At 33.1% G+C, this 62,915-nt stretch overlaps 3 protein-coding genes and 1 pseudogene across 15 annotated transcripts; 1 reads left to right on the forward strand and 3 right to left on the reverse strand.

The window, feature by feature from the left end:
• Positions 1–8,916: 8,916 nt before the first annotated feature.
• LOC115981098 lies at positions 8,917–10,209 on the reverse strand (annotated as a pseudogene).
• A 9,396-nt stretch (positions 10,210–19,605) lies between these two features.
• Positions 19,606–23,100, forward strand: LOC115979685. 10 transcript variants are annotated; one of them, XM_031101748.1, is made up of 4 exons: positions 19,606–20,166; positions 21,092–21,158; positions 21,515–21,592; positions 21,688–22,404. In XM_031101748.1, the coding sequence occupies exons 1-4, from the start codon at positions 19,847–19,849 to the stop codon at positions 21,718–21,720; spliced, it is 498 nt and encodes a 165-aa protein (XP_030957608.1). In that variant the 5' UTR covers positions 19,606–19,846; the 3' UTR covers positions 21,721–22,404. The 10 variants fall into 10 exon arrangements, 3 of the variants coding, with proteins under 3 accessions (XP_030957608.1, XP_030957607.1, XP_030957609.1); XR_004089150.1 differs by having other exon boundaries at positions 20,521–21,158; positions 21,515–22,404; XR_004089153.1 differs by having other exon boundaries at positions 20,586–21,158; positions 21,515–22,404.
• A 1,865-nt stretch (positions 23,101–24,965) lies between these two features.
• On the reverse strand, positions 24,966–31,291 carry LOC115981099 (stemmadenine O-acetyltransferase-like). The gene is made up of 2 exons (XM_031103284.1): positions 30,678–31,291; positions 24,966–25,674 (listed from the first exon to the last, which is right to left on the reverse strand). The coding sequence occupies exons 1-2, from the start codon at positions 31,289–31,291 to the stop codon at positions 24,966–24,968; spliced, it is 1,323 nt and encodes a 440-aa protein (XP_030959144.1).
• Positions 31,292–46,829: 15,538 nt separating this feature from the next.
• Positions 46,830–57,367, reverse strand: LOC115979649. Of its 4 annotated transcripts, none has more exons than XM_031101704.1 (9): positions 57,281–57,367; positions 54,549–55,179; positions 53,815–53,964; positions 51,226–51,312; positions 50,504–50,569; positions 49,900–50,013; positions 49,531–49,791; positions 48,850–49,247; positions 46,830–47,591 (listed from the first exon to the last, which is right to left on the reverse strand). In XM_031101704.1, the coding sequence occupies exons 2-9, from the start codon at positions 55,177–55,179 to the stop codon at positions 46,977–46,979; spliced, it is 2,322 nt and encodes a 773-aa protein (XP_030957564.1). In that variant the 5' UTR covers positions 57,281–57,367; the 3' UTR covers positions 46,830–46,976. The 4 variants fall into 4 exon arrangements, with proteins under 4 accessions (XP_030957564.1, XP_030957565.1, XP_030957563.1 ...); XM_031101705.1 differs by having other exon boundaries at positions 53,878–53,964; positions 54,549–55,182; positions 57,281–57,365; XM_031101703.1 differs by having other exon boundaries at positions 54,549–55,182; positions 57,281–57,365.
• Between the last annotated feature and the right edge of the window lie 5,548 nt (positions 57,368–62,915).

Genomic DNA, 62,915 nt, shown 5'->3' on the forward strand with positions numbered 1-62,915 from the left:
CGTGGATCGTAAGATCCTACCTATTTTCAGATTTTAAGTAAAAAACCTATTGACAGTGACTTTGTATGTTATATAATCACTTAAAATATAAATCCATCCATTAAAAAAAAAAATTGCATCATAAAATGTAATTTGCACGCACTACATCGTTCCTATGTCATTCTAACTAAACAAAATATATTTAATTTTTGACATAATGTATCTAAAAAGTTCAGTATATGTTTAATTAGCAACTAAGTACCAAAATATTATCTACACATATGGAAAATGTTTTCCAAATTCTAAGTTCCAAATCCAAAATAAGTTAGGCTAGTTAGCATATAAAAACTAGTTAACTACAAATTTACAATATGTAATCCAAAAGAGAATTCTTAATCTAAGGTAAACTAGCTAATTACAAATATGAAATCCAAAAAAGAATTCTCATTCTAAGGTTCTTCTAATCTAATCACTATCATTGTCATAATATCCCATTTCATCATCTAAATATTTTAGGTTTTGTTTTTGAAAACGTTAAACTTAAGTACTATAGGTTTTTTTTTAGATTTTATGTTGACATAGGGGTAAATTTGAGACTTCAATTCATTCTTGGGCTTGTGAGTTTAGGTGGATTACCTTACCCAAATGAATCCCACTTAAAAAAAAAAAAAAAAAAAAAAAAAAAAAAAAAAAAAAAAAAAAAAATCAAGCCAAATGGTAGGATCGGTAAGATCGGTAGGATCCCATACGATCCTACGATCCTATGCGATCCTACACGATCCTACATACGATCCTATTATTTTTGCGATCCTGCTACGATTTTAAACTTTCTAGTGAGGTGGGATCGTAAAATCGTGCGATTTTACGATCCGGATCGCGATTTTGACAACCATGTTCGTATCAATAGCTTATTTAAAAAAAAAAAAAAAAAAAAAAAAAAAAAAAAAAAAAAAAAAAAAAACGTCGTATCATATATATATCAATAGTTTCATTGACTTTGTGATCTCTCTCTCTCTCTCTATATATAACTCTTTCAGCCATGGTTATTTTTCATAATCGTACGTAAACCAACTGCCATTATTTATATCTCTTAATAGATAAACATTGGCACCGTTGTCACCGTCATCACCTCCAGGACCGATTCTATATTTAATGCAATGATTAGAGCATATCACGATATAAAAGCTGTGGTCAAATGCAACCAGAACGAAGTCAAGACTTAGAATTAGGAGAGCAAAAATATTATAAAAAAAAATCATTATGAAACTCCAAATAAGCAACTATTTTCCTCTAATTTTTTTAAAAAAGTCATTTAGTAATAAAAAAAAAAAATTCAAAGAAGATAATGACACAAAATTATTGTTTTTAATACATTACAATGCAATTATTTATGAAAATAGAGTTCGAAGTATGTCCGCTATTGGTTTTTGGTTTTTTTTTTTTTTTTTTTTAAATTATGTTTGTGTGTGCCTTTGCTACTGGGTAATGACAAATTATTTTGTTAAAATATTTTAAAGGATTAAGTTATTTGTTTTGGATAAAATTAGTTGATTGAGTTTAATTATTTTTAGTATTACTATTCGTCATTTTTGTTGTTGAGCTATTTTTTTTCTAGATTTTAGATTTATAACTTTTTTTATGGCATTTAAGAGGATTAATAATATTGTTAAGAGAGACAAAGTGTAATTTTATTGAATCAAATTACTAAAGTTAGTATATAAATATATACTAGTATTTAAAAAAAAAAAAATTTTGAGAGGCAGGGCAATGACCACGCCCAAGAATAGCTCCGTCCATGAATGCAACCTTTGTGAGTTTCTTGAGAATCCAAACTCTGCTGAGCATAACAAATTCCTCCCTTATGAATTACGATGTCCAATTATTCAGTAATTTCAATGTAAATCAGTAAATGTTGAACAAGAATTTACAACATTGTTTGGTTTTCATGTAAACCATAAGGAAACTAATTAAGCCTTTCCATATCATAGAACTGCATAGCAATCACATGCAACTATTTAAGCCATTTAGACTGCAGAGCATAAGCATGCAAAGGGGCTAAATTCACAGAAACATATTAAAACTTTATCATAGGTTAAACTATGAATAATTCAACATTTGGATAAACAGCTTTTAAAATTTTAGTGTTTTTAGTATGTTTTCTTTAAACCTTCATTTAAATGTCGAAATATATATATATATATATAAATATATATATATATATATATATATATATATAAGATTTCATTGGAAATGAGGGTTTGACGGTGTCCAGGGAGATAAATTCAACCTCAAGCTAGCTGACGGTGTCCAATCCATGCAGTGAGGCTTACATTAAAATTATTATTACTTTGTCTTTGTTTAACCAATGAATTTTTTTTTTTGTATCCACGCGATAACATACAATGTGCAACTAGTTGGATTTATTAATTCATGGCCGGGGATGGCGACAATGCCAAAATTAATAACATTGTTGATACTTTCTATTCTTACATTCTGTAATGACTAATGATTATATAATTTATGAAGCAAGATTGTCGTTAGAATGAATAATGGTCCATTGGATTGTGGGGAGGGAGGAGGAGTAGAATAAAATAGTGTACATTTATCCCAAAACTAGCCTATTTTCAGCTAATTCTCCTCTATTTCCCCTTTTCTCTCCTCCACCCAAATGGGCACTGAAGAAGATAATATTGTTAAGGGTCTTTGGGTCAACAGATTATTCTATTCGCAGCAGTTAGTATTACTTAATCAAACTTGTTTTTAATTAAGCTTCCATCTCTAATTTTTCCTTGTGACAGGCTTTTTCAATACCAGAACAAATGCCTTCAGCCACCTCTCTATTCATGAATATAATCGGAATTTCATAAACTTGAAGCCAAAAAGGTATCAAATCAAAGAATAAATCACAGACCTGCATGTGTTTTTTTGTACCATTGAATCGCAACAAAATGTTTATCAAAACTCCCGGGTTTGACTCATTAAAACCTAATCAATTTCATGTTTTTTACAAACTACTGATACGATGAGTGGTTATTAATTTATGTGCACCTCAATTTTTCATGTCATAGGTTCTATATTCTATGTGATTCTATCCAAGTGACAACAACAGTAAACTCAATAATCTAGAGCAACGAGAACTGATTAAGAAATCCTTATCTGAGTCCTTAACACAATCAACCAGCTAGTGCAATGATGATAGCATATTAAGCATACACTACGTAGAAGCTGTTCTCAAATGCAACTTTTCTGGGTTTGTTGAGAATCCAAACCCTGTTGAGCATAACAAATTCTTCCCATATGAATTACGATGTCCATTCAGCAATGTAAATGTAAATGTTGAACAAGAACTTAGAACATTGTTTGGTTTTAACGTAAACTATTAGGCAATTAATTAAGCCTTTCCATATCATAGAACTGCAGAGCAATCACGTGCAAGTATGCAACTATTTAAGCCATTTAGATTTTAGACTGCAGAGCAAAAACATGCAAAAGGGTTAAATTCTTTTTTTCTTTTTTCTTTTTTTTTTTTTTTTGGTAAACAAAAGGGTTAAATCAAAACTTGGATAAACTACTTCTAAAATTTTAGTGGTTTTAGTATATTTTCTTTAAATCTTCATTTAAATGTCAAAATTAAAATAATAATAATAATAATAATAATAATAATAATTCATTGGAAATGAGGGTTTGACGATGTCCAGTAGCTAGGTAACTTCAACTTCAAGCTAGCTGATCACGGTGTCCAATTAGGCTTTATTTAAAACTCTAACTACATTGACTTTGTTCAACCAATGAATTTTTTTGTATCCACGTGAATACATACAATGTGCAACTAGTTGGATTTATTAAATCATGGATGGGGATGGCGACAATGCCAAAATTAAGAACGTTGTTGAGACTTTCTATTCGTACATTCTGTATTGATTAATGTTTATATATAATTTATGAATCGAGATTGTCGTTAGAAGCAATAAAGAAAGATAAAATTGTTAATGGTCTTTGGGTCAACAGATTATTCTATTCGCAGCAGTTAGGATTAATTATTCAAACTGGTTTTTAACTAAATTGCCATTAATATATAGGAATTAGCTTTATCAAATGAGTCATGTTAGTAGATGCTCTTAAGGTATTTATTAATATATTATTTTAGGAAAGTTTTGATATACTCCCTTTACCTCAGTTTGTTCGTCTTCTATTCTATTTTGGGATGTCCCAAAATAGTCTTTTTTCTAAAAATAAAAGTTATTAATTTACTAATGTTCTTATTATACTCCTACTTTATTTGCAAAACTATTTGAAAAGAAAACTAACAAATAATTAAAAAAATCAATCTAATTGGAGCACCTTTTTAGTTGCCTCATTAAGAATAACTTTTAAAAAAAAAAAAAAAAACTAATAAATTTATTTAAAAGTAGTTTTGTAAACTTATACATTTTTATAAAGTAGGCAAGATAATAAATGATGTTCTCTTAAAAGTTTAACTTTTTAAACAGGACAAACAAATTGAGACAGAGGAAGTAACTCTTATGAGAAATTAAAAAATATTAAAAAACAAATTAAAAAAAAAGAGTAAAATTCGAGAAAAAAAGAAAGTCATTTATGTGGAAAATACTTCAAGAAGTTATTAGGGGCGCCCCATATTGCCGAATAAAGCACCTACTCATAAATTACTCTTTTTTTTTTTTTTTTTCTTTTTCTATTACTATAAAAATCTTCCTAAAAACCTTCTCTAACAAGTGTTCGTAAGTACCCATTAACTTTTTCCTTATAAAATAAAAAGATTAGAGTGAATTCATTAGAGGATTCTTGATGTTATGTGTGAGCATTTATGAATGTACATAGGAGTTTAGAAAATAAATGTTAGGACCGTGATGCTTACCACTGCTCCTAAAATCAACTGGTGTTGGGAAGGAGCGCACTTTAGTCTTTAAAGGGCACAAAGCCTCGTATCTGTACGTGCTGAGGGCAAGCATTAGAGGTGCCGATCCCTATATTGTCAACACTCCATAGGGTGACAGCTGACCCTCCATATATAAGGTTAACAAGAGGTGAAATGGTATATAGCATATATACCCCGTACATCTATAAATTAAAAAGCTAGAGCATGATTATTAATCATTATGGCAGGTAAGAACAAAAGAAATCAACAACGTTGGTTACGTTGAATTGGGCAATGCCTGCATTTCCTGCTATATACGAACGATTTAATACAACCAACGGGTTGTAAATGGTATATGCTCACATTAATTTATTTGCGATTTCTTAAGATGAATATTAACAATTAATGTGCAACATCGTATCAATACTTTACTATATAAATAAATAAAAATCCTTGTATCAATAGTTTCATTGAGTTTGTGAACTCCCTATGTATATGTCTTCCAGCAGCCATGGCTGTTTTCCATCATTGTACGTATACATAAAGCCATTACATATCTACTTCACTTAATAAATAACAACAATGACAATTGAAGTCAATCTCCAAGGAGATAATCAAAGCTTCTTGACGAAGTTACACCTCAATTTTTCATGCCCTGGATTCTGTTCTATCCAAATGACAACTACAGTAAAGTCAACAATCTAGAGCAAACGTGAAAAAAATTCATTACGTGCACAATCAACCAGCTAGATGGATGGTTTAAGCACAATCTTTATGTCATATATACAATACGTACAAGTTGTGGCCAATCACAAATGCAACCAAATTTCTGAGTTGCTTGAGAATTCAAACCCTGATGACTTCTGACTCAGAGCATAACAAATTCCACCCATATCAATTGGACGATGTCAATGATTCACCCGTAGCGATCCAATTAATTAGTAATGTCAATGTAAATGTTTTATAACATTGTTTGGTTTTCACGTAAACTATAAGGCAATTAATTAAGCCTTCCCCGATTATAAAACTGCAGAGCAATCACATGCAACTATTTAAGCCATTTAGATTGCAGAGCAAAAGTACGCAAAGGGGCACAATTCACTTTAATAAATAATAAATAAATAAATGGGAAGGGGAGTCCGGATGGAGCCAAAATTTTATCATAGGCCAAGTATGTAAATAAAAATTTGGATAAACTATGTTAGGTTCTAAAGTTTTAGGATTAGATGTTTAGAATCTTAATTTGTTTATGTTGGCAAACCGAAAACAAAAACATGTCTAGAATAGGTGTTAAACATTGCTCAAGGTGATTTAAGTCAAGTTTTAAGAACAATCAAGTTGCAAGAAAAAGAATTGAAATTCAATGAAACTCGATCAATCGAAGAATAGTTTGGTTAAGTAAAGACACTTAACCAAAATAATTATGAAGTTTGAATGTCAAAATGAAGCTTGGCTAATAAAAATATTAAGATTGTTACAATGTGATATTATATATAAATTGATTATTATTTAGATTTAAAATTTAATCATATATTACTTTAGCCCTCTCGGGAAAAGAAAGAGCATCTAGCGTTATCCCGGTTTGTGCTCAATGCCCCCATTTTGTTGGTGTGTACGAGAACATGATAAACAATAAAGGGTTTTGCTAATGAGTGCCCTTAGGACACTCATTAATAATCCACTTTAGGAAAGTTTTAATACCACTTTTATGGGAAATGAAAAAAGCTGTCAAAATATTAAAAAAAAAAATTTTCATTTCCCATAAAAATTTTCTTTATATGGATTATTAACCAGTGCCCTAAGTGCACTCGTAAGTATTTCCCGACAATAAAAATATTGAGTGTGTGAATGAGTATATGAATAGTATAAAATTCACCACCCCAATCAATTTGAATAATGTTTATTTTATAATCAGATTAGTTAACATTCAATATGTTTTGGAAATTTAATAAATCAAGATATTGTTGTAATAGCGTCATTTTGACAAGTCCTTGGAAAAAGCCAAGTGTATTTGTTAGAGCATTTAGAAACGAAACATAATATGTAAAATCATTATTAGACATTAGAATTAATTGGAGAAGGGCCCCGTATGATTGTGTAACTTAAGAGACTACTTGTTTGCCTGCAAAAAATGAATTCTTGGAGTGATGTCTTTTCAGGTTCCTTAAATCCTGAGAAGTTTACCGACTTCAAACTTGTTAAGAAAACTCAGCTAAGCCACAATACTGCAAAGTTTAAATTTGCTCTTCCTAAACCTACTTCAGTATTGGGTCTTCCAGTTGGACAACATATAAATTGCAGGTTCAATAACTCACTTTATTAGTATCTTTAATTTAAGAATTGTAGTTTTCTTACTAAAGTAATCACTCCAAAGATAACAAAATCACTTGACCGATTAAGTTATCTATGATATTGCTTTATTGACATATTGATAATTAATGTAGCCAAAAGTACTTATCTATCTCTTGCCATTCTTCCTACCATCTCTTAAAATAAAACAAACTTAAGAGTAGGTTGTTTCCACAGGTGGAGCACAAGGGCAAAAGTAGTTATTTGCATTTGGAGACTATGTAAGCAAGGCAAGAGATGTCTTTATATATTAGCTATTACATGAAGATCAAACTTAGAGATAACTCTAGACACAACCTTAGATGTTGGATGCCCCTAACACTTAGTGCCATTGTGCGATGTATGTGTGTTCCCCCACAAGTGTAGAGGGAGAAGTTGTTAGTAGAGTACGGGAGAAAGAATATAAGCCGTGGTTACTTAGCAGGTCATTTCAACCATTCGTCTACTTAGGCAATCGCTTAAGGCTACCAAATGGAAGAAGACCCCTCACCTAGGGAAAAAAATATTTTGAGGCCCCTTGAATGCATTGTCCCAAAAATTTTAATCAATAAAAAAAATCCTCTCTTTGAATGTTGTACACTCTTGAAATTCTTAATGTTTTTTAGTTTATTTTCAGCCGTTTCAGAGTTTAGAAGTCTTTACTCTTCCAATCACGCAAAAGGTTAATAAACTCTTCATTTTCTCAATATCTAAATTAAAATTAGAACTAATAGTTTCATAGAAAAATTCATTAATGAAATTCAATGTTGAATACCTGAATTGAAATCTACTAACTGAGAGATAGTGACTAACTCTTAAAACAAAAGGCAAAACAAGACACACACAAACACTTTCTCTCCATTTTGATTCTTGAAGAAATCAAAACCCATCTGCTCTTTGCTTCTGCTCTCCATCCTTTTTTTTTTTTTTTTTTTCTCAGTTACTCATCAAACAGTGTACGGTGTGTGGACTGCTCTTCTTCATCTTTATTTCAGGCATTTATTTTTACTCAGGCATTTATTTTCTCACATTTTCTCTGTTCTTCTTGTTGCTTTCACTAAACTTTTGTTGTTGGAGGTAATACTGTTGCAAATCGTTCTTCCTTTTATTGTTGTTATCGCTAGTTGGATGAATGAAAGAGTTTAGTCTTTTCCACTATGTAGCTACTTTACTATCTCCCTCTTGCTGCTTATGTATTGCCTAAAAGGGCCTAAAATAAAAATAATGATTTTTTATTTAGTCTATAGATTTTCTCCCTTCTACGTTTTATCTATTCTGCAAAAGTAAGATTAGATTTTTATCTAGTCTACTGACCTTTTGACTTTGACCCTTTTACACTTTATGTAGATATCTCTATAGAAAAATTAGATGTTGCTTGTAGAACGGAATATCCTCGTCTATAAATATAAGAAAATACTTTCACATAAATTTATTGTCTTAGACACCCAAAATATATTGAGCTGACCTTGTACTAAGTCCACACAACAAATTTTTCCAAATGCCCTAATCTTTCACAATAATATAATTAACATTGATGGAATTCATGTGTCACACTTGAAATAAATTTGAAAAGGTATCACACATTGACATAAATGTGAAAACTGGAGAAACATTTTTTCACTCAAACCAAACAAAGTTTTAAACTGAAATTCAGTAAAAAAATTTATTAAAAAAAAAAAAAAAAAAACCACACACACACAACAAACAAACAGAACTAGTATAGCCGTTTTTGCCTAGCCGAGTACGAAGTTCTTTGGTGAAACAAAGGCAAGGAGCTCGTTGTCGGTTTCGAATTTAGCCATGTCTTCCGCTTTCAGGTTAATCCATACCTCAATTCCATCTCCTGATTTTGTGTCAATAAAGGTAATTAAATTCTTGAACGTGAATTTTGCTGAGGTAACCCATGCAGCTTGCCCCACCCAAAATCAACCTCATATAGAGGAAACCTGCAAGTTGGTGAAGGAAAGCGTAACCAGCTCCCCTTTTACGAAGTTAGAGATGTTCTCTTTCATATATTTTAAGTACACATCACCTTGTTGGAGCATTTTCACAAAATCTCCATCAATTTTCTGTATCGCTTCTCTCATTGGTTTGATAATGCCATGAAAGCTCTCTTCAGTGTCCCTGGATGGTACTGACATAGCGAAACGGGTAATATTACCAAAGTAATCAAATGAAAGAGGAGGGTCAGTCCTGGTACGTAGGTTCAGAGCATGAACAATTTTGTAGATCTTATTTGGATCTGGTTTTGATTGAGTAGAAGCCATGAAGCGGCTCCATATGAAAGCAGATAAGGCCTCAACGCGAGTCGGACGTGGGTATTCAATGCTCTTGTCATCAGAACTGTATTTTTCTCTAATGGAACCTATAGCAGATGCATCGAAGACAAACCTCTTGGTCACAATATTATCCTTTGTGATCCCAATATTCATATTTAAGCCAGATAATTCTTGTGGTGGGAATAGCGTGGCGGAATCCATTGGAGGAGTAACTATGTTGCCATGACCACGAGCAATAGCAGCCCAACTGTTGAGAAACAAGATGAAAGATAAAGCATCTATAATTCTGTGGGACATGAGAACTCCAATCACAAGCCCACCACAGTTGAAGAAGGTGACCTGCACTGCTGCGGGTAACTCATTGACTTCGTCCAATTCATATGGTAGAAACTTGTTGAGCTCACCTGGAATTGGATCCTCAAGAAATTCAGAAAGTTTGCAATTTGCCTTTGCTTCAACGTAGTGGGCACCCTCATCGTTGCAATCTACATAAAGATTGTCCTTAACTCGTCCTGCTAGCACGTAAAATCAGGTTAAGGCATCCGATAAAGATTTCTTAATCCGGTCACTTTGTTCTATATTGGTGAGATTAGTATCGCTGTATTTCGGATAGAAATGAACAAGAGGCATCAATACGAGAGGTTGAAGTTGATCGAGGAAGGAAAGCTGGTAGTGGTGGAGATGTGGAGGGGTTGGAAATGAGGGTTTGACAGTGTCCTGTGAGATAGCTTCGACTTCAAGCTTCATTGTTGTAGTAAAAATTATGGCTCAAGGTGATCAACAAAGTGGAAATGGTTAATCTGGTTCCGAAATGGTTGTTGGAATATGATGATGTAAAGCCACAATGGCTAGCAGCCTCTATATATAGAGCAAGGCTTATTATATAAAATTCGACCTATTTCGTTGTCATTATTCATTCAACGTATTTTCTTGTATCCATATGAACACATGCCACTAGTTGGATTTATTAATGTAATTCGTAGCTGGGTGACACTTCCAATTTAATGATTATATATAATTTATGATGCTAGATTTCCGTTTGAAGCAATAAAGAAGATTAATTTGTTAATGGCGTTTTGGTCAACATATTATTGAATTCTCTGCATATTACTTGATATCGGAGTTATTCTATGGATTGATAATTAATATATATATATATATATAGAGAGAGAGAGAGAGAGAGAGAGAGAGAGAGAGAGAGAGAGAGAGAGAGAGAGAGAGAGAGAGAGAGAGAGAGAGAGAGAGAGGTTGGGTTAAAATTACACATCGTGTAACTTTAAGTAATATTACATCACTCAATATTTTTTAATTAGATATGAATATTGACAAATCCATCATTAAATTACATTATTTTCATATTTTTCCCAAGCTTGCAAAATTTCAAGGTGATTAAAGATTAATAACTATGTCATTAATCAATTGTTAAAATTCAAGTTTTTATAATTTAAAATAATGCATAAAAGATGAGTTTATGGATCAAATCAGTGGCGGCTCCCAGATTTTTTTCTAAGGGGGTCAATAAGAAGATACATATTGGGTAAAATATGAATCTTACGATTTACGCGATTTTCTTATTACAAATTTGTCTATAATACATACTAGTAGTTGAATAAAAAATAAATTACAGGTTTAATTGACATATTTTTTTCTTAATATAATGAACATGTTAATTATTTTAAGTAAATTTTAATTATTACTACTAAAAATACTTTTAGTTATTAGTTTAGGACAACTATATGTTCACATTGTACTATCAATACAAGATTTACATTGCAGACAATTATACTGTACATGTTTGTTTAGAATCAATGTAAGATTTACATTATAGATAATAATACTATACACATTTGCAAAAAATATACAATATTGTACACATTTGTTTAGAAACAATATAAATATACAAGGTAAACTATGTATTTTCTATTAGTTAATTTCAAATTTGTTAAGATCTAAATGGTTTTTTTATTTATTTAAGATTTAAGATAAATATATATTACTTTTGTTTTTGGGCTTACTATTTCTCCCAAATTTAGATAAAGTAGGTTTATTGTTAGGCATTTTTTTTTTTTTTTTTGGTGTTTAAAAAGATCAAAACATTATTCAGAGAATCATAATTAAACTTATTTCAAGTGGGTTTTAAAAAATTTAAGGTCAAAGTGTTCAAATTTTTATTTTAGGAGGGTAAAATAACCAAAATATATATATATATATATATATAAATTATCTCAGGGGGTTCATTTGAACCCCCTGAACTATGCATCGCGCTACCCATGGATTAAATGGTAAATAACATCCCATTGAGACGAAAATTAGTATGTATATTAAGAACATATAGAATATATAATTCAATGGTTGGATTTTTAAAATATTAATTCAATAATAAGTTATTAGTTGATGTAACATTTCTTCAACTTGCACCTAGTGTAACTTTAAACAATGTTACACTATTCAATTCTTTTTAATTGGATGCGAATATTGACAAATCCATTGTTAGATTACATTATCTTCATATATTTTCTATGGTTGCAAAATTTCAAAGTGATCAAACATTAATAGCTATGTTATTAATCAATTGTTAAAATTCAAATTTTTGTAGTTTAAAATAATGTATAAAAGATGAGTTTATGGATCAAATAGTAAATAACATCCGATTGATATGAAAATTGGCATGCATGTTAAGAATATATAGAATATGTAATTCAACGGTTGAATTTTCAAAATATTAATTTAATAACAAGTTATTGGATGGTGTAATATTGGATGCGAATATTGACAAACTCGTCATTAGATTACATTATCTTTATATATTTTCCATGCTTGCAAAATTTCAAGATGATTAAAAATTAATAGCGATGTCATTAATCAATTGTTAAAATTCAGGTTTTTGTAATTTAAAATAATGTATAAAAGATGAGTTTATGAATCAAATGGTAAATAACATCCGATTGATATGAAAATTGACATACATGTTAAGAACATATAGAATAAGTAATTCAACGGTTGGATTTTCAAAATATTAATTCAATAACAAGTTATTAGATGGTGTAACATTACTTCAAATTACACCAGGTGTAATTTGAACCTAACTCTATATGGGTTGGGTTCAAGTTACAGCTAATATAACTTTAATAGGTAAATCCAATATTAATTCTTATATATGGGTTGTTTTAATTGTATTCGTGCATATGCATTAGGCTACACACTAGTTTATATATATATATATATATATATATATAATTATAGGTGAAATTGAGAGAAATTCAAATTAAAATTCCAAATTAGAGTTCTAATTTTGCGACATGTGTCCTAAATTATTTATTCTTAAAGAGTTTTATTTCTTAATTTTAAAATCAAATGTGGAACCCTATCATAAATATTCATCCAAGTTAATTATAAAGTACAAAAACCATAAATTCTAGAGTAAATGAATCGTAAAAAAAATTAAAAAGTGTTTCACAATAATAAATAAATAAATAACATGGACAATTTACATTTATACCTAATAATATCATTACAAGTTTTTTTAAAGAGTTAAAAAAATATTAAAATAACTTAAAATAATATTTAAATTATATATATATGAATTATATTATACATCTTATTGTATATCTTTAAATGTATTCATGCATCCCTGCCTACACCAAAAACTGACCTATGTCTTGGTTTGATAATAAAAGAGCTATTATCAGAAGCGGACACCATAAGTTGATGAAACTCTCTCAAAAGAAAAAAGTGTATTCATGCATATACATGGGGTTACAAGCTAGTATACATTAATAGGTAAATCTTTGAAAAAATATAATTAGATTTTACAATTGAAGTTCAATTTTGCATCATATGTCATAAATTATTTACTTTTAGAGAGAATTTTATTTCTTAATTTTGGAGTCAAATGTGAGACCACATCATAGATATCTATCTAAGTGAGTTATTGTGTACAAAAACCAAAAAATCTAAAATTAATGAACATAAATAAATAAATAAAAATATGGACAATTTACATTTTTTACCTAATAATATTCTTCTAGAACTTTTTAAAGAGTTTATATATATATATATATAAGAATAACTATCAATACTAGGCAAAACTCAAAGAATGTCCAATTAGAATTTTATTTTAGAGTCCAATTTTGCATCATGCATTCTAAATTATTTATTTTTAGAGAGAGTTTTATTTCCTAATTTCAGAATCAAATGTGAGATCACATCATAAATATTCATCCAAGTGAGTTATTGAATACAAAAACTAAAGAGTCTAGAATAAATGTGAAAGTTCAAATAGTGTATAAAACACCCTTGAACGTTTAGACCCCCAATTACAAAATAACAAATTCAAGTTTTATGACAAACAACTATTGTGCGGAAAATGATCACAAGCTATAAATAGAATTGGTAAACAATTTAAGCCAATTAAAATCACATCGACAGCAGAAAATAAAAGGCAAAGATTAAGAGAAGGAAGATGCAAACACAAGGACAACAGAACGATATGTTATCGAAGAGGAAACCGAAGCCCTCGGCGTAAAACCTCTCCGCCGCCCTCCAAGCAGTAAGTAATCCACTAGAAAATGTAGTTGGGATACATGAACAACAATAAACTCTCCAAACCTAATCTACCCAGTGTACCTAAGCCCTCTAAGCTTCTTGCTCCAACGAGATTGCGCCGAACCTATTTCTTTTCTAACTTCCCGGATTCCACTACTTGACCATAGCATCAACCAATGTAAATTGGTTCCTTCCTAACTGCTTCCCAGAACACCAAACAACCCTCTCATAATAATGGATATGATGAGAAAAGGTTTTGGTAAAAGACTTCTCAAGGATTTAACAATGGAGAGGAAGAGAGTAGAGGAATTTGAAGAGTCTCTTATGTGAAAATTTTGGATGAATCAATCTTGTTTTACTCTAGGGTTTCTGTCTCAAAATTCTCTCTAGAAGCTCTTTTTCTTTCGTGGGTATAAGGGGTATTTATACTGGGTGAGAATGGAATGTGAAGAGTCAGGTTTTTCAAAACAAGGCTGGCTCGCGGCTTGGCCTCATGGCTTGACTGAGTCGCGAGATCCAGCCGCGAGATAACTGAACGGCCAGTTGTCTTATTTTGTCCTGTAGTGCTCCAACTAGCATGACGCTTCAACTTCTGGCATGCCTAACACGTGTGCATCTTCTGGCAGCTTGCAACTGCGAAATCTAGTCGCGAGTCTCTGTTTTTCTTGCACACTCTTGAGCATTTCATCACACTATCTCACTCACTACCCTTACAAAAATCCCACCTAAATACAGGGTTACTAATTGCTGAAATACATGCAAATTTGGCATAGAATAAAGCCAACAAGATGGTTGATTAAATTCAACCTTGAAAAATGAATCATAAAAAATAATAATAATAATAATTAAAAAAAAAAAAGTGCTTCACAATAACAAAAATTAAAAAGTAATAAAAAAATAATAAGTAAATAAATAGACATGGATAGTTTACATTTTATACCTAATAATATTCTTACAAGACTTTTTAAAGAGTTAACAAAATATAAGAATGGCTATTAATAGTATTTAAATTATATATATATATATATATGAATAATATTATGCATCTTATTGTATATCTTTAAGTGTATCTATATAGATACATGGTGTTACGAGCTAGTGTTTGTTAACTGTAATGATACTTACCAGTAGGATACTTATTTCACTCAAAATCCACCATATGTAACTTTAAACAATATTATACCACCTAATAACTTGTTATTGAATTCATATTTTAAAAATTTAACTGTTGGATTACATGTTCTATAGAGTACAAATCTTTTGTCTCATTTTTTCTGCTCCACTTTATACTCCACCAATAAAAACATGCCACATGATACAAAAATTAAAAAGTGTAGACTTCAATTGAAATACTATTTGGATTTTAATTGGATTTTTTGCTTAGTTTTAGCTTTATAAGGTTTTATATTTAAGTGCCCGTTTGGATTCGAATTATAGCTGCGTCTGCGTTTTCTGATTTTTTTTTTTTTTTCCAGCCGCACTATTTGACCAAGTCAACCGTGAACAGTGCATTCGTGCACTGTTCACGGACCCACAAATTCCACTTTTCAGCAACTTTTTCATTAAAAATGGGTCCCACAACACTATTCACACATTTAAAAATTATTTTGCTATAGTGTTTTCAGTTTCAGTAAAAATAAGCTCAATCCAAACGGATCCTAAATATACTTAAGTTCCATTAAAACCCTAGATCAAACAACTAAGAGGAAAAATTAGATTTGCAATCTACACGAATCTCAATCGGTTGAGATGTGCATTTTGATCGGTCAAGATAAGTGAAACTTATTTGCTCTTTAATTTTTTTGATTTCTTGAGTCTTTGACTTCATTTGTTTCATTTAACTAAATAATTCTACTCTAAACATCTAGAAAAAAAAAAGAAAAAAAGAAAAAAAAGAAAGAGGGTTCTACAAAGTTACAATTGTTCATGGTTACCAACTTAAAAATATAGGCTTTACATAGGTTGATTGGGCATAATTATTTTGGGCTTGTATAGTTTGTTTTAGATTTTAGATCAATAAATTTTTTATGTCTTTTAAAAGGAGGAAAATACTAGAGTTATAAACTTTATTACCAACTGTTGATATGATTAGTGATTATTAATAAGTGAAAAATGTTGTAAGTATTAGGCCTATATGTGAACCAATAAGAATTTGTTACTTCAAAAGTTTGTAAAAATATTGTAGAAATCTTTGAGGCTATAGTGTTACTCTTAAAAGAATCAATGATATTATTAAAGGGGCAAAGTGTAATTTGATAGAATAAATTTGCTAAAATTAGTATCTAGGTATATACTAAAATCATTTTTCTTTTTTTAATTTGGGTTTGGCCATTGCCCCCCTCCCCCCCCCAAAAAAGTCTGTATATGCCTCCATCCATGTGTGTGTGTGTGTGTGTTTGTGTATTTTTTTTATTGTACCAGAAAAATCTAATTAGCATTCAAATAGGTTTTCAATTAGTTTAATTTTGCATCATGTGTCTCATCTAAGTTTTTTAATTTTTGTGTCAAGTGAGTTAAGTTTATTAGTTTAATTTTAGACCCTTGAGACAAACAGTGTTTAACCAATTTTAAGGACAAGTTGTTAATTAGATCAATTATGAAAGCCTTAGGTTAAACAAACAAGCATGCAGAAAATTAAACAAGCCTTAGGGATTTCTTTGAATTCATAGTAAAGTAGGCCTGAAACCCTAAACGTTTGATAGGCTGATGGGCTGAATTTCTGATTCTGCATATATGCATTTCAATTAGTAAAACTTAAGTTTCAATCATTTGAAACCAATGAAATTTCTGTTCTTGAATCAGTAACTTTCTTGTTCTTGCACATTGACAAGTAGCACATTGGGCATTAATCATACCTATAGACTCTATGTTCTATATCTAGACAAGTTTATGTTCACGTATTTGCCAACAACCCTATACACATAAAGAACCTAATAGAGGTAATGTAGAAAATGAGGAGTTCAATATAAATATATCATAAAAAATCTAATCATATATCTAACTCTATATATAAAATTAGATAAAGTGAGGGTTTGAATGATTTTATATTTATGAGCCATTTGTTTGTGTAACTAAAAATAATTAAATGTTATAAGTCATTTATATATGTAATACTATGAATATGTACGATCCTTTACTAACTAGGTAGAAATATATATATATATATATATATATTATGTGTGTGTTTATGTGTGTAAACTGCTGTTGTTTTTAATTGTTTTTGTGCTTATATGTGGGATTTTAAACTAGTAACTTGTAAGGACTGAAATTGGATTGGTCCCAAAACCGGATTGGGTTCCAACCCCAGCAGCCTAAACAATAAATTTGTAGAGCGTGGATAGAAGAACTAAATCTATCCCAGAAGAAAAACGATTAGATTTATCGGATCAAGACTGTTAGACACAAGTAAGATTAGAAAATTTATCCTTAGAATAGCTCAAGTAGTTTGTATCATATGATTTTGTTGAATAATGAAATTGTACAAGAGTTCCAGTCCTCCTCTTTTATTTTTTCCCCGCCCCCCTTTAGTACATCTTTCTATGTTATATATCCCAGCTTTGGTGTCGTCTCTATCACACACGTGTAGGTTAGATTCGGAGAACTCGTTCCTGTCCCATCTAGCACTTCCTAGAACCATCAACTAGTAACTGTAAGGCTGCTTAATCACTGTTCAGGCGTCACTTCCACATTAATGCGGCTAGAGAATTAGTTGGGAGTCATTTAATGCGGAGGTAGCAGCTTTTTGAAGATATTTGTTGTCCTTCTCCTTTCTTATCCCTTGTCTGACGTCTAACCCTTAGTGATGATGTAACTCCGAAGTAAGTCCATGATGATATAGCACTTAGATCGACCTTGAACATATATTGCCGAGAGGGCTTTTGTCCTCGGACGCTTATTGGACCTATCTCATATTGTCTCTACTCCTCTCTTCATCCTGTTCTCCTCATAATCTTATTTGGACCTCCTCGAATGGTCTAACGTCCTTCAATCGGGCCATAAGCCCAATTAATACTGCCTTAACCATACTTCCTAATTAACTGGCCCCCACATAACTATATATAGGATTAATATTTTGAAAATCCAATAATTATATTTTCAACACACATGCCAAATTTCATATCAATAAGATGTTATTTACTATTCGATCAATAAACTCATATTTTATGCAAATTTTATAATATGCAGAGATAGAATTTTAACATGCTATAAATGAGATGATTATTGATTTATGATCCTCAGGAAATTTTGCAACCATAGGTGGTATAAAATGAAAATGTGATTTAATAGTAAATTTTTCAAAATTTATCACTATTAAAATGATATTAAATAGTGTAATAGTAATTAAAGCTACATGATAGATGTAACTTGAACCTCTATTTTATATATATATATATATATATACACACACACACACACGCACGAACGCAATAGTAGCTTCTACCCCTAATAAGTTGACCAAAAGCCAAAGGCCAATCATTTTCTTCTTTATTTCTTTTGTCGCACTTGCATTTCAGATATTATGTCTAATCAACTAGTAAAGTTTTTGATGATTGAATAAGAAATCTGGAGTTTAATTTCTGCCTACACCAAAAATTGATTAGTGTTTTAGTTTGATAATAAAAAATTATCATCAAGAGCGGACGCTATAGGTTGAAATTATCTAAAATCAACTAGTAAAGTTTCTGATGATTGAATAAGAAATCTGAGGTTCAATTTCTGCCTACACCAAAAATTGATTTGTGTTTTAGTTTGATGATAAAAAATTATCATCAAGAGCGAACGCTATAGGTTGAAATTATCCAAAAATATATATATTTAAAGTTAAAAAATATTTAAAGATTAATCACAATAGCTGATACGAAAAAAAGAAATCAACAACGTTCGTTGAATTGGGCAATGCCCTGCATTTCCGGCTATATATACGAGTTAATACAACCAACAAGTTGTGACTTGTGTATGGTATACGTTCAGACGTTCACATTAATTTATGTGTGACTTCTTAATATGAATTATGAATAATAACATGGGCAACCTGGTACCAATAGTTTACTAAAAACAAAAACAAAAACAAAAACAAAAACAAAACCCCTCGTACCCATAATTTCATTGACTTTGTGAACTCCATATATAATATAACTCTTCCAGCCATGGTTCTTTTCCACTGTCTTACGTAAGCCAACAGCCATTTTTTAAATCTCTTAATCGATAAATAATTAAAAATTTGGAGAAACTACTTTTTAAATTTTAGTGGTACTTTTAGTATATTTTCTTCAAACCTTCATTCAAATGTCGAAATTATTTTAAAAAAAGATTTCATTGGAAATGAGGGTTTGAGGGTGTCCATCAGTGAGATAACTTCAAGTTCAAGCTAGCTGCCGTGTTCAGTGAGGCTTTAATCTATATATATATATAAAACCAAAACTTTTGGAGCTTCCACAATTTTCCACGTCAGCACAATATTAATAAAAAAAAAAACAAAATAAAAAACAAAATAAAGCAAATAAAAGGCAAATTAAAACTTTTCTAAAACCCTATAAACTTTTCTCCCCCAACGCTCCCTCAGTCCCACGGCAACCCACCTTCCATCCAAAGACACACCACTTCTTCCATCAAAAACACAAATTACTCCGTCAAAAGATTCAAAACCCACCATACCCACAATCCAATAAATATCTCCTTCCTTAGACCCACGGCAAAACCCACCTTCCATCCAAAGAACACCACTTCTACCACCAAAAACACAAATTTCTCAATCATTAGACCCACGGCAAAACCCACCTTCCATCCAAAGAACACCACTTCTACCACCAAAAACACAGATTTCTCAATCATTAGACCCATGGCAAAACCCACCTTCCATCCAAAGAACACTACTTCTGCCACCAAAAATACAGATTTCTCAATCAAAACCACCATACCCACTATACCCACAAATCAACAGAGATTGTTTTTGGCCAATTCCCTTCTACTCCCTCCAAAATGCAGACCCACCCACAACTGCAAGCCACAAACCACTGCAGACCCACCAACAACCGCAAGCCACAAACCACCAACATGCAACCTCAACAACCCACAAACGCCGCTGAGAACAACGCACCCCAACCCTCCTGTCGGCGATACACCATCACACCCAACCCACCCGTCGAAACTGGCCCAAAGGTAACTAAGTTTGGTTAGAAATCAGTGTTTTTTTCATTTATTTTTGTAGATAAGTTTTGGTAATCAAATTGGTTTAGAAATTTGTAACTATAAACAAATTTAATTAGGACTCTATAACCAAAAATATATACCCGTACTCATAATGTATTTATTATTTAGTTATATATATTATGCGTTATACTAAATGGTTGATTTTCATGTTGGATTTTCTGTTCCATTCTCTGTTGAATATATACTCTGCCCCTTTTCACTCAGTTTTCTCTCCCACAGCCCTGTCGGCACCTGGGTTTCTACCCCTATTGAATTTTTATTTTTATTTTTGGTAGCTAATTTGAGTTTGGGATGAGTTTGTAGAGAAATTCAAGTTTGGGTTTGAGAATATCTGCTTATTCATGGCTGTATTTTGATTGAAATCAAAGAAGCACCCAACACCCGAGGCAGAACAATCCCACTTGAATGGTTGCCTTAGTCCCTGCTGTTAAGTGAATCCTACCACAGGTCCATCTGTGGCAGAGGGTATGGCTTCCTTTTCAGTTGTCATCATTGGCCACTTGGCCTCACCAGGTCTATCTCTATCTCTCTTCAAATTTAGACTCTCTGTTCTATAAATTTTTTCCCTTTACAAGATATATTTTTATGGTGGAATGCTTGTGATTAAGATGACTGATATTTAGGTAATTGTTAACTAAAGCTTGGTTTTATGTTTAGTTTAATTGTTTCATCTCAATACTTTCATTGTTTTTATTACTTCTTTATTTGATTTTAAGAGTAGCATCTACATTTTTGAGGGGTTTTGTTTGATCCTTATTTTTTAGTTATGCTAAGGTTTGTATTTTTAATTTTGGTATAACCATGGAAGCTAAGATCCATAGCTATCAGCCTACTACTGACTTTTATTTTTTGCTTTCTACCATGCACATCGAAGGACCAAGTCCATAGAGTTTAGAAGCTATCTACAAATTCCAGCAATAGCAAAGTGCATAATTGAAAAGGTAGAGCTATGTTTTTACTTCTTCCATATCTATTTTTGAAGTATATTTTGTGAAAATATTGGGTTATTTTCCATTGTTACCAAGAAAAGGATTAAGAAGGTTACTTATTGATTAAACTAAATAAATGAATAACAGGGTTGAAGGGTTGATTGATACATGATTGCATGTCATAACACTGAAGATATGGCCCTAGGTAGTACATTGGAGAATTTAAAATCCATTGCATAATATTTATCTGCAATTGAATGTCCAAGCAATTTGATTACATTTAAAAAAACTGAAAATTATACCTTTTCATTAGGCCTATTAAAGGAACCTTTTATTTTTCTTAAATGGGTATTTCTATTTTGTTTCAGTGTTATTGTTGCAAACTTAAAACTGCTGGTATGGTTGCACATTTTGGACAGAACAGTATTACTCCAAAAGCATTACCAGTAAAGTTTTTAATTTCTTTTTAAAACTCTCTCCATTGTTTCCTCAAACATTCTGTCTCTGCAGCTCTGCCCTTATTATAAATGCTCCTCTGCAGACTTCATTCAAAATACAAATCAGCAAACATTAGGTGTAGAGAGAGAAATCTGAGGGATTTTTCCATTGTCAGCCTGTTTCCCTCCGCTTTCTGGCTTCAAGCCACCATTATACCTCCAAAAACATTACCGGTAAAGTTTTTAATTTTGTTTTAAAAAGTTGTTGGTAAAAATATGATTTAGGTTTTGGTATTTCAATTTAGGGTTTAGATTTGCGTTTATTTTGGTAGATTAGCCTGGGAGCATTAGTTTGTATGATAAATCTTCAATAGCTTATGATCTTCAAAAACTGAAAATCTTTTTTATTATATTAGTTGGTTTCTCAATTCTAAGAAACTCTTTTTTTTCCCTTTGGTTTCTCAACTCCCTTGAAAGTGTTCAAAGAAATGCTTGAACAGAACTTTTCATCACCATATTTGATTGGATTGGTGTTGATTGCTTGCTTTCTAATTTTTTGGGGTGCATATACTTTAAATTTGTAGAATTTTAGTGTTTTGACAATTTTCAGTTCAACTAAACTGAGGTTGTAATCAAATTATAACATATAATTTAGCAAATGTAAATATTCATTAGGTTAGTTGTAATCAGATATAATGTATAGTTAAGCAACTAAGAGATCAATTTAGTCCAGTATTAAAAGATTAAATGCAAATTATATTCATTTTAAAATATAATGTTATAGCGGCAATATAACCCATGCATTACAAGGTTTGTCACATTTTACACTTAGAAAAAGTAATGCAGCAAAATGGTTGAAATCATGATGAATCCAATCACATTTTAAATTTATTAAGAGATTAGTAAGGACTCTACAGATATTCACAAATTCAATGGCCCACCACTGCAACCAATGGATCAAATAGATAATTGGATTGCTAGGATAATATTGATGCTACATCTTGTGCTACACTATCTATAGAGGTTTGCTTTGGTATTTCAGGTTTTGCAACTGAATCTAGGCATGTACATTCATTCATTTTACAAGTTCTCGAAAATAACGATTAGTATGTGTAAGTACAAGTATGGTGGAAGCTATGAAGCATTCATTTTTAACAATTTTTTTTTCTATTTCTTCTATATTATTTTCGTGAATAGAAGGCAATAGAACAATTTAAGTTTATATACACTGCACAATCTGTTTGAGAAATTTTGGCTCTTTCTTTGTATTCAATATTTGAAGTTAGGGTAGGTAGATTAGTAGATATATAGTTTATTGATCTAGGGAGGTGGATGAAAATTGTAAGTGACTAAGATAATTGGTTGCCATACATAGAGCTGAATTGGGAAATTGGTGCTGAAATATGTTCGAAGAACTTCATCTTTGAGACTTATTTAAGTTTTTATGTCGCTCCTCTTTCAGATAATGATTCAAAGTAGTTGATTCTTCAAGTGATTTTTATTTGAAACTGATGTAAATTACTTTTAGTTTTTGATAATTAGAGAAAAAGAATGATTGAACTTTTACTTTTAGTTTTAATATAGAGCTATATTCCATTTGTCATCAATAAGTTATTAGCAAGTATGCAGCCATGAAATGCAACAATGACTTTTGTTTATGAGCTACGATGCCACTTGGGTTGATTACTTGATGGACAAAGTAGTCTCTTATTGGTTCTTTTAGCCTTTTCTTTCATTGTGAGATTGATTAATTATCTTTTTATTTAACTATTCCGTGCATCGCACGGGTTAGCGACTAGTTAAAATTAAAATTACATTGACTTTGTTCATCCAATGAGTTTTCTAGTATCCAACTAGTTGGATTTATAATTACAATGCCAAAATAACGTTGTTGACTCTTTCTATTCAAACATTCTGTAATGATTAATGGTCATATATAATTTATGAAGCGAGATTGTCTTTAATTAGTAGCAATAAAGAAGATGAAATTGTTAATGGCCTATGGGTCAGCGGATTATTCTATTCGCTGCAAGGACTTAAGGAGTAGTACCTGTGATCGTAGTTATTCTATGGAACGATGATATTTATTAACAGAAATGACATCTGTAGGATGGGATATACAATTACCTCGTTCATTACAATTTCTTTTACTGGCAATGACAATAATAAAGTGAGAACTAAAAATATTGAGATTAGAGTAATAAAGTGAAAGAAACAAACAAATGATATTTGCTACAACTTTGAGTTGAGTTGTAATGTTGCGATCGCAAAGCCAAAAAGACCATAGCTATCGGCATTGCTAAGGATAACTCATGATTACAATATTTATGTTGGTATCATTTTCAATAGAAAAATAAAATTAGAGATTATTTTTATGTAATGGGTTGAACAAGTTATAATTTGAATGATTAGACATATATATATATATATATATTATCTTTTTTGTTTTTGAATTAGCTTTTGTTCGGCCTAGTCTTTTTATTATTATTATTATTATTATTATTTTTGTTGTTCTTTTGGCTAATTTTTATCATTGTTATTTAAACCTTTTTTTGTTTGTTTGGTTTTTTTTTTGGTTTAAGAGATAAGGATTATGTTTGGAGGGCCAAAATTTTTTTTGGAGTAAAGCTATGTCAAAAATTTCAAAATAAATCTTATGCAATAAGCTATTAGTGGTGAGTAAAAAAATGATGCCAGTATAGGCCATAATTAAAATCAGTAATAGCTTGACCACTTGAGATTTATTAAAAATGTTCTAGATGTAGCATTATTCTTAATTTTGTTGAACCAAAATTTTTGAAATTCTCAAGTGAGGGTGTTTAACATTTTTATTAGGGTGTCTTGGTCTGACGATAAAGAGCTGTCATCAGGAGCAGACATCATAAGTTGAAATTTTCTTAAAAAACAGAAAAAAATTTATTAGGGTGGTCAAAATAGGTTAGTTTATAATATAATTTTTTTTCAAGTATATATATATATATATATATTATTATTTTGCAAGTTAGGACCACCCTAACATAAACCTGTAGTCACCACTGGAGACAAGACAATAAGGCAAGAAATATGTTTTTTTTTTTTTTTTTAATAAAATAGAAAATTATTGGATACACTCAAAGTAGAGTACGATAACATGATACTCCATCCTATCATTCCACGCTAATATGCAACAAAAACACCATATTTACTCCTCTATGAACAACTACAAACAGACCAAATTCTAGACGTAAGTTTAGAATTTGATGTATACATGTGTGTTCTCTTACAAGAGTAGAGGTAGAAGTTGTAGGTAAGTGAGAAATTATTGAAATTTAAGATGAGTGTCAAACTTGAGATAAATGTGAGAACATGAGAAACATTTATTTTTACACTTTCAAACTAAAATTCAATGAGGAAAACAAATAACAGAAAAGAAAAGAATAGTAGAAGCCGTTTTTTCCCAGACGAGATTCAATGGAGAAACATAGGCAAGGAGCTCCTTATCGGTTTCTAATTTAGCCATATCTTCCTCTTTCAAGTTAAACCATGCCTCTATTCCATCCCCCGATTTAGTGTCAATGAAACTAACTAAATTCTTGAACGTTAATTTAGATGAGCTAACCCATGCAGGTTTCCCCCACCCAAAATCAACCTCATAGAGAGGAAACTTGCACAAGCTGGTGAAGGAAAGCGTAAGCAGCTCCCCTTTTTGGAAGATAGAGGAGTTCTCTTTGACATATTTTAAGTACAAATCACCTTTTTGGAGCATTTTAACAAAATTCCCATCGATTTTCTTAATCGCTTCTCTTATTGGTTTAATAATGCCATGAAAGCCCTCCTCGATGTCTCTCGATGGTACTGACATAGCAATCCGACAAATATTACCAAAGTAATCATATGGAAGAGGCGGGTCTGTCTTGGTTCGCAAGTTCACAGCATGAATAATACTGTAGATCTTATTTGGGTCTGGTTTTGGTTGAGTAGCAGCCATGAAGCGGCTCCATATGAAAGCGGATAAGGCCTCAACGCTCGTCGAACGTGAATATTCAATGCTCTTGTCGTCAGAACTGCATTTGCCTCTAATTTCTGCTATAGCTGATGCATCAAAGACAAACCTTTTTGTCACAATTTTATCCTTTTTTATCCCTGATAGTTTTTAGACCCCTTAAAAACACAATTGGGTTAACCTAGGTAATTAGCCAAGTTGTTACTTAGTTCAAATTCCAAATCTAGGTTATCACAATCAAACAATAATATCATGCAAAGCAGCGGAAAGATAAATAACACAATGATATGATCATCTAGGAAACCAAACCGGTAAAAACCTGGGAAGAATTTAACCTAACTATCCTTAAGGTAAACTTGAATCTACTATGAAAGAATCGAAGTTGTTCAATAGGACTTAGACCACTAACATCCTATTGCTACCCACTAGTAGAAACTTACTGATACGACCATGTGCAAGCTCTGAAACCACAGACTCCTACTTTCTTGGATTCTCCAGCAAGTACAAGCACACCTGCTTGTGTTTCTTTAAGTTCTTATGGCAGCAACTGAATGATCATCAAGCTCTTGAAGAAATCTCCTTCTTGATAATCCTAAGCTTGTGTAAAAGAAAGTTCCTCACAAATCTCACAAGAGATTTACACAAACAGCAATATAAGTAACACTAAAACGTGGCTAGAGTTTGCCTTATATACCTAGGGCAAAAATACAAAACCCTAAATGTTTTAAAACAAACTAAGGCTGAGTTGGAATTCTACAGAAAATGCATCTGGCCCGATTTTCGATTGATCGAGCCTAAATTTCGATCGATCGAGCCTAAATTTTGATCGATCGAACCAGGCTGAGAAGCAATATTAATTTCTGTATCAGCTTTTTCCAACTTTACATAAATGAACCAATTTTGAGCAAGTCTAAACACGACTAAACATCTTGTTTTGATCATGGTTTGCCAACAATACACATTAGAGTTCTAAATACATAAAATCCTAAGTGTTTAGAACCTAACAAACTCCCCCTTGGGCGATCCATGACAAAACACAACTAAAAACTCAAAGTTTACAAAGAAAAGCCCTTTACATAAAAATGCTCATAAAAGAAAATTCAATCCTAACTACTATCCATCAGTTGTAAGTGTAGACAACAGCACAATTGAATCAACCTGTATATTTCCTGAAATACTAAACAAAAATACATAACCGCATGTGTGGAAGAAAAAAAAAAAACAATAAATCAACAAATATGCAAACTAACTCTCCCCCTAAGTTAGATACATCAAAAAAAATGTTAACTCCCCCTAAACAGAACATTCTTGTATCTTCCACACATATTCCCACATTTCATCTAAATCTCCCCATTTTTGTCACAAATTGACAAAGATAACTCAAACAAAGAGTAACAAAGGTCAAGAGAAAATAGACAATCAAGGTAACATAAAACAATTCAACTCTAAAGAAAATAGAGACAACTCCCCCTACGAAAATAGGAAACACAAAACAAGTTTTGGGGAAAAATAGGAGGTAGGGGAAAATAAAAAGACACAAACCAAACTTAAAAAAAAATTAAGCTGAGGATACACATGAAGAAAAATATTCTCTCTTTCAATAAATGCAAACATGACATTATGTGACCCATTAACAGTTGCATGAGTAAAGAAAATATTTGCACATTGATTATCCATCATATCTCTTAAGAAAAATATTTTCTACAGTTCACACATAAAAATAGCATATACTAGAATGTACAAATGACTCAAAAATTAATCAATTTTTAAATCAAGTTAAGTACCCAATTTAGCAAAGTGTATACATGTTATGTGTGAAACAATGAGAAATATGACTACAAAACTGTAAGATGGATACAATGATGCATGAAAAAATCAAATTTTTGAAAAACAGAGCAATTTAATGTAGAAACTCCTCAAAACACAATATTTCATGAATGAAATGCATGAGTATGAGATTAAAAGTTTTTCAAAAACACTTGAATTCAACCTAGATCTTCCAAAAACAAAATTTTCAATTAATTTGACCTCAAGTCTCAAACTTTAAACACATTTTACATTAAAATCAGGGAACATATAATCTTGGATGGCCACAAAAAGATCACACACAATAACATGTACCAAGTTTAGCAAAGAGTAACTTGTGTAGTGTGTGCAACTAGCAAAAACTTGAGATACATGTGAGATGATATGTAAATAGAAATCAATCACAACGTCTACAAAATTTATTACATAGAATTTGAAAGAGACTATCACCTAAAGAGTTACATCATATAACTCCCACATCTCCTAAAAAACAAGCTTACAATCATGTAAGTTTCTTGATTTGCCTCATAATATAAATACCAATTTTATTTGAGCAAAAACTTATTAAAATAACCGGGATAATGTACACACCAATTTTATTTGTTTTATTTAACATTAAGTCCAATAATGTACACACTAATTTTAACATTTAAACTGAGGTTACACCTTATATTCTTTTGTGCATGTGCTACACTTTCTCGAGCACAAAATTTTACGATATGCACTAAGGTGTTCATGATTGGCTAGAAAATAGTAGTGAGATGATTATTCATACCTTTCTCAAAAGATTCAAGTCCAATAGTCAAAGACATATGACTTCAAGATCAAGACAAAGTGATCTAAAACTATAAACATCTCCCACAAAGCATGCACTACAAAGCTCAAACTAGTAAAGTGTAATAAATAAGCTCATCAAAGCTAAACAAGATACATAAACTTGTTATGTAAAAATAAAATGGCCAATCCTTGATTATAAATCCAAGATGTGAAATACAAAACACAAAAATCATTTTGGTTTTTAAAAAAATTTATGACAAAAAACAAAAAACACACATGATGCTAAATGAACAATGCAAATGCAATGCATGACAGTACTTAACTAAGCTATAGAAGTACACAAACAAGAAATATCAATTTCTTAATTAACCCATGAGTACATGTACAAACTAGTACATACTCATACAAAATTATAAATAGCTTAGCACTTATATAATACATACTATTCACGTTTTTCCACAATTTCAAGCATGTTCTAAATCAAGAGAGATATCATAATTCATGTAATCCTCAAGAAAAATAAAACAAGACTCAAAATAAAATATTTTTGTCTTTTTGAAAAATTTTCAATGTTTTTGGATTTTTTTTTATTAAATAAAAAAAATTCTAAAAGAGACAAAATATCCAAAAACAAAAACAAGACATGTCTACAAACAATTGAAAGAATTAAATCAGGGACAGGTCGGCAACACTCACCTTAGAGAATTTTTTCTCACCCATATAGTACGAGTTTTCGGCTTTGTAGGTGAAAATCCATGAGAAGCAGAGTGTATTTAAAGAACTACACCAATCTTTTGAGAGAGACTGAAATCCTGTAAATTCCTTTCACAAGCCAACAAGCTCAAATTTTTCAAAAAAATATGAAACCATTTATATAGACTTATAGCAAGAGAAATATCATCACATATCCTAGATTGAAACACTGAATGCTTAAATTTCAATTTATGACAATTAGGATGAATGCGACTGGAGACACCATAAAAGTGACAAACAGGAACAAATTTAGGAACATCAGTATTCATAACAACAAATCTAGCCTCAGATTTTGGTTTTTGCCTCAACAAAGAACAATTTGGTCTAATATGACCAACAACACCACAAAGGTGACAAGTAGGCACAAAAACATATTTATTATACTTTCTAATAGTAGGTTTAGACTTAGGTTTTGAAACTTCAGCGTCAACATCAGAACTTTTACCTTTGTCTAACTTAGCAAAATAAGTCTTTTCTTTATTATTCCTCTTAAAATGAGAGATATAAACTTTCTCAGTTTTAGGTTTAAGAGAAATAGAAACACTTTTGTTATCAACAGTAGGCTTGGTACTAGTCAAATTTTCAATCTTAACTTTAGATTCAACTAACTCTTGTTCTAAACTTTTCATCTTCTCATCTTGAGCGGAAATTTGATTTCTCAAAAATTCATTCTTTTTATTAGATTCATCTAATCTAACAATCAATTCCTCTTTTTCAAGATTAGCCAATTTTAACTCTTTCTTGAATTTCTTAGTAATTTTCATAGATTTCAATAATTCCTTACGAAGAGTTTCACAGGCATCAATAAAATCAACAAAAGCATGAGCAGAAACATGATAAAAAAGAAACTTCAAATTATCCATGACAACAGGGGTCAAGGATCAGCTCTTAGATCAAAAGATCTAAAACAAGAGAGTAACCTGTCTAATACCATGCACTTGATAGTTTATAGACCCTTTAAAAACACAATTGGGTTAACGTAGGTAATTAGCTAAGTTGTTGCTTAGTTCAAATTCCAAATCTAGGTTATCACAATCAAACAATCATATTATGCAAAATAGAGGAAAGATAAATATTACAATGATATGATCACTCAGGAAACCAAACTGGTAAGAACCTGGGGAGGATTTAACCTAACTATCCTATAGGTAAACCTAAATCCACTATGAAAGAATCGAAGTTGTTCAGCAGGACTTAGACCACTAACATCCTTTTGCTACCCATCAGTAGAAACTTACTAACATGACTACGTGCAAGCTCTGAAACCACGGACTCCTTCTTTCTTGGATTCTCCAGTAAGTACAAGGACACCCGCTTGTGTTTCTTTAAGTTCTTATGGTAGCAACTGAATGATCATCAAGCTCTTGAAGAAATCTCTTTTTTGATAATCCTAAGCTTGTGTAAAGGAAAGCTCCTCACAGATCTCATAAGAGATTTACACAAACAACAATATGAGTAACATTATAACGTGGCTAAGGTTTGCCTTATATACCTAGGGCAAAAATACAAAACCCTAAACGTTTTAAAACAAAATAGGCTGAGTTGGAATTCCGCAGAAAATGCATCTGACTCAATTTTCGATTGATCGAGCCTAAGCTTCGATCGATCGAACCAGGCCGAGAAGAAATATTAATTTCTGCATCAGCTTGTTCCAACTTTACATAAATGAACTAACTTTGAGCAAGTCTAAACATAACTAAACATTTTGTTTTAATCATGGTTTGCCAACAATACACATTAGAGTTCTAAATACATAAAATCCTATGTCTTTAAAACCTAACAATCCCAATATTCGGATTGAAGCCAGATAAATCTTGTGGTGGGAATAGCTTGGCAGAATCCATTGGAGGACTCACTATGTTGCCATCACCACATGCAATAGCAGACCAACTCTTGAGAAACAAGATGAAAGATAAGGCATCTATAATTCTGTAGGACATTAGTATACCAATCGTAAGACCACCACAGTTGAAGAAGGTGACTTGGATTGATGTAGGTAACTCATTAACCTCGGCCAATTCAAATGGAAGAAACATATTGAGCTCACAAGGGGTTGGACTCACAAGAAATTCGGAAAGACTGCACTTAACCTTGGCTTCCACGTAGTGGACGCCCTCATCATTGCAATCTATACAAAGATTGTCCTTAACCCGTCTTGCTAGCATGTGGAATCGGGTTAAAGCATCTGCTAAGGATTTCTTAATCCTGTCACTTTGTTCTACATTGCTATGATTAGCTTCATTGTAATTTAGGTAGCAGAAAACCAGGGGCATGAAAACTAGAGGTTGAAGTTGACCGAGGAAGGAAAGCTGGTAGTGGTGGAGATGTTGAAGGGTTGGAGATGAAGGTTTGACAGTGTCCTTTGAGATAACTTGGACTTCAAGCTTCATTGTTTACAGCTCAAAGAGATTGAAAGTTCAATAAGTGTATAAAACACCTTGAATGTTTAGATTCCCAATTTACAAATTACTAATTCAAGCTTAATATCAAATAATTAATGTGTGAAATATGAACATAACCTTAATACAGAATTGATAAACAATCTAAACCAAATAAAATTTTATCCACAGCAAAAATTAAATGGCAAAGATTAAGGGAAGAGAGATGCAAACACAAGGACAGCACACGATGTGTTATCAAAGAGGAAACCGAAGCCCTTGGTGTAAAACCTCTACGCCGCCCTCCAAGCTCCTACTCCAACAAGGTTATGCCGAACCTATTTCTTCTTTAACTTACCAGATTTCGCTACTGACCATAGCATCAACCAGTATGAAATTGGTCCCTTCTTAACTGCTTCCTAAAGCACCAAGCAGCCTTCTCACAGATATGGGTATGGTGAGAAAATGTTTTGGTAATGTACCTCTCAAGGATGTAATAATGGAGAGGAAAAGAGTAGAGGAATTTGATGAGTCTCTATGTGAAGAATGGGGTTGAGTCAATCATGTTTTTCTCTAGGGTTTCTCTCTCAAAATTCTCTTAGGAAACTCTCTACATTTCGTGGGTATAAGAGGTATATATACTAGGGTGAGAAATGAATACGAAGAGTCAGGTTTTTCAAAACAGAACTGGCTGGTGGTTTAGCCTCGCAACTTGACTGAGTCGCGAGTTCCAGCTGTAAGGTAACTGAATGGCTAATCTGTACTTTTTGTCCTATAGTGCTCCAGCTGGCATGACGCTTCAACATCTAGCATGCTTGACACGTGTACAACTTCTGGCAGCTTGCAAGCCGCGAGCCACCCGCGGGATCCAGTCGTGAGTCCTTGCTTCTTTGTATAATCTTGAGCATTTCTTCACACTCTCTTACACACTACCCTTACATGATTCCCACCTAAATACAAGGTTACTAATTGCTAAAATACAAGCAAATTTGATATGGAATAAAGCCAACAAGATGGTTGATAAAATTTCAAACTTACAATCTCCCCCTTTGGCTATTCCTTTACAAAATCCTAAAACAAACTCTAGACTTAACATATGAGTTGGGAATAGTTGAACAAAGCTCACTCACACCTAACTCTAGAATCTGTGAAGCTCTTGAATCATATGAACAAGAATCTCCTAAAACACAATAACACAATATGATCATTGTATGTAGAAAAACTTGTAATGAATATGAGGCAAGCACAATGCGATTAAGAAAATGGAATTAAGTAATAAACCATGACTTGACCATACAAACAATCACTATAAAATAGTGACCACAATGCTCGTTCAAATTTGGAATGAACATCTGGACATACAAGCTAACAAGCTCAATGCAAATTACTTGCATGTCCAACACTCAACCAATGCACAATACATAAAGTATATGCATCTAAGAACAAGATCCTACTAGGGCACAAGAGTGAGAGTACTTAAAGGAAATGCATAACATTTAGTTAAAAGTACTAGGAAACAAAGCATAAAGACTGCATAATGATGGTACAAACCATAAACAAGTACCATAAGATTTAAGAGTTTTGATAAAAACAACCATGAGTTTAAACCAAACTATTAGAACCATATCCACACAAGAGTTGAGTTTATATAAACAACAAGCAAATAGCTATAAAGAGGCAAAACGAGAAAAAAAAAAAAATAGACTACTTTAAAGTATATGTGAGTGTATATGTATCAACTTCCTCTTCTTGAGCATACAACTCCCCCTTTCAGCGTCCCCCTTTCAATGTGCACATTGCTATCTCCCCCTTGCTATATGCTATCTCTCCCCCTTTTTGGCACGAATAGCTAAAGGCTATCCTCGAGCTTTTGTTGAATAGCATCTAGTTGTGTCTCAATTGCAGTGAGACGCATTTGAACATGATTGTTGGTGGAGTAGAGAGATCTTTCTAATCCCGAAATACGCTGACATAGCCCCTCGATTAAAGTGCTCAATCTATCATCTTGAGAGCTAGGTGCAGATGGAGTCCTAGTTGTTTGCTTCTTAGAAGGAATGGGGAAAACAGTTGTGGTATGCACAGGTGTAAATGAATCATGGCCTGATGGAGTGGCAAGGGAGAATGGCTCACTCTTAGGTGTTTTAGAGGACTGACTCTTGCTTGCATGGAGAGTTATCATGGAAATTGGTCGAGGATGTGAAATAATTTTTCCATCTAATGGTGGACAAACACCTTCAAGAAGCATGATCTTCATGATGAGACTACAAAAAGGAAAACTGGTTTGTGTTGCCGATCGAGCTACTGTTTTCCCAATTATCTGAAAGATGTGGGCATAAATGTCAATTGGAACTCCGATAATGAGATCACACAGAAATTGTGCTCTCTTCCAAGATTTATGAAAGAAGTGTTAGACAGTGGGTAGAGGTTAGAGAACATGATCAGTTTTAGAGTCGTCTGCTCAGGTGAAAACTATGCAGTGCCGATAAATGATCCTTTGCTTCTAACCTCATGATCAGGCCCAAGAACTTGAAGAATGTCTTGTACCTGAAGTGATTTGTCATCATACGGAGTGATGTCCACATTTGCTGGTCTAGTGATGTGAAGAACCTTTGCAATGTATTTTGTATTGATGGAGAATTCAGTTCCTCTTACCCAACATTTCAACTCTACTCCAGTGTATATGGCATTAGAGTAGAATTCCTTAACTAATTCATCAATCGGGTCCTCAAAATTCCCCAAGCAGATCAGCCTAATCCCTTACTTCAAAAATCCTAGGGACAAATGTCATGTTCAAGGTATTAAATTGTACTACACGTTCCACAATAGGAGTAGCATCTATAAAAATGCTTGAGTAGGTTTGTGAATCAAAAGGAGTCCTAAATCTCTCATTGTTTGAGCCTTGAGATGACTGAGTCGAGCAACGAGTCCGCTTAGCAACAAGGGATGGAACATCAATTTCAATCTCTTTTCCTTTAGATGAACGGCGTGACATCTGCAAAAGACAAGATACACAGCAGAGAACCAAGTGCGACACCTCAAAATGAAATTCATGTAATCAAAATGAAATTCAAAGAGAGAACACACTTAAACAATCACAGAACTTGAACCAAGTTAGCATCAAGTTATCATAAGCAGCACTTATGGATTGTATATTTAAGAAGTTAGTAGGTGACCAAAGATGATGGTTGATCAATTACAACTCAGAACAAAGTGGTCAATGAGCATCACACAGTCACAAATAACTGTCATTGTGACACTCTACCATGAACATGATATGTACAGAACAACACAATCATGAGGCACAACACAGAACACAAACATCATAAAAAAATGAAGAAAACATCTCAATCAATATCACCAACACTCAATCAAACTTACTCAACCAAATAAACCAAACCCATGTTCGAACACTATATAACTTAAACCACAAAAATAACTCACAAATCAAGAAAACAAAAACATAATCATGAAATATGAAGTGAGAAAGAGAAAACCCATACCTTTTCCTTGAAGATTTGAGGATGAAATGATGCAAAAATGGAGGTTTTTCAAGAGTAATACGGTGAGTTTGAGAGATAGTGCAAATGGGGAAGACAATGAATAGTCAAAAATGTTCGAGGGAAAACTGAAAAGTTTTAAAAACTGACCAATTTACGCAAAACATGCGATTTTCACGACTTAGTCAAGTCACGTTCAAGTTGCCAGGGTTAGCCGCCAGAACACTTGAAAGAAAAACTTTTGAAAAAATTTCTAAGTATTTTTCGCGACTAGAAGTTCCACTCGTGAGAGAGTCGTGATCTGAGCCGTGAAAATCTCTGTGTACCCCTCGCAACTGGACCTTCCACCCGGGAACAAATCGCCAACCTGAGCCACGAAAAGCATGAAAACCCAGATTTTGAAAAATATTATAAGTCTTTTTCGTGACTGAAACATATACCAGCCACTGAGTTACTAGTGAGTCACGAAAAATCTCTGTATGGGCTCGTGACTAGGGCAAGTGACTGGTACTACCCGCGACTGAGTCACCAGAACAGGGCAACAAGTTTTTGAAATTTTGACAAATATTTGTAAAAACAAAATACTTTCCAAAAATACCTAAAAACTCAAAAATCTTTTTTTTTTTTTTTTTGATTGATCAACAAAGATTGAGCATGTGAAAACACATTTAATCAGGTTCAATAACATGAATGAATATGGCATTCATTGGACATAGACATGTGTGTTGTGTGTGGATATCAAAAATAAGATAGTCCTTATTCTAATGTGAAGCTTCAATGATCAATTCAATCAAGGCATATACAACTAGCACTAGATAATGTGACCTATCTCAATTATAGAAATATGCATATATGACCTCCCACATAAACTTGAGAACAATATCTTTGAAGCTTTTCATTTGGCTCCATGTTCAACATATTATTTGATCTTTTTGAATCAACACATCTCATTGTGAGATCGACACCTGAAATTTTTGATATTTCACTTTGATGAGTTAGCCTTTGGCTTTTTGGGCTTCATACAATTTTATTTTTTTTTCGCTTTCCCTTTTTCCTAGTCAAATACTAGAAGTTTCAATTTTTTTTTCTTTTTTTTTTTTGCTTTCTGGGTTTACTCTTTCTTCACTCATTATACATAGTATTGGATTTTCTTGCAGTTTTTTGTTCTCTCTTTGAACTAGAACAAAAACCCAGTTGGAGTTTTGTAGTTTCAAACCGCCAGATCTGTTCTACAATGCTAGGTACGTGTAGTTCTTGTTTTCTCTATGCTTTTCATTCCAATGGGTGTTCTGGGTTTTGCTAAAGTTAATATTTTTTTATCAGATTGGGTTTTTGGTTGTTGTTATGTGAGATTTGGGAGCTGGGTTTTGTGTAGGAGGTTGTTTGTGATGGTGGGCGTGGAATACCATTTGGATCTGAGAGAGATTTACTGAAAGAGAAAGGGAGAGTAATGGAAGGGAACTTTGTTATGGCTTTTCTTTCACTCTTCCTGATCTTTCTGCTTTCTCCATTGTGCTTGATTTCAGCTAACATGGAATGTTTGTTTTGATATTCATAAACTTGCTCTTATTCTTTTAGTGTTTTTCTTTTGCTTTGATCTTTGTTTCTTAATTTCTGGATATGGGTTTTTTTATGGCAAGCTAAGGGGAAAAAAAAAAAAAAAAACTTTTTGTTTTTTGTGTTGGTAGTGGATAATTGAAATAAAACTTTATGAATGAAGGGTATTCCGTCTATGGAGATCCCAAGGGTATTCCGATTCAGCAGACTATTTACCGTGACACCCCCGCTCCTTTCAACTGCGTTTACTGCGGTAGTTCTGGACTTAATAACATCAGGTAACCAAAAATATATATATATATATATATATAATTAAAAAACTCTTGAATTTTTTTTCCTTAGTATATTATGAATTTTATATTGGTTGAATTTGATTTTAACTGAATTGTGAAATTGTGGATGATTATCTATTGTATATCATGTGACTATAGTTTAATTTAGAGGTCATATTTTGCAAAGTTTATGTATCAAGTAGGCTGGCTTTGATTCAATTTATCAATACAATCACACAATAACCTCTTTTTGATGATTTAATTGTTATTCCGATTATGATTATAAATGCTCTGGCATTATGGATTGTTGGGCAAGGATTATATATGCTTGAATTTTATTGATTGAAACCTTGTTGACTTGTTCAACGGTGTGTGGATTGATAATTTTAACGTGTTGAGACAAAACACATTAAGATTTTTTTTATTGTGAAAGTTATGTTGGTTAGAAAATTTTCCTACTTGTTTATGAACATTGACTTATGTAGACAAAATTTTATTTAATGAGAGAGAGATGTGAGCACCACTTTTGGAACCAAATTAGGTTAGATTAGCATAGCAGAATTGCTTTGATCTTTGAAGCCCTGACAGGGCCTTGATATCGAGGAGTATTGTAGCAGTTAATGTGTGACTGAGAGCAATCCTTTCTTAGTACCTTGAAACTGATCTTTTGTTGTTAAGACAATGAATTATTCGGAGGATGCCTTATATCAAAAAGATAAGACAATCAAACCTATTTCTCGATTCAATAGAAGCCCAAAGAGTCACTTGTGAAAGGAATTGTCACTTAATTTGGATACTATGGAATGCTTATGGTCGAGCTTGCGAGTCTTGAGATTAGTTTAAATTGGTGATTGGGACCATGCTAAGAAAGCTAAAGAGTGATGAAGTTGTCTTACACTTTTACGATTTTTGAAGAGTTAGAGGAAAGAGTAAACAACCTTTTCAATCCTTTTATTTATTTTCCAAAGTTACAGTGGATTTGTATGTTAATTCTCAATTATCCAATTGGTTTCATACAAAAGTATCATTTTTTTACCACTTTTCCATTCTTTATGATCAACAAGGGATCTGCTACTTTAAAGGGGTCTGACATACATTTTCTTTACATTCAATATTAATTGCCTTTCAATATCCTCGAATTTGTTATTGAAGTGTCTTACTTTGAGCAACATTTAGCTATCTTCTTCTTTTTTTAGAGATTTAGAGGTGTTTCTAGTGATTGGAGATGAGTATACTTTCTCACTGTATCTTTTCAAGTTCATGATCATTTATTATCAGCACATAATGGTGTTCACTTACATCTTGAAACAGGTGATGCAGTTTACAGGATCCTAACAATGTCCTACAGAGTTGGGATCCTACCCTTGTTAACCCTTGCACATGGTTTCATGTCCTACAAAGTTGTATTTTTTATGCAGTTTAAGGATGACAGTTTGGAGTTTGCAATGACTGTGAAGCAGTGGAATGTAAAGATTATCTCAGTGAGTATTGTTTTTCTTGATTTGGTTGGTTGTTTTGATCTTAGTTATGTTGAATGGGATATGAGTATATCGATGTCTGCGGCCATTTATTATTAGGATTTGATGTGAATGTATATGGCAAATGTGCAGATTAGCAAGAATAAGCGACACCAAGATAGAACTGCAGCATTGAATGTGTGGGAAAAATTAGAAGATTTTGTTCGGCCACAATCACATTCTTGATCTGCACTGACTTTTTATCAATAGATATTTTGCTTGAAAAATCAATTACCCATATTTACAAATTTGGATAGTATGGAGTTTATGTCAAAAGTTGGAACTTTGATAAAAATAAGTAGGGCATTGTAGTTGACATTATTAATTTTAGGTGTGTGAGTATAATTGTGTGTAAGACTTGGTCTTTGTTTTCATGAATTTTGGTGAACTTCAAGGTTTTTCATTCATAGTAGTTGATACAGAGGATGCATTTTGCAAGAACACTGAATGAAGTGTTATGTGTGTTAGGACATATGTGTTTCACATGTTAAGAACATATGTCTCCTTTGACAAAATGCACTTTACTTGTATTTTGGTAGATTTAGGATGTTTTAAATACTTCAAAAAACCTTGTTTCAAGATCAAGTATTGAAGCTTTCAAGTCTGTTCAAGAAAACAAGTTCAAAGTGCAAAATCATTAAAACTCGACAGCTGCATCTATCGAGCTTAAGGAAGCTGTTCTTCATTTGGTGTGCTCGTCACTTGCTCGACAGCTGCTTGACAGCTGCTATCTTTCGAGATTTAAGATTGTCAGAATTCCAATATGATTTTCTTGGAATCCGTGAATGTGTTTTTGGGCTTTCTTTTCTCCCAACCCTAGACATATAAAAGGATTAGTTTAAGGGCCGTCAAAGTGTTCATAAGTTGCACAAGTTTTGAGCAAATTTGGTCAAGCAAATTGTGACCGAAGACGAGTTCTTACCCTAGTTCATCTCTTTCTCTTGAAGAAGTTATTGTGTATGTGCACCGTAGGGTTTTGTGACCAAGCGTTTTCTTGATCTTCATCGTGTGGATGAACTGAAGAACTTTGCAACCAACAACCTTCTTAATTAATGATTGAAGTCATGTACTAGGATCCGCGCAATTGGTTAGTCATGTACTGGGAAGTAGTGCATCTGAAAGGGGAACTGTCACTACAGAACAAGTCCAATTAGGTATTGGGGTAAGGGTTCAACTGTAGGTTAGTAAGGTACTTGGATTCCTTTAATTGTAACCGCTTGTTGTGATAATAGTAGAGTTTCAAGAATGGTGACCTGAAAATCACCCGGTGGGGTTTTCGCCATTAGATTTTCCCTATTCGTAAATAAATCACCGTGTTATTTATTTTCCTCTGCTTATTTAGTTTATTGGTGATTTATTTGTGCTACCATGCATTTGCATGATAAATTAATTAATTAATAACTTGTCTAATTAATTAATTAACTTCTATCATAAGGGGTCATTCAGTTTGTGGCCTATCAAGTGGTATCAGAGCGGGCACACTCTGATTAGGGTTTAATTTTTACTGTATTAATCCATTGACCCCTATTTGTCATGGATAGAGGACATTCATTAATCATACCTCTTTTATTTGATGGCACTAACTATGCATATTGGAAAGTATGCATGAGAGTTTTTTTGCAATCTTTAGATGAGAAAGTGTGGCAAGCTGTGGAGATAGGCTGGACTAAGCCTACAGAAGTGCCAGTTGACTGGGATGATGCCAAGATTAAGGCCACAAACTTCAATAGCAGAGCATTGAATGCATTATTCAGTGCTGTCACCAATGAGGAGTTCAAGAAAATATTCTTAACTGAAACTGCCAAGGAGGTTTGGACCATTCTTCAGACAACTTATGAGGGTACTAAGGTTGTCAAGGACTCAAAGTTTCAGAGGCTCACTACAAGCTTTGAAGAGATAAAGATAGAGGAAGATGAGTCTTTCAATGAGTTCTATGCCAAGCTAAAGGACATAGTCAACTCAGCCTTCAATCTTGGGGAAACCATTCCTAAACCCAAGATTGTGAGGAAAGTACTCAGATCTCTGCTCGAGAGATTTCGTGCCAAGATTATGGCAATAGAGGAATTAAAGGATATTAACAAGATTCCTTTGACTGAGCTGGTTGGAAACTTACAGACCTACGAGTAAGGTTGACAAGAACAGGCAAGTTGGGTAAAAGCAAGAGTATGGCACTGAAGGCCAAAAGCAGTGAAACAGATGAATCTTCTGATGATGAAGATTCCAAGATGAAGTCCTACATTACTAGACAGTTCAAGAAGTTTATGAAGAATGCTAATGGAAAGGGTTTCGACAAGGATCGCAGGTAACCCAGTTTTTCTCAGTTTAAAGGCCAAGACAAAGGGAAGAAGGATGCTAAGGAAGGTGGTCAGTACACTGTTCCTTCAAGACCTAAGTGCTTTGGGTGTCAAGACTTCGGTCACATGAAGCATGAGTGTCCTACATACCTCAAGAGCATTAGGAAGAGCAAGGCACTTGCTGTTACCTTTAGTGACACTGAGCCTGAGGATGATTCCGACAATGAGGATGACAGAATCTTAAATGCCTTCATAGCCACTGTTAATCCTACTGATGGGATTGTTGAAGATGTGGTTGAAGAAGAGGAATTTATGGAATCTAAGTTTGATAAGATGGATGATCAAGATGACATCCATACAGCCTATGAGAAGCTGTATAAGCTTTCTGAGAAGCATGAGAAATTATATAGACTAACCACCAAGAAGCTCAGTGATGTGGAACTTGATTGTGAGGAGTTTTCCACAAAGTTTGATGAGGCTAATCAGACTATTGGAGCACTGAGATTCGAGAACAATTTCTTGGCTGAGAAGAACAAGAAGCTTGAAGCGGAGCTGTTTCAAGTCAGAGCTCAATTGGAGAGGACTTCAAGTGCAAAGCTGGATGAGATGCTAAGCATTCAGAAATCTACTTCAGATCGAACAAGTTTAGGATATGGACTTTCTTCCTCTAATACTACTTCTTCTAGTACTACTGTTTTTGTTCCTCCTGCTAATAATGTTAAAACTGAGAACAATGAGATTAAAATTGAATTAGTTAGTGAGAACATAGACAAGGGTAAATCTATCTTAGGAGCACTTCCTAAGCTTGAAAAGAAAGATGTTAAAAACCCTAGGGCTAAGAAGGCTAACTCTCAAAAGCCTAAACAAAAGAAGTAGCATCTCTATCATCATTGTGGAGCTTCCGGTCATACTCGACCAAGTTGCTACAAGTGGCTTGCTACTCAACAGAGCAACGACATGATAGCATCTGGCAACCAAAATCAGCTTTAATCATCTTTTGCTCCCCTTAGAGATCTTCTCAAAGCCCACATGTTCCTTTCGAACTTGAACGGTTTTAATTCTTCCCCTTCATCGTCGGTTCAAGGGTTTGCTAGACGGAAAGGTTCTTCCAAGGTATTGAAAGAAAAAGGGTCCAAGTGATTCTGTCACTTTTCTCTCTCTCTTCTTGTTTGTGTGTGTGCATTACTTATGTGTTTTGCTTTCATGTTTTGAGTCAGTCTAGTTTTTATACTTTGGTTGTTTAACATGTTTTTGTTTGGTTATTTTTCAGTTTTTGCTTGTTTTGTTTTTTCATATAAAAATAAAAATAAAAATTGAAAAATCAGAAAATACAAAAACAGTGTGTGTTTTATGTACATTGGTACTTGTGTACCTTGGATGGCCATTGAAACAAAATCTTTTAAACTTTGTATCATTTGTAGCTCAGATGAGCATCTCTATGCGCAACTAAGCAAGTGAGCTTTGTGACTCGTATTTATGATGAGTACGATTAGGTTGTCTCTTAAACTTAACACGCATATCACTCTTTTTTATGGGAAGAAATAAAAAATCTTGAGAGAAAGGCATATATAACCATCTCACCATTGTTGCCTGCCAATCATAATATGACACGTGTATACTTCAGCATAGCAAAAGTGCAGTGTCAATGACATTTGTGTACTTAGGCATAACAAAATTTGAATGTCAAACATCATTGGGTATTTCTTTTCTCTCTTTTATAAGCTCATGCATGATATGCTTAAAAGAAAAATATGTAAAGAAAAATCAAAAGCAAAAAGATCAAAAATGCTTTAAATATGATTGCAAGCATGTATTTTAGGAGATGTGGGAGTTATAGGATGTACCTCAAAGGTGATAGTCCCCATTAAGTAGTTATGATTGTGTGTGAGTTAAAGTGATTTTCTCATATCTCAAATCGTCATAACATGCATACACTTATGTAATTTTGCGATGTTTTTCACACACAACACGCAATATTCTTTACTATTCTTGATACATGTACAGGTACAATGTGATTTGGCCATCATGAGGTTTTACATGTATTAATGTATGCTCACTAAACTGTCTTGACTTGTTTTTGAAATATAAAATTGGTTAGACTTGTTTAGTGTGTGTGTGTGTTTTTGGATATCCATGTACTTAAATTTTCATTTGAGAGCTTAATATGTTAATTGGATCGTTGGTTAAGTTACATGTTGGATTGCATTCATGTATGTGTTTTTCATATCTTGAAAAACTGTTTTTAAAAGTTGGCCCCACACCTCCTCGATACCTCCTTGATAGCTGGCTATCTGTTGAGCTTCCTAAAGCTTTTTCTTATCGCAATCTCACCTGCGCCTTGATACTTGATGGATCAATCGAGATTGGGTATGTATGCTTGATAGCTTCTCGACACCTGGTGGATCGCTCGAGCTTCTGTTCTTAATTCTGGTGAGTTGATCCTTGATACCTCCTCAACACCTTAGCTGTCGATGAGCATTTCCTCGACACCTCCTTGACAGATCGCTCGATACCTCTTGATACCTACATCTATCGAATTTACTGGCTTTCCTATATAAGGCCTCTACGCCATCCGGTTCTCATTTCCATCGATCTCTTTCTTGATACTTCTCTGTTTCTCTTCCAAAAACACTCCAATCTTGGTTCTCAAGGATTTTACAAGGTTTTTCAAGTTTTTCTTCACTTGGTAAGCTTCTAATCCTTTCTCATTCATGCATTTCATGTTTTGAAACCTAAGATTTGGGGATTTTGAAAATTTTTGGGGATTTTCAAAATTGATGAGCTTTCATTAAAATTTTGGGTTGGGTTTTCACTTAAATGTGTTTAAAACCTCAAACATTGCATCACATTAGCATTATAATGGTATTGCCATGCATTTAGATGTATCCTATATGTTTGTGTGCTGATAGGTTTGGATTAGGTTGAGCCCATGATGCAATTTCCTTTGCATGTCACATGTTCATGCATTTCTCATGCATACGTACTTCTTTTCAATATATTTGATATATTTGAAAATGTTTGGGACTTTTTTTATTGTCATTCTTTCTCTCCCTCTCTGTTAGTTTACGTTAGTCGTGTCTATGGCACCTAAACATAAATCCACTCCAGTCCGGAACCCTCTTCGTTCTGGTGCTTCTTCTTCGTCTGATCCTACCCTATCTCATATCCGGTTCCGTGATGACGATGCCTTTAAGGAATTTTCGAAGAACTTTTCTAGATGAGCATTCATTTGGAATGCCAAGTCATCTTGATGGATTTTGCAGACACCAACCTTCCCTTTGTCATTCACAGTAGGGGATGGAAGTCAATATGTGACATCCCAATCACCTGTCCTCTCGTGCTTATCCAGGAGTTTTACTCCAACATGCACGGGATTGATCGGTTAGTACCTCTTTTCTTCATTCGCCATTCGAGGTACGTGCATCCCTATCACACCACAATTGGTTACGGATGTACTTCGAGTCCCTAGGATAGAGTTTCCTGACTATCCTAGTTGTGAGGGTCTGAGGACTGTGTCCAGGGATGAGCTTATGTCTGCTTTTTCTGAGTGCCCTTCTTCTTGGGGTGAGTGTCTTTTTACACCATGTGGACCTTTTGCTAAAGGTCCTAGATTCATGAACATGGTCATGACTTTTGTTTTGCATCCCCTCTCTCACTATAACTCCATCACAGAGCCTCATGCTTGATTTTTGTTGTCTCTTCTTGAGCATCTTACCAAAGACTTCCCTTCTTATTTCATTCTGTCTATTATAGATGTTCATCTAGATTCGGCGTCCCATGATAAGCTCATCTTTCCTTTCGCTATCACGAGGATCTTATGCCATTTTTCCATTCCTTTTCCCTCTTCCGGCCATTTTACCGTCATGTGTGCCATAAATTACGCTACTGTTAATCGTAGTGAGACCCAGCTTCGATCGCAGCAGTCGGATTCAGCAGCTCCTTCCTCCCATTCGGCTCCATCCCATTCGGCTCCATCCATATCGGCTCCTCCTTTTTCTTCGGGTGATGTGCCTCTAGGAGATATCATAGCACAGCTGCAGTGCATGGATGCTCGTCTCGATACACTCTCTACAGAGTTGTATCAGGTGAACGTTCGTGTCGGTCGTATTGCACGACGATAGGCGTCCATGGGTGGTTTTGCTCCTGAGGCTACTCCTTCACCACCTTCTCCCGTGGCTTCTGCTTCTGAGGATGAGGATGATGATGATGGTGATGATGATGATGATGCTTCAGATGATGCTGATGGAGATGCTAGCTCTATCGATGAGATGTCCACTTGACACTTTTACCCTTTGTCATTCATGACAAAAAGAGGAAGTAGTTTTGGTATGAGAGTAGTCCATCTTAGGGGGAGAGTTAGTATAGGACCATTTTGTTAGGGGGAGTGTTGATACATTTTAAGAGATATAGTGAGGATAGTATGTATCTTTTTTTTTTCTTTCTTTTTAGATACATTACTCTTGTACATGAGGTCTTGTGACCATTTATAGACATACATTGTACTTATTTCTTTCTTTATATTGATATATGTTTTTCTTTCACTTACCCCTTCATGTGTTGTTTCTTTTCTCACTTTATACACATGTTTTTTATACTTGTATGCAATCTATTATTTCTATTTCACACAAAGATACCTTGATGAGTTTTGTTTAAAGTGTTTCAGAAATACAGGTTGTCAAAGTCTACTTGCCATAAACTCTCTTCTTGCAAATTTTTTCAAGAGTTTGTGTTAGGATAGATTTTATTGTATTCAACAAGTGAATATGAGTTGAGTGATTTATGACTTCTCTCATATGTTCATTTGTTTGTTGTGGTTTTGTCACGGATTGCCAAAGGGGGAGATTGTTAGGACATATGTGTTTCACATGTTAAGAACATATGTCATGATTTTATGTAATTAGCTTATCCTTGGACAAAATCACTTTACTTGTATTTGGGTAGTTTTAGGATGTTTTAAATACTTCAAGAAACCTTGTTTCAAGATCAAGTATTGAAACTTTCAAGTCTATTCAAGAAAACAAGTTCAGAGTGCAAAATCATTAAAACTCGACAGCTAGCTCGACAGCTACATCTATCGAGTTTAAGGAAGCTGTTCTTCATTCGGTGTGCTCGACACCTCCTATCTGTCGAGATTTAAGATTGTCAAAATTCCAATCTGATTTTCTTGGGATCCATGAATGTGTCTTTGGGCTTTCTTTTCTCCTAACCCTAGACATATAAAATGATCAGTTTAAGGGCCGTCAAAGTGTTCACAAGTTGCACAAGTTTTAAGCAAATTTTGTTCAAGTAAATTGTGACCAAAGACGAAATTATTGCCCTAATTCATCTCTTTCTCTTGAAGAAGTTGCTGTGTATGTGCACTGTAGGGTTTTGTGATCAAGCATCTTCTTGATCTTCATCGTGTGGATGAACTGAAGAACTTTGCAACCAACAACCTTCTTAGTTGGTGATTAAAGTCACGTACTGGGATCCGTACAATTGGTTAGTTAAGTACTGGGAGTCGTGCATCTGAAAGGGGGACTATCACTACAGAATAAGTCCAATTGGGTATTGGGGTAAGGGTTTAACTGTAGGTTGGTAAGATACATGGATTCCTTTACTTGTAATCGCTTGTTGTGATAATAGTGGAGTTTCGGGAGTGGTGACTTGAAAATCTCCCGGTGGGGTTTTTGCCGTTAGATTTTCCCCATTCGTAAACAAATAACCGTGTTATTTATTTTCTGCTGCATATTTAGTTTATTGGTGATTTGCTTGTGCTACCACGTGTTTGCATGATAAATTGATTAATTAATAACTTAGCTAATTAATTAATTAATTTCTATCACAAGGAGTCATTCAATTTGTGGCCTATCAATGTGTTAAGTCACACTTCAATTTCCTTAATGGGTAATTGGAGATGGACCATGCAATTTTATTGATATGTAAATTTCGTTTTTTGTTGTTGCCAATTTGCTTAGGACAATACTAATCTTAAAACCCAGGAATGATTTTTTATTTTTTTTTTTAGTTTTTGATGAATGAGCAAATTCATTCAAAAGAAATGACCCACTTTAGGCAAGGATAGGAAAATCTAAACAGTCAAACAAAATATCCAAGAACTGAACTAGAGATGACCCAATAGCAACCCTTACTTCCCGTTTAACAAGCAGTAGTAAATTTATAAAAAAAAAAAAAAGGTCCAACTTGAGACCCGACCCGAGACCCAAAAAAACCGACCCGATTACAGACTCGATTTTTCGGGTCGGGTTGGGTTTCAGGCAGTCAAACCCGATTTCTATCGGGTTGGGTTTCGGGTCACAATAAACTCGACCCGACCCGACTCAATATCAGTCCTAATGATGATAATTGAAAAACTGTGAACTCTAGAAAATAAAATTTAGATAATAAGGTAAATACATTTAATTCACCACAGATAAATGTGTTACTATATTGCAATATATAGAACAGAAATACAATACAAGTCCGCTGCATCAATATTATTTGGAGAAAGTGTAAACGAGTTCATTAATCAATAACTCAAACCAACTCTCTCTTGAAAAAGGTAGGAACGTAAATACTAGTTAATCTTTACCATATGGCCAGCGAGGGATCAACCTATACCTTGGTTGTGGCACCTTCTTGAAGGTAGCCCACAACAAATGAAAGTACAGCGGAAGCTGTGTGACAGCAAATAATGTTATAAGCAGCAAGCAAATCACTACATACAACGAGGAAGCTGCAGAATTCAGTTGATTCGTGAAGACGAAAAAATGTCCAGTGGAGAAAGATATCAAGGTGGAAGCGATAGACAAGTAAAATGCTGTTAAACCCACCAAAAGTTTCACCAGTAAAGTCCAGCGAAAATCTCTTTCTCTGTACCCAGATGTGAGAATCGCAAGGAACATGACCACTGCTATGAGTGAAGTGCAGAAGGAGACAAAAGATGAACCAGCTAACATTTTGGATGCCTGCTTGTGTTTGTCTTCTTTGACACCATCAGGCACAGTGGTTGACATGGTAAAGGTAGTTGTGACAAAGAGACCTGCTACGACAGAGCACGCATTTGATGTGCTGGTTAGCCAATCCCCGCCCATTTTAACAAGTTCCTTGTGGTTATTTGTGAAAACCTCCTCTGGGGTATCGCCATGCTTGTTGCAGAGAAGGAGGAACCTCGGTTCTATGGATTTTTTTATGTACTGCATTTCAAAAATGAAAAGAAAAAACAGGAAGAGGCATGGTTATTCTTTTACACTATCTGTGGTTGTATACTTAACCAAAGACCTATCAACAAGGTTTTCAAAATTGGGGAAAAGACTTGTAGTTTAACTCGATTGGCACTTTTTGGTTTTCAAAATTTATTTTCACAGGAAAAAAATTTATGAAATTAATAAAATTATTTTATAAATTTTTTTATGTAAGAACTTTTTTTCATAAAATCTTTTTTCATTAGTTAATTGCGGCAATTTTTTTAATGAAATTAGACAAAATGCTTGAATTGAATAACTTTGAAACTTAAATAACCCGATTAAATGAAAGTGAAGTTAAATGACTAAAATGAATTTCAATCAAATTTAGAAGATACATTTTGCATTTTAGCCTATAATTAATATTTCAAGTATAAGATATAATTGCATAAACAAATTTTTTTTTTTTCCAAATTTCACAAATTTGTGCGTGTGTGTGTGGAGAGAGAGAGAGAGAGAGATGAGTTCAAGTTACATTTGATGTAACTTTAAATAATATTATACCATTCAATATTTAATTAGATACGAATTTCGACAAAGTCAGCATTGGATTATATTATTTTTGTATGTTCTCCATATTTGCAAAAATTTCAAGACGGTCAAGGATCATAACCATGTCATCAAACCTCTTCTTCTCTAAAAGCATGTCTCTTAAAAAAATTCACCATCAATTTGTTTTTCTTCCCTCTATATAAACTTATTATCATAAATCACATTTAAGAAAACTAGTTTTTTTTTTTTTTTTCATATATTTTGGTATACAATCAATTGATGCAAAAAAATAATTTTTTTTATTATTAGCTTAGTTTTATATGAACCAATTTTTACTTATAGAGTTTGAGTCTAGTGTCATTATACTGTTAAGATTAGCAACAATTGTGCCTTTAATAAATCAAATTCAATTGTTCAACATTTTAATTTGTAGTATATTTTAGATAGTTCTTCTTTTATTTGTGTGTATATATATATATATATTTTAAATATTAATGTTTAAAATATTAATTAAATTTTTATAAGTATATCTTGATAAATTCAATGAAAAACATTAAAAATATTGAAAATATTAATGATATATCTAATTATATTTTTATAGAGAGAGAAAAAAAATCCCGTGCCTCCATACTCAAATTATATCGAAGCATGATTAAAGATACTCGAGGGGGCAGGAAATCAATGATCAAGAAAGGTGTGCTCTGTTTTGGGCTCATACCTCATACCATTTGATATCCCATTGCATTTGGGATGCAGCTCCAGGAACTGGCCAAATAAAATCTGTTTTCGTTGCAGCAAGATGCGAAGCACTATTCCCATCATTATCCACTTCACAGAATAGGCTGTTTTTTATAGTACCCTTCTTCTTGAGTGAGAGTAAGAGCTCGAATACACGGGGTTGCTTATGCTCCACCGCCAATAGCACTATGTTCTTCTTCTTTTCATCCACATCATACATGGCAACTAGATAACGTTCGAGGATTTTCTCAACCATTTCCGTAATTCCATTTTTTGCTGCCATTAGTATGGGTGTTGCACTTTTTGCTGGCTTCGCCGAAGTTAGAAAGGAATTTCTAACACTTTGAAGCTCTTTTCTTATCTTTTCTTGCTCTTCCTCTGCGTAAGGCAATAAAATTTTACCCAGTTTTAAACAAAACTATTTTTTTTCTTTTTTCAAAAATTATAAAGTACTTTTAGAATAAAACGATATGCTGCGTTATTTTCTCACATAAATAGTATATTTTATCAAAAATCTAATTAGTGGAAAGTATTATTATGTGGGAGAAAAAGTATCATGGCCACGTTGTACTTTTGAGCGTACTTAATAATTTCTCTTCCATTTTTCGAAAAATATTTGTTAAAAAAATTAGGGTAGAATAGGCTAGGATTGGATAATTACCGATTGGAATGCGACACCGCACGTCACCTTCGACTTCATTTATCCAATCTTCACAACGATCTGATGGCTCACCAGATATTTTACAGTTGGGGTTTTTTGGGCATAAAACATTTATAATTGAATCCATATCCTTTTCCAACAAATCACTGCCTGGTTTATGCTGATACATTGTAGTGTATTGTAGCATTTCATCCAAGATCAGAATTGACCATGTGTGCCTCACCCTCATCACACTTACCTTCTTTTTTATCTCCGAATATCCTAAACACGTATATACAACCAATGTGATCAAGTTAATGTGACGCACACACACATGTTTGTTAAGCAATTGAATAATAGAACAGAAAATAATGGATGGCGTATGGATACCAAATATATATTGCACTACCTTGGAGACAAGTTCTGCAAACGAAAAGCTGCAGGTTCTGTAATTAGGTGGAAACTGTGATTGATGCCCTTGAACTCCATTGGGTGATGGGTCTCCTACAGTACAAAAAGGATAATTGATCCATATCAATTCATTTAGTAACTCTTAAATAGACAAATAGCAACAAAAGCTCAAGTGGAACGACTCAAATGAGCCTGTGCGCTATAGCTTTTTTTTTTTTTTTTTTTTTGGAGAGAATCTAGCTAGTACATAACAAAACCTGACAAGATTTTTATAATACTTTTATTTTGATTTGGGTTAAATTTCGGTATATATATATATATATATATATTATTCACTGACATTTTAATTTGTTGAAAAAATATTGTCAAATTTTGTTATCTATAAAATAGCTATTTTCTCAAACATTTTAAACATGCTCATACAATTAGTGCAAACATCTTCCTCTCTTTCTCTTTTTTTTTTTTTTTTTTTTTTTTTTTTTTGCCTTGTAAAATATTATGGTGTATAAATTTCTAGATTTGATATCTACCTCTTTGTTATTTCTCAAAAAAAAAATATATATATATATATATATATATCTACCTCCTTGTTGGGGTCTTTCGGGATTCTCTATATCAGCTTCCATCCATGCGCATTTTCGGCTAAATGCTGAAAATGAAAAAGGGGTTCAGTTATAAATCATATCTTAAATGAAAGTGTCAATAATAGTTTAATACATAAATTTTTTTTCTGCATAGATACCATAAAATTTGACCTCTAATGTCCACTCTGAATTAACAATAACCCGCATTTCAATGCGTTGACAAACATACATATAAATAACAGAACAGAAATAATGGATGGTAAAAGGTTGTGTAATTAGGTAGAAGTTGTGATAGATGCCTTTGGAATTGGACTTCATTGGGTGATGGGTCTCCTACAGTACAAAAGGATATAATTGATCCGTGTCAATCCATTTAGTAACTGATATAAGTTGGTACCTGTACTATAGCTTTTTCTCGAGATAAAGTTTAGGGGCACATGTGATAATAATATACAATCAAATGTGATGGATCATGGATGTCCTATACTAAAAGAGAATTAACCTAATATCATTCCGTTTAATAATATCATTGTCTTTAGCAGACCAATAACTATATAAGCTCAAGTCAGGGACACCAATTTTTTTTTCCCCTAACTACTTGAACAAACTTATGTTAATGTACGTTTTTTTTTTTCTTTTTTTTTTTTGGGGGTGGGGGGGGGGGGGGGGGTGTATCACATTGTGATGTGTGTGTTTAAACATATCTCGCTTTGGTGTCTACCTCCATCTGTAACTTGTGGTCTTTCAAGGTTCTCTTCATGATCTGCTTTCCTAATTAGTTCCCGTTTGTCATCAGTTGAGACAAATGCTGAAATGAAAGCAGCTTAGTTTCAAGGTAAATCGCAAATCGCAAATGGAAAATGAAAATATTATAGATCCTTTCAATCAAATTACCCAATTTCCATCTTCTAAAAATAAATTACCCAATTTCCATTAAAATTGGTCATTTAAAATTTTGTGTAAAACTCTAAATGTTATCAACTATTTCAATTCGTCCTAGTGAGTCACTTTTGTTTTTAAAAAAAAAATTCAAGTAAACTATACTTCAAACTAATTTGAGCACTAAAAAACTAGTTAGATAAACACCGAGAAGGGGGTGGCTCGAAGAAAAGAAAAGAGGTATGCTAGGGTTTAAAAAATTTAGCAAGTGAAGGCTTGAACTAGAGATCACATGGCCAAAATTTCAGTCGGTTCATTCGATTGGTAGATTATTTTTACACCCCTACTTTCTCCTAGTTATTTCTTACCAAATTTATTTATTTTCAAGAATATTAAGACGTATGGAGAGTGAGAGCATGTAGGCTTACCAAATTTACTTTTTGCATATGGAAAGTTCAAATTTTGTTTAATGAAGGTCATACAACTAAATTACAGCAATGCATAAAACAACTAAATTGTGTTTAAGGTGAACTATAAAAGATTCAATTCACATGCCAAAACAACTAAATTACAGAAATGAATAATAATTAACACCCCCCTCCTCTCTGTCTCTCTTCATATATATATACAGAGAGAGAGAAATGGGTCGGGTTCAAGTTACACTTGGTATAACTCTAAACAATGTTACACCACCCAATAACTTATTGTAGAATTCATATTTTGAAATCCCACTGTTGAATTATATGTTCTTAACATTCATGACAATTTTCATGTTAATTAGATGTTATTTACCTTTCGATCTATAAACTCATCTTTCATGCATTATTTTAAACTACAAAAACTTGAATTTAAACAATTGATTGATGATATGACTATTAATATTTTATCATCTTAAAATTTTGCAAGCATGGAGAATAAATGAAGATAATCTAATCTAACGGTAAATTTGTCAAAATTCACATCCAATTAAAAAATATTCAGTGGTGTAACATTGCTTAAAATTATACCAGCTGCAACTTGAATCTATATAGGTGTTCACCAAACTGCATGATCACACTAAAACTAACCAAAACTGCTCGCAAAATGAAGTAACTGCACCGCATCACACGATACAGTGTGGAGTACAGTTTTATGATAAGAAAACTACACAAAACCACACCGCATTGCACCAATTTCACATTAAAAATGATTTTGTTTTGATTAAATACAAAATCAAAAGTTCAAAATCTCATTCACTTCTCATACTTATTCTCATAAATCAAAAGTTCAAAAGTTTTATGTTTTTTTTTTTTTTTTTTGGGTATATATTTGTAGTACCTTTGATTTACTGTCAGTTTGTTATGATTATTTTTTTGTCTTGTACATATTTGTGTTACTTTTTTTGTTACACGTGTTATATTCTTTTAAATTAGTGTCATATTGTCATGAATTAATAATAGACTAGAAATTGGTCATGATATTTTGAAAAATATATCATCCAAAAACTTACCAAACTGCACCTTCTATACCACAATGAACTGCACATGTAACCGCAAAACTGAAGTGCGGTGCGGTTAAAGTTTTAGCCAAACCGTACCACATAGTGTGGTACTTAAAATGGCCCCAAATCGCACCAAACCGCACCGCAAACACCTTATATAGTTAATTAGAAAGAAATGAAAATGAAAATTCAGAGGAACTTGAGTTCTGAAAAGGTTGGTAAACTAGGAAACACAAACTCTTTATTTGGGGTGTCATATCCGTGGTATTGTAACTGCTATGTCATGTTATAATTTTTAAAAAATTACTCATGTCATCAGGGACGGACCTACACTATGCAAGAGGGGGGCCATTGCCCCCCCCCCCCCCCCCCCCCAATTAAAAAAAAAAAAAAACTAGTATAAAAAAATAGATTTGCCCTTATATATATATTTGTCTCTCATCCTCTAAAATATTTAGATATTGACCTACAAGAAAATAAATAAATAAATAAAATTCATGCCCCTTTAACTACAAAACCAAGATAAAAATAAATAAATATAGACTAAACAAAAATCACACACAAAATAAGCAACACTTATTTTGTATGTTATACTTTGTTGATGTGTTTTATAATATGAAATGTTTAAGGAATACTTATTTTGTAGGTAGTATTTTGTTGAATATGAAATAGATGTTAGGTTTTATTTTCATAAATTTTTTTTTGGTTTTAACCTTTGGCCCCCCCAGGTATGAATCCTGGTTCCGTCCCTGCATGTCATTGCGTCTTACTTGTACTGTATCCATGTCCGTACTTCTTAGTTAATAAGTTCATTCTTTGATACTAATCAAATTTTTTCTCCAACTATGCCTTATGTAATCCAATATTAAAACAGGGAGTAGAAGCAAATGAAAGACAAAATCAGTGACTTGAGATGCACTACCAATGAAGAAAATTTTACAGTATACTTACAGTGATACAGGTAATTTTCAAACCATTCAAGATCACAGCCACTTTTGAAGGCGGAAGGCTTACTTGCTAGGAGATGGAGAGGGGTCATGCCATCCTTATTGGCAAGGTTTACAAAATCTCCATATAGGCGAAGTATTACTAGGGACAAATCTGCCGATCATAACAACAATATACAACTTAATTAATATATAATTCATTTCCAGCAATTCTCACATTGAATAGATCTCTCCATTTCACTGCAATTTGAGAATCTTCAATCTATAACATAGTTAAGATTTTATTTCCTAAATTTAACAATATAGTTATTTAGACAGTTTGAAATATTTTATCAAAAGCCAGAACCATGAAATGTATATATTTCAAACGGAGAGGATCCTTAACAACCTATTGCACAAACTTGCCAATTCTCATCAATTATGTTGTTACATTTAACTATTTACTAACTTGTAGCATAATTCAACAGAGATTAAGCAAGACTTTGAAGCAAAATAATATTAAAAAAATAAAAATAAAAACAAAAACAAACAGAGATTAAGCAAAATAGGTAAACTTAAAGTATGGTACATTAATTAGATTCTTTAATTCAATACAAACACTTAGTTGCATTAAATTTACTTGTCTTTGAAAAAAATAATACTATTTGTATTTTATTGATCAATTTAACCAGGAATTTAAATTCAATTGAGGAACTAAATGCATTACATCAAAGATACCGTATCTAAGTAGATACTCACCATAGTATTCTTCGGTAATGGCATAGTGGAGAATATTCTCACCATCTTCCTTTTTACAGTAATCATAGCCTATTTCGGGGCCGCAGATAGAATGGAAGTAAAGGAAAACATCTTTATGACCATGAAGTACTGCTGAGAAGAGAGGGGTCTCACCATCTTTGTTACGATAACCTAGTAACTCTGTTGATTTTGCGGTATCAATGATTCTGGTACACATCCTCATACTCCCCACTGATGCTGCAATGTGGAGAGCGGTATCTTTATTCATGTTTACCAATCCTAAAGAACTCCGTGCGATATCAATCTCAAACTCAATCTCTTCTACCCCGCCCAATAAGTTTAAAAGTCTTTCAAATTCCTCTTCGAGTTTATTGTAGGCAGCTAGGTGGAATATCGTGTCTTCTGACCTGGTGATCTGGACATTGAAAGCATTATGTTCTTTTTCACATAATTTAACGACTTCATCCCATTCACCTTTCACTGCACTTTGAAACAATCTTCTATATAGGTCGCCCAAGAGAATGTGTTGGTATTTAACGAGAAGCTCCGCCCCGTGTTCTTCAATAAAGCTTTCAAATTTACCTTCCAAGTTAGCCCATTCTCTTTTGATAGACCGGACAAATGAACCCATCTACTATAGGAATAATGAAGATGAAAAATGGACGGAAATAATTAGGATTAGTTTTGTGGAACAATTTGTTGAGATATGAAAGTTTTGATACCTATTTATTGTGTGTGTCATCATAATAGCGGGTTTGTGTAAAATAAAAATAAAATAAAAAAATTAGAAAATCACACAAAGAACAAAAAAATTTACATAAATTCAACCTTAAGCTTATATCTACGAGCAGCATCAAAGTAAAAAAATTTACTAACAACAATATATGAGAGAGTACAGAAGTGTCAAAAAGTACACCAAAACCTAAACCTCAAACATACCCATAGATCTCCCTTTTTCAAATAACAAAGACTAGAAAAATTTGAATATAAATAATTTTTTCTACTTTTTATATTCCACTTTATACTTTTCTAAATTGCGGTATACCACGTATCTGTTTTTTATTTTTTATTTTTTATCATTTCAAACTATGTTCATTATATAAAGAAGGTAAAGAAGAGTACACATAAAGTTAAAATTAGTAGAGTATTAAATAAAACAAAAAAAATAAAGGACAAAAGATTGTAAGAGTGTTCATAGTTAGCTGCTTGGTCATGGGACAGAAAACGTAAAATCACAAATTTCACACTAAAAAGTAAAAACCACTCACACCTGTGTAGGTTGAAGTTGAGTTAGAGTAATAGTTGGAGCCTTGGAGGCAGAGACAAGTGATAACTCAAGGGTGGCTAAGATTTGATGAAAGGAAGTGAGCCCAATAACGAGAAATGACAGCTCCTAGGCCTAAGCAACTTGGGCCATGGTCTAGGCCTAGGACCGGTCCCCAACTAAATTGAAGGGGTTTATGTATTTTTTTTTATAACAAAATGTGAACTGTGCTTTTTTTCTTTTTTCTCTTTTTCTCCACACTTGATAAGGGCTCCAAAAGGTAAGTAATATTAGAAAAACTATAAATTTTTTATATAGGTCTTACAAATTAATGTGTCACTAATGATAATATTTAATTTAAATAATAATTTCTTATTCCGTTGAAGTGCCACCAATTATATTTGTTACCACATCAATTTGTAAGCATTTTATAGTAAAATTTATATTAGTAGTTCTAGCACCCCCCCCCCCCTCCAAAACAAAATTACTGATTAATAGAAACCTAACCAAATACCATTGAGTGAATAAAAATGCTAAATCTACTATAAATTTCACTAAAAAAAAAAAAAAAAACCTTACAAATTAATGTAGCAAAAATATAATTTGTGCCACTTAAATAATATAATAAATAATAAATGAATGTTTGAATCATTTTTTTTTTCTTATTGATAACACGCCAATTTGTAAGGCCTATGTAGTAAAATTTGTAAAGCTCTAGCATCATCACTTGAATTAATCATATTAAAAAATAAGAATTATAAATCCTAAATAAAAAATTATAATAAAAAACCTTAATTAAATTGATTGTTAATAAACTATATTTTTTAAAAATATTATTTAAATATGAAAAGATCCATTTAAAATTACCGCCTTAAGCCTCAAACTGTATTGAATGGGATCAGTTTTGTAACGAGAGGAAGGATTTCCTCAAACAATGATGAAATTAGAAGAATCATAAGAAGTTGGTCTTAACATTTCCAAGATGTGAAGTCAGGATTAGATACTAAGGTTTTGTCCACACAGATTGTAAAAGGGCATTGGATGGAGCCATAAAAAATAAATAAATAAATAAATAAAAATAATAACTTTTTATTTTTTATTTTTTATTTTTTATTTTCATATACAAGAGAAAAGTTATATTCTAGTATAATTTAAGTGAATATGTGTATGAAACTCTTTCCTAAAAACTTGAACTCTGGGCTCTTGACCGCTTAACCCTCACCCCTCACATACCACGATCACTTATATATACTTGTGGAATGACCATTATACCAAGAGTGCACAATGATCAAAAGTCTTTTAACTTCTGAAGGGAAGGGTAGAGTTTTCAGAGATGGGCTTAGTTGGTGAGTTCGATGTATAAGGAATTATTACCATTTGTTGGAAGCCATGACGGTCGTTGTATGTATCTTGTACCAAGTTGACGCAAAAAATTCGTTTGAAAAAATAAATAAATGGTTCTACTTACTTGAAAAAAATTTCTGGCCTCCTAGTCGCTACCAGGTTGAGAATCTTGAGATTTCTGAATTCTGAGGTGATGTCGCTACCGTCCAAGGTGAATGGGAAGGTGAAACCTACCAGTATATTTATACTTTTTTTTTTTTTTTTATGAGAATTATATTGGTGATTCGTGCAACTCGTTTTTTGTTTTTGTGTTTTTTTTTTTTTTGGGCATAGAAATCGTGCAACTCGTTGGCAAATGATAAAAAAGGACATTGTGCTGCAAAACCGGGCCCATAAGACTCTCTTCTTCTTCTTTTTTTTTTTTTTTTTTTTTTTTTTTTTTTTTTTCGTTGGAACTGCAAATCTTATTCACATCAGAGAAAATTTAGAGTTGTGTATTACGTAATTGGGAATAATTTTGTGCCATGAGTTATAAATAGTAAAGGTGTATGTCTATCAGTCTATATATTGTTCACTAACATATTTTTACCGATCATAACTCACCATATGACGAGTTGTGGTATAAAATTGCGCATATTTATGTGGTCCTAACATATTCGAGAAAATTACAAAGGAGAACCAAACAGGCCTTAGCCTTAACAGGGCCCATAAGACTTTTTTTTTTTTTTTTTTTGATAACAGGACCCATAAGACTTGGTGTTTTATTTTTTATTTTTTAAAAAAAAATTGGGAATAACTTGGAGTTTAATTAAGCTAATATTCCATATGTTTTGTCCGAATTTAAAGCCATTTTTTTTTACCAAATTAAGTAAGGGATCTACAACCTTTTTGCCTTAAAAAAAAGGAAGAGGGAACCTGTCAACTTAAATGAGAAAGCACACACATCCAGGGAAAAAAAGAAAAATAGATAACACCTGTGATATCAGTTGCATATATTTATACTTTTTTTTTATTGAGAATTATGTTGGTGATTCGTGCAACTCGTTTTTTGTTTTTGTTTTTGTTTTTTTTTTTTTTTTTGGGATAGAAATCGTGCAACTCGTTGGCTAATGATAAAAAAGGACATTGTGCTGCAAAACCGGGCCCATAAGACTTTTTTTTTTCGTTGGAACTGCGAATCTTATTCACATCAGAGAAAATTAGAGTTGTGTATTACGTAATTGGGTATAATTTTGTGCCATAATTTGTCATATAGCGAGTTATAATTAGTAAAAGTGTATGCTTATATATTGTTCACTAACACACTTTTGCCAATCATAACTCACCATATGACAAGTTGTGGTATAAAATTGTGCACATTTATATGGTCCTAACATATTCGAGAAAATTACAAAGGAGAAACATTACAACAAAAGACTTGGTGTTTAATTTTTTTTTTTTTTTTTTAAATTGGGAATAACTTGGAGTTTAATTAAGCTAATATTCCATATGTTTTGTCCTAATTTAAAGCCTTTTTTTTTACCAAATTAAGTAAAGGATCTACAACCTTTTTGCCTTAAAAAAAAGGAAGAGGGATCCTGTCAACTTAAATGAGAAAGCACACACATCCAGGGAAAAAAGGAAAAATAGATAACACCTGTGATATCAGTTGCATATATTTATACTTTTTTTTTTATTGAGAATTATGTTGGTGATTCGTGCAACTCGTTTTTTGTTTTTTGTTTTTTTTTTTTTTTTGGGGGGATAGAAATCGTGCAACTCGTTGGCTAATGATAAAAAAGGACATCGTGCTGCAAAACCGGGCCCATAAGACTTTTTTTTTTTTTTTCGTTGGAACTGCAAATCTTATTCACATCAGAGAAAATTAGAGTTGTGTATTACGCAATTGGGTATAATTTTGTGCCATAATTTGTCATATAGCGAGTTATAATTAGTAAAGGTGTATGCCTATATATTGTTTGTAGGGGCCTTTTTTCGTATGATATGATATGTTAGGCTGCCTTCTGCGGTAATAGGCTGAGCTGCCTCCTGCGGTGATGGGCCCTAGTATTTCTAAGTAAGGGAGCTGGGGCCGGTCCAATTGTAACTCAATTTGGGCCGGTTTGTGCACAAACTTATGCCGTGTCTACCAGGAGCGGGTTTACAGCAAACAGAACTGTTGCAGACATGTTACGGCAGGCAGAACTATTGCAGACGAGTTATGACAGACAGATATAATAATAACTAAAACAAAGTATTTTGACTTATTTAAATAAGCAACTGTGTATTCTCTACTAATAAAGCATGATTACAGCCACAATGATATCAATCCCAGAGAAAAAAGAAAAAAAATAATGCTGGCTAATTTAAATGAGCATAAATTAAATTTTAAGTTAGTCTGCCGCAGCAAAGCCAAAGAGAAAAGAACGCTTCTTCTCAATGCAAATAACCTCCCCAGGAAAAAAGATCTTGCCGTGGAGATTAATGGCTTTGAGGGAGTCAGACCTGAATGGTTGTTGCCCAAAAGAAAGATGGTCCTTATTTACGTTTTTTGAAGAAGGTGAGATTTAAAGGGGGAGAGAGAGAAACCGATCTATGGGTGCATGCCGTCTTTGAAATAACTCTCGTTTTTTTTAGTTTTCCTTTCTTTTCTTTCTGTTTTCTTTCTTATTTTTTTTCTTTTCTCTCTTGCTCTGTTTCTTCCTTTCACTTCGAAAATATGCTCTGTTTTTTATCCCCTCTACAGGGCACAGCAAGACCCTTTTTATAGTGCCTGTCGTGGCTAGTGTTTTACCGTTTTGCCCCTTAACCGCCTTTGTCTGGTCTGAGTGTACTTGCCAACCACACTGTGCAACATCCACCCTCGCCAGACAGAGGCGGATTTGTTTTATTCCTCTGTGTGCCGTAGCATTTCTTCCTGCCACGATATTAATGCCTTCTCTCTCTACTCTTAGAGCATGCACCCAACGGTTCCCCCTCAAATTGCCTCTTTTGGGTGGTCTATCATCCCAGCAAGACGTACCTCCTAAAAGAGGCTTGGGCAGGAACCGTAAATAGATCTTTTCCCCTCTCCCCACCACCAAACCACACCCCCCTTTACCTCTTACCTCTGGCCCATGGCCCCACCATGTCCTATATTGGCTGGATATAGGCTGGTGGCGCCTGGGCTTTGCGCGTGCTTCCCTTTCAAATTTGTCCAAGAGTCTGCCTGCTGCTCATGTGTCTGCCGCGACCTGGAGACTCTCCGTCTGCGTTTCCTAGCCTTTCATATGGGTTTTCCTTTGGTTTTTCGCTCCATTCAAGAGCTGGGCCTCGTATGATAATGGACTTTTCATTTCTTTAGCCCACTTTTGATTTTCTTTACTGCCTGCCACGTTGAATTGTTCTTCCTGCCGTAATAACTTAATCCTATTGGACCTCCTTTTGAGCCAGCCGCTTATCCATTTTCTCAATGGCCTATTATGGGCACTGTTTTGCTTTCTACTCATGAGCTCCTATGTCCGTTTAGGCTTCCCTTTGGGCATCCACAGCCTGATTGCTTTCTTTAGGCTTCCTCGGCCCGTTTGCTAATTCCACACTCCCATGGGTTTTTTACTAACTTCATTGAGCTTCCCCGGCCCAATAACCTTATCCTTATATTTGGGGTTCATGGGCCTGCCATAAACCCCTTACTCTCTTAGTTTGCACTGCCTTGAGCCTGCGGCGGCCCTTACTCACTTTTCTAACTCATACTCTGCCCATGGGATGCTATTTCTTTCTTTCCTGGTTTCTTTGAGCCCGCTTGCCTTTTCAAGACTCATTTATATATTTGTTGGGCCTGTGACCCATTATTCCTGCCACTTGGGCTTAATGGGCTTTTTTTTTTGCTATTTATCTTGTCAATTCTTTGTGGCCCTTATCATTGGGCTTTTCTGCCTACCTGCACTTCCGCAAATGACCCTCAACATTGTTCACTAACACACTTTTACCAATCATAACTCACCATATAACGAGTTGTGGTATAAAATTGTGCACATTTATATGGTCCTAACATATTCGAGAAAATTACAAAGGAGAACCAAACAGGCCTTAGCCCTAACAGGGCCCATAAGACATTTTTTTTTTTTTTTTATAACAGGACCCATAAGACTTGGTCTTTAATTTTTTTTTATTTTTTTTTTTTAAAAATTGGGAATAACTTGGAGTTTAATTAAGCTAATATTCCATATGTTTTGTCCGAATTTAAAGCCTTTTTTTTACCAAATTAAGTAAAGGATCTAAAACCTTTTTGCCTTAAAAAAAAGGAAGGGGAACCTGTCCACTTTTTTTTTTACTTAAATGAGAAAGCACACACATCCAGGGAAAAAAAGAAAAATAGATAACACCTGTGATATCAGTTGCACACATTTTAAGTAAAGAATCAATACGCCTAGCTAGGCCATGTGACGCGGAGGTGACTTTGGGCAGTTATGTTACTAGTCCCAGGAGAATTTGGATATGAGGTAATAGTTAGAGTATTCGTATTAATTTGTGTATAATAAAAAAAAAATATAAAAATTATATAGTTTTGTTTAAAATAACTCACGTTAGTTTGTATTTAATTATATAAATTTACAAATTTTATTATAGTAACTATGTAAAATTATACTGATATTATTCATTTTACATTTAACTATTTATTCTTTCTTTATGTATCTCAAGAATGAAGAAAAATAGTAAATGATGATTCTTTTATGTAAAGAAAAAGAAACAATTTTAAAAATCAAGAAAAATTGATATTTTAATAAATTGTAGTGTAAAATTGATAACTAATATGGAGTATTTTGAAAAATGAGAATATAAAATAAAATTAAAAGCATGTTCTTATACTAAAGGACAAAGTTTAGTTACAAAATTAGTTGTAACCTTAGGCTACAAACTTACTTAATATCTTTTTATTGGATGTGAATTTTGACAAATCCACCATTGGATTATATCTTCTTCTTATATCCTCCATGTTTGCAAAATTTCAAGAAAATTAGAGATCAATAGCTATGCCATCAATAAATTTTTTAAATTGCAAGTTTTTGTAATTTAAAATTATGCACAAAATATAAGCTTATAGATCATATAGTAAATGATATCCGGTTGACACAAAATTTAACATGTGTATTAAGAGCGTAAAGAACATGCAATTCAACGGTTAGATTTTCAAAATATGTTATAGTATTTATTTTATTGAGTGAGTTTGTAGCCTTAAACTACAACTAATTTTGTAACTAAACTTTGTCCTATACTAAAATAGATAAGAATTTGTTGTATGAGCTAATGCGAATGCTCTTAAGGGCTATTGGCCTATTGCACCTTTATTAATATGATAGAAAACAGATTTTAAAATGTTAAAAAATTCCTGATGCAATGATTGAGATTAAAAAATAAACTTTTTATTTTTTAATCCTAATCCTTAAAAGGCAATTACATGAGGCAATAGGATCTCAATCTGTCCTAGGACTTCATTCATGGTTTGGGCAAGGCCTACGCGCGCAGAAGGCTATGTGAATGTACGTTGCTTTCTGATTCTTAATATCCCCCAAGATTATTTCAAAGTCTTTGTGGGTGCCGGTTGTAGGAATTTTTGTTTTTCTAAACTGCAATATGTAAAATCTCTCTCACATAGAGGTGAGCCTCATACTTGGATTAACCCCTATGTACGAGGAACTTTACATATGACTATTACAAAAATACGGCCTCCCATGATTGAGCCAAACACAAGTAATTGTTACAGGCTGGATCCAAGAAAACAAAAACAAGTAAAGTATTTT

The sequence above is a fragment of the Quercus lobata genome, chromosome 3 (genome assembly GCF_001633185.2).
Source record: "Quercus lobata isolate SW786 chromosome 3, ValleyOak3.0 Primary Assembly, whole genome shotgun sequence".
Classification (NCBI taxonomy): domain Eukaryota; kingdom Viridiplantae; phylum Streptophyta; class Magnoliopsida; order Fagales; family Fagaceae; genus Quercus; species Quercus lobata.

What these genes read in the sequence shown, in the direction of transcription:
- LOC115979649 (XM_031101704.1), bottom strand. Translation starts at nt 55,179, where the DNA reads ATGGGTTCATTTGTCCGGTCTATCAAAAGAGAATGGGCTAACTTGGAA. An exon ending in CGAAAGACCCCAACAAGGAG is followed by an intron (nt 50,014 to 50,503) that starts GTAGATATATAT and finishes TTTGTACTGTAG; the next exon opens with GAGACCCATCACCCAATGGA. An exon ending in GGGATATCAAATGGTATGAG is followed by an intron (nt 47,592 to 48,849) that starts GTATGAGCCCAA and finishes TTTGAAATGCAG; the next exon opens with TACATAAAAAAATCCATAGA.
- LOC115979685 (XM_031101747.1), top strand. Translation starts at nt 19,847, where the DNA reads ATGGCAAAACCCACCTTCCATCCAAAGAACACTACTTCTGCCACCAAA. An exon ending in CCGTCGAAACTGGCCCAAAG is followed by an intron (nt 20,167 to 21,091) that starts GTAACTAAGTTT and finishes TGCACATCGAAG; the next exon opens with GACCAAGTCCATAGAGTTTA. An exon ending in CAAAGTGCATAATTGAAAAG is followed by an intron (nt 21,159 to 22,625) that starts GTAGAGCTATGT and finishes TTGGTATTTCAG; the next exon opens with GTTTTGCAACTGAATCTAGG.
- LOC115981099 (XM_031103284.1), bottom strand. Translation starts at nt 31,291, where the DNA reads ATGAAGCTTGAAGTCCAAGTTATCTCAAAGGACACTGTCAAACCTTCA. An exon ending in CCGAATATTGGGATTGTTAG is followed by an intron (nt 25,675 to 30,677) that starts GTTTTAAAGACA and finishes TGTGACAAAAAG; the next exon opens with GTTTGTCTTTGATGCATCAG.